Source organism: Apium graveolens, chromosome 11, assembly GCF_009905375.1.
Source record: "Apium graveolens cultivar Ventura chromosome 11, ASM990537v1, whole genome shotgun sequence".
NCBI lineage: Eukaryota > Viridiplantae > Streptophyta > Magnoliopsida > Apiales > Apiaceae > Apium > Apium graveolens.
In genome coordinates this window covers 135,289,876-135,361,964 of record NC_133657.1, presented here as the reverse complement: position 1 = coordinate 135,361,964, position 72,089 = coordinate 135,289,876, and the positions used below count along the sequence as shown (strand labels likewise).

General features: G+C 36.1%; 2 protein-coding genes across 4 annotated transcripts; both read right to left on the bottom strand.

Annotated features, from left to right (window-relative positions):
- Window positions 1–29,245: 29,245 nt before the first annotated feature.
- Window positions 29,246–53,511, bottom strand: LOC141697710 (serine/threonine-protein phosphatase BSL1-like). 3 transcript variants are annotated; one of them, XM_074502210.1, is made up of 21 exons: window positions 53,068–53,511; window positions 52,914–52,974; window positions 52,698–52,776; window positions 52,385–52,464; window positions 52,205–52,299; window positions 51,552–51,651; window positions 50,385–50,454; window positions 47,501–47,602; window positions 47,198–47,279; window positions 46,921–47,088; window positions 46,365–46,497; window positions 33,666–33,864; window positions 33,417–33,581; window positions 33,066–33,304; window positions 32,695–32,779; window positions 32,507–32,605; window positions 32,232–32,431; window positions 32,075–32,150; window positions 31,300–31,435; window positions 31,090–31,229; window positions 29,246–30,943 (listed from the first exon to the last, which is right to left on the bottom strand). In XM_074502210.1, exons 1-21 carry the CDS (start codon window positions 53,267–53,269, stop codon window positions 30,860–30,862), a joined length of 2,595 nt encoding a protein of 864 aa, XP_074358311.1. In that variant the 5' UTR covers window positions 53,270–53,511; the 3' UTR covers window positions 29,246–30,859. The 3 variants fall into 3 exon arrangements, with proteins under 3 accessions (XP_074358311.1, XP_074358313.1, XP_074358314.1); XM_074502212.1 differs by lacking the exons at window positions 52,698–52,776; window positions 52,914–52,974 and having other exon boundaries at window positions 53,068–53,275; XM_074502213.1 differs by lacking the exons at window positions 52,205–52,299; window positions 52,385–52,464; window positions 52,698–52,776; window positions 52,914–52,974.
- A 3,284-nt stretch (window positions 53,512–56,795) lies between these two features.
- LOC141697688 (histone H2AX) lies at window positions 56,796–57,873 on the bottom strand. Its single transcript, XM_074502187.1, has 2 exons — window positions 57,610–57,873; window positions 56,796–57,177 (listed from the first exon to the last, which is right to left on the bottom strand). The coding sequence occupies exons 1-2, from the start codon at window positions 57,805–57,807 to the stop codon at window positions 56,956–56,958; spliced, it is 420 nt and encodes a 139-aa protein (XP_074358288.1). The 5' UTR covers window positions 57,808–57,873; the 3' UTR covers window positions 56,796–56,955.
- Window positions 57,874–72,089: the final 14,216 nt, after the last annotated feature.

The following is a 72,089-nucleotide window of genomic DNA, read 5'->3' as shown; positions in this document are numbered from 1 at the left end:
TATGATTTGGTTAAAGAATGTAGTATAGTTTAAATTAAAGTTTTTGGATTAAGTAGATTGATTATAATGAGTTGATTTGGGGCTGTTGTAATGTAGTTTAAATGGAGGTTTGTTTGGGTTGTGAATTGGAGTTGAATTGTGATGGTTTTGGAATGGTTTAAATTTGGGAAATCGCGTAAACATAGCCGTCGTAATGTCCGATTTACTTTAGACTGCTATTGTTCATAACATTAGGACCCGAGAACCCCCTGCTAGATGTTCACCATTGCCATGTTTAGATAGCTCATGTTACGAGCATCATTTTGATATGTAGTTCATTTGATACCGATGTACGGTTTAGGAGAAACGACCGTATCGCGAACGAAACTTTTTCCCTCGCCTTACTTTGAAACACAGGTTAAAGACCAAAAAGGGTTAATTAGTGTATGAAACAATTATGGTAAGAGCGTTAGGAAGTTGGTAAGACACTCGCGAAGGAATCGCCTTAAAACTCATAATGGTTAATTTATTAAAAATGGTGGAGCCGAGGGTACTCGAGTGACTTAAGAGAATCAGTGAGCGCAAAACGAGCGTTAGAGTCTAAGTTGGTTAAAGTATAGATTTACAAGTGACTTTGGTTTAATTCCAACTTACTTGTTGTTTATAGGTTACCAGACTCGTCCTGAGCCTTTTTCCACCCCCAGTCGCTCAGGCAAGTTTTCTACCCGTTATACTGTTGTTGTGATGTATATGTGTATATGCATGATCTTGCGATAAATGCATATTTGTTATTAGCAAATTCTTGCGATATATTGTAGCATGTGATATGATATATATGTATGCCTGTTTCATATTCTTGGATTATATATCTGTTGGTTAAAATGCTTACAGTTGCATAATACCTATGCTAGAGATAAGCGGTATTGAGTTTACCCTTAGTATAGGGGATCAAAAGGTGAACATATTTCTAAACCGGGAGTCGATGTTTCCGAGTATAATATATATATTTTTATATATATATGGTTATAGTTTTCAAAACTATTAATCGAATAAGGTTTATTCGATAACTTTAACTTTATTTTATTATTGAATATTATTTCGAATATTCATCCGAGGACTTATGACTCCTTTATTTTATTATTGAATATTATTTCAAATATTCATCCGAGGACTTATGACTCCTTTATTTTATTATTGAATATTACTTCGAATATTCATCCGAGGACTTATGACTCCTTTATTTTATTATTGAATATTACTTCGAATATTCATCTGAGGACTTATGACTCCTTTATTTTATTATTGAATATTATTTCGAATATTCATCTGAGGACTTATGACTCCTTTATTTAATTATTGAATATTATTTCGAATATTCATTCGAGGGCTTATGACTCAGTTATATTATTAATGATTATTAATTAAATATTCATTTGAGGATGTATGACTCCGTTATTTTATTTAATGAATATTATTTATAATATTCATTCGAGGTATTATGACTCCACTTATTATTTAATAATATTCTTTATTTTATTAAAGAATAATGTTTCGATAATCAAACTTATTTTCGATTATTCAAATAAAGATAGTACTTTCGTATAAGTATATCTTTGGTTATTTAATACTCATTTCAAGTATAAGTCTTACAACTTCTACTTCAATTATTTGTATAAAGATTATTCTTTATGGGAATATTATTTAAATAATAATATTCAGACATTTTCTAAATATATTGGGACTGATTTACTTCATTAAATCAGCATTACTCCAAACACTCTTTAAAGTGTTTTCGAGTCTTCAAAATGATTTTTAAAAGTTAGAGCGGATCCCAAAACTCATTTTTATATTTAAGATCTTCCTTTTAAAAAGGGAATTTAAATACTCGCTCAAAACCTGAGGGATCCGGCTCTATGGTGTATTTTATATTCGCAACAAGGTTGCAGTTTTGGTAAATGAATTGATTACTTACCCAACGTTCGGGAAGTAAGTCCATCTATCGAGTCGGCATAAGCAACATGGGCTCAGTGGGCGTCCATGATAGTGTAAGTGGCTCAGTGGGAGTCCATCAAATGCATAAGTGACTGGGTGGCAGTCCAGCATAAGGTCCTATTGCGACCAGGGTGATGACCAGTGGGGAATTCGTCCATCTACTAGTAGAAAAGGTTACTTATTGGTATCTTTGCCTGATCAGCAAGATATCGGGTTTATGCCACAATTCTTTTTCCCTTCCAAAAATTCATTGGATGTTACAAACTCTGTTCATACTTTACATGACAGAGGTTTTCAGGGACTGTATAAGGAAGATGTATATGTGGATATATATATCGGAACTTAATGAAGTATATCATAACTTCATTTCCTTCAATACTACTTCAAAGATTTAATCTATTCAAATCTGTCTTGTAGTCTCATCTATGTGATGAAATGTTGAAAGCTCGTTATACTTTGAACAGTGGTAGTTCAAGTAACTTTATAATTGATATAAGCATAGTGAAGTATTTGGTAACTTCATCCCTTGTTTTTACCTATATCTAGTAAGTAATTATCTTACACTTGATAAAGGATTCTAGTAAGTATCCGTTTAGATACTTGTATTATTGTTATCACCATATATTATCTTGCGAGCCGTAAGGCTCACTCTTACATTATTTCTTCATCACACAATAACAGTTAGGAAAGATGGCCAGACTCCAGCAGACCCTGCGCAAGCGCGTGGGAAGCGTCTCGCGTCTTCCCGTTGATGTTGTAGATGTTATAGCTGCAGAGGTAGATCTATTGGTAGATCAGGCATTCTACTTTTGAGAATCAATTATGTATAATTATAACTTGTGGCAGATAATGGCAATTAACTGTAAATTTATCAAGTAATCATTTTGGGTTGTAATAACTTTTAATTGTGGATTCAAGGACTTGTACTTATTTCAATTTCATCTCTGAAACTATAACGGGTGATGGTGTGTGTTAGTGTGGGGTCACAGCTTAAGGTTATTTATTATTAATTAAGTGAAGTGATATTGTGGAAAGAAAGACCGTGACGACCCGGATCCCTGACCCCGGATCTGGGGGTGTTACAGAAATGGTATCAGAGCTAAGCGTTATAAACCTCAGAGATGATGTGACGATATAATAACAAACTCACAAAGATAATAAGAACTCTTGCCAAGTTTATGGTCGGACTACTTAAAGTAGTACTGACAGTTAAAACCCTTACGGGAACCCTTATAAGTATCATGATAGTAACTTAGCTCGTTTAATGTGTAGGCGCCTGAGATAGAGGACCCTGAGATGTTCGAGCGTGAGCATGATGAGGCACTGCTAGATGTTGAGGATCAGGAGGAGCCTGAGATGGAGGAGGATGAGGAGGACCTCTCAGAGGAGTCAGAGATGGAGGTCATTGCTATTCCAGATGAGGAGGACCCGGATGAGGTCCCAGTAGCTGAGGAGCGTGTCGGACCTATGGTAGTGTATGCTGGTACCCCTTTACCCACACTTTCGGTGGTCAGAGCTCCTACCCCTCCACCACTATCTTGGATCCCTTATGATAACAGCTCAGAGACCCATACTTCCGAGCCTAGGCAGACTGAGGAGGCACCCCCAGCGGCTCCGGATTCACCACCTCTTGACCCTGCCCACAGGCAGTCTTCGTTAGCCCACGGCTATGTTCAGGATGTACTGAGGACCCGAGTGGCTGTTGCTGAAGCCCGACTGGATGAGGCCAGGAGGGAGTTGGATGCGGAGAGGGCGGGTAGGCGTACCCGAGCTTATGAGACTAGGGCTTCTATACCCCGATCCTTGAGGAGGGAGCTTACGGGGATAGAGCTCACGTCCCGAGCGAGGCTCAGATCACTCTACGGGGACAGGCACGGTAGGATCTCCAGGCGGCAGGCCGACTATATCTTCCGTCGTGCGATGGAAAGGGTATGACCCGCTCCGGTGTGTGATTTAGGACCGACGATGGGATAGTCTAGTTGTCTAGTTAGCCGAGGCCTTAGTAAGAGCCAATTTTCCGGGATAGTTGACTTGTATATAGCATCCCTTTTTCTGACTAGACAGATAGACTCTTGTGTATCACTTTTGGGACAGATGGCTGTAGCACTGTTGTACTTTTGACCAGATCAAACTATGTATTTCTCGCATTATGTATATATTTGTTTCCTTTCGGTTCAGTTCCTTAGTGACGAGATCACTGTTTTTATTATTATTACTGCACTTCTTATTAGAACTGTTATAATGTAATAGAATTGCGAGATACGTTCTCCCCATTATAAGAGCTGTGCAAGGCACAATGTTGTATATGATTGTGACCTAACGTTGATTTTTCCCAATAAATTTTTTTTTTATTTTTATCAGTATCATGCCGCCAAAAAAGATTGGAACTAGGGCGAACCCTGGATCTGAGGACCAGGGAAGCCATAACCAGGATGGTAGGAACCAGGAACACAGTGAAGAGGAAGACGAGGATTATGTGGAACAGGATGACTCCCTGTATGAAGAGGAAGAGGAAACATATGATGTTGAGGGATTTAAGATAGAGGCTGAAGAAGGAGAAACTGAGGTTGAGCAACCAGTACCAAACCCAGGCATGGATCCCATGGGCCAGTTCATGCAACTCCTAAGGCAGAACTTGGAATGTCAACCCAACCCACCCCCTCAAGGAAATAACAATGTTGTGGCAAACTCTTTCAGGGCTTTTAAGTCCCTTAAGCCCCCTGAGTTCCACGGATCAGCCGACCCAGTTGAGGCAAGGGCATGGTTAAAGGAAATGGAGAAATCCTTTGAGATTCTGAGTATCGATGAGGCACAGAAGACTGTATTTGCTACCTATCTTCTGAAAGGAGAAGCCAACTACTGGTGGGAGGCCAAGAAAAACATGGAGACAGATGCTATTATAACATGGGAGAGATTCAGTCAGTTGTTTCTGGGAAAGTATTTCCCGAGGTTTATGGAAAACCAGATGGAGCTCAAGTTCTTGGAGCTAAAGCAGAATAACTTATCTGTAGCAGAGTACGAAGCGAAATTTACTGAGTTATCAAGGTTTGTGCCGGAGTTTGTGAGCACCGAGGAAAAGAAAGCTAGGAGGTTTCAGCAGGGACTGAAACCGTGGATTCAAAATAGGGTGGCCATCTTTGAGCTTACGGATTATGCCACTCTGGTGCAAAAGGCAACAATTGTAGAAGCCGGAAGTGAACAGATGCAGAAGAAAAGAGAGAAGAAGGGAATAAAGAGGAAAAGTATGAGCATGGGTGGAGGTTCTGCAGGAAGAAGCTTCCCAACTAGATTTAATCGAGGGGCAGTGTCCCTTCCGGGAAAGAACACTGGGTTTAAGCGGCCAATGAGCGTGAGTGTGAGCCAGAGCGGCCAGAAGTCAAGAATATCCTATTCCAACCAGTCTCGACCCCCATTGCCAGCCTGTAACACTTGTGGAAGGATGCACACTGGGGAGTGTAAAGGAAAGCCAGTAACCTGCTTTAAGTGCGGTCAGGAAGGTCACTATTCAACTAAGTGCCCATCATCAACCCCTGCCGTCATTCCAACCACCACTTGTCATCAGTGTGGACGCCCGGGTCATTGGAAGAGGGAATGCCCAATGAACAAACCAGCAGCTTCGGGAGTAAGCAGGGCTGCCTCCAATAAGCCACCTACTGCAAGGACTTTCAACATGACAGTCCAGGATGCTATGAAAGATTCAGATGTGATAGCAGGTACCCTTTCTCTAAATTCAGTCAGTGCAAACATTTTATTTAATTCGGGAGCAACTAAATCTTTTATATCAAAGGACCTTGCACATAAGTTAAGACTTAAGGCTGAACCCTTGATAGAACCCTTACAACTAGAAATAGCCAATCATGAGATTATTCCTGTTAACCAGATTCACCCCGCCTGTGAGATAGGCATAGGGGAGCAATCTTTTAGTGTTGATCTGATTCCTTTTAAATTAGGGGAGTTTGATGTAATTTTGGGAATGGACTGGCTATCTAGCAATGATGCTCAGATAGACTGTAAAGGGAAGAAAGTTAAGTTAAATATCCCAGGGAAGAAAGAAGTTATATTTAGAGGAAAGAGGCAGACGCATAAATTTTTGACTATGGCCCAGGCCAGAAGGATGCTACGAAAAGGAAATGAGGCCTACCTAGCCTATATGGTGGACACGCAGAAGGAGGTGCCCAACTTACAAGATATTCCAGTAGTCAACGAATTTGAAGATGTATTCCCACAAGACCTTCCGGGATTACCACCCGATAGAGTGATTGAATTTGCTATTGAATTGGCCCCCGGGACGGCGCCAGTTTCAAAAGCACCTTACCGGTTAGCCCCGTTAGAAATGAAGGAATTAGCTATCCAATTGCAGGAACTCTTGGATAAGGGTATGATAAGACCCAGTGTGTCTCCGTGGGGAGCACCAGTTTTATTTGTTAAGAAGAAAGATGGAAGCATGAGGCTGTGCATCGACTATCGAGAGTTGAACAAGCTAACCATAAAGAACAGGTACCCATTACCTAGAATAGACGATCTGTTCGACCAGCTAAAGGATGCTGTTTATTTTTTCAAGATCGACCTGAGAACTGGATATCACCAACTAAAGATTAAACCCGAAGATATTTCCAAGACAGCGTTCCGTACCAGATATGGGCATTATGAGTTCTTGGTAATGTCCTTTGGATTAACCAACGCCCCAGCGGCTTTCATGGATTTAATGAATAGAGTATTTAAGAAGTACTTGGACAAGTGTGTGATAGTTTTTATCGATGATATTTTGATCTACTCAAGGACTGAGGCAGAACATGCAGAACATTTGAGGATAGCTCTAGGAATACTCAGAGAGGAACAGTTGTATGCCAAATTCTCGAAGTGTGAATTCTGGCGGAATAAAGTGCAGTTTTTAGGACATGTGATCAATAAAGAAGGAGTATTGGTCGACCCCTCCAAGATAGAGGTGGTCTCAAATTGGGAAAGGCCAACCACACCCACAGAGGTAAGGAGTTTCATAGGATTGGTCGGCTACTATCGTAGATTTGTACAGGACTTTGTGAAGATCGCAGCCCCTTTGACACGACTTACTCGTAAGACAGAGAAGTTTGAATGGACGGAGAAATGCGAGAACAGTTTTCAGGAATTAAAGAAAAGGTTGGTAACGGCCCCGGTGTTGGCATTGCCGGATGGAAAAGGAGATTTTGTGATATATAGTGACGCGTCGCACAAAGGATTAGGGTGTGTGCTTATGCAGCACGGTAAAGTGATTGCGTATATGTCGAGACAACTGAAGGAATACGAGATTAGATATCCTACTCATGACCTTGAGCTCGCGGCAATAGTATTTGCCTTAAAAATTTGGAGGCACTACTTGTATGGAGAGAAGTGCGAGATTTTCACAGACCATAAGAGCCTCAAGTACATATTTACGCAGAAAGAGCTCAACATGCGCCAGAGGAGATGGTTAGAACTAATCAAGGACTATGATTGTGAGATTCTCTATCATCCAGGGAAAGCCAATGTGGTGGCTGATGCCCTTAGTAGAAAGGAAAGACTCAGAATGATAACGACTTCGGAAGAATTGATAAGGGATTTTGAGAGAATGGAAATAGAAGTAAAGGTAACCGGAACCGGAACTGAAAAGCTTTTTGAGATCTCAATGCAGCCAGAGTTATTGGAAAAGATCAGATTGTGCCAAGAGAAAATAATGAATGAAGGCAGAGAGTCAATGACTGGAGAGGAGATCCATACTGAGAAAGATGATAAAGGGATAATGAGGTACTCCTACCGGATTTGGGTTCCGAATGTTCAAGAGCTTAAAGATGAGATTTTGGATGAAAGCCAAAGTTCAAGGTATTCCATTCACCCGGGAAGTACCAAGATGTATAGGGATTTGAAGGAATATTACTGGTGGCCCAACATGAAGAGGGACGTAGCAGAATGGGTAAACAAATGTTTGACTTGCCAAAGGGTAAAGGCAGAGCACCAGAGACCCAGTGGACTTTTACGACCCCTGGAGATTCCCGAGTGGAAATGGGAACAGATAGCGATGGATTTTGTTGTAGGTTTGCCAAGGACGAAAGCCAATCATGATGCCATATTGGTAATTATAGACCGACTGACAAAGTCAGCTCATTTCATTCCTATCAATGAGAGATACACAGTCGATAGACTGGTGGACATTTACCTTAAGGAAATAGTGACGCAACATGGAGTCCCAGCGTCCATTGTCTCAGACCGAGACCCCAGGTTCAACTCCAGATTTTGGAGGAGCTTTCAGGAATGTGTGGGGACCAAGTTAAATATGAGTACCGCGTACCATCCCCAGACGGATGGGCAGAGTGAAAGGACCATCCAGACACTAGAGGATATGTTGAGAGTCTGTGCAATAGACCTTAAAGGAAGTTGGGATGACCACTTGCCGTTGATCGAGTTTTCTTATAACAATAGCTTTCATGCTAGCATCGAAATGCCGCCTTATGAGGCCCTGTACGGAAGAAGGTGTCGATCTCCCTTATACAGGGATGAAGTAGGAGAGCGGAAGATGCTCGGACCCGAAGTGGTCCAAAGAACCAAAGACATAGTGGATCTTATCAGAGGACGGCTGGTAGCAGCCCAAGACAGACAGAAGAAATATGCAGACTTAGCCCGAAAGGACAAGGAATATGAAGTCAGGGACTTAGTACTGCTAAAGGTATCCCCTTGGAAGGGATTAATGAGATTTGGAAAGAAAGGAAAACTAAGCCCAAGATATATTGGACCTTTTGAGATATTAAGACGGATTGGAAAGTTAGCTTACGAGCTAGCCTTACCCCCTAACTTGTAACAAGTTCATAATGTGTTCCATGTGTCAATGCTAAGGAAGTATCATCGGGATGCCAGACACATAGTGGAGTACGAGCAGGTGGATATGCAACCAGATCTGACTTACGTGGAGAAGCCAGTAAGGATTATCGATAAGAAGGAGCATGTGCTTCGGAACAAAGTAATCAAGCTAGTCAGAGTGCTATGGCAGAATCATAATGTGGAATAATCAACTTGGGAACTAGAGAGTGCGATGCTAGAAAAGTACCCCCATTTGTTTTCTATTTGATTCCGGGACGGAATCCTTTTAAGGAGGGGAGACTGTAATAACCCCCAAAATTTTCAACTTTTTGTAACCCTTATGAATAGTGTTTTAGCTGAATGAGAAAACTTTTCATGCCACACTATGTAGGGGTTCTGTTATGGATATTCTGAGATTTTATTAGTACTCTATATGGTATATAAGTGTATGTAAAGATCGTCAGAATCCAATTCCGAACACTTTGATTTTTCCCGAAAATCCACTAGATACGGAAAGAATTGAGTATAAGGTAACAGGATAAAAAGGATTTAAATTAAAGGATTATAAGAGAGGATCATAAAAGGAATATAATATATTGAGGAAGGTTAAGGGAACCTAAGTAATAAGATCCCGGGTATGATCCCTCAAACGATAAACGAAAACGAAAGTTAAGCGAACCGTATAACAGATCAGCGGTCATTAGGCAAACAATTAGGAAGTTAATCAAAGGGATTAGAGAGGATGATGTCACCCAACCAATGAGAAGAGGACAAAGAGGGAAAGATGACATCATAGCATGACATAAGCATGACATAAGAAGGAAGGAAATGTGGTGGATTGTTAACCACATAAAACCAAGGTTAAATTGGTAATTAACCTAAAATAAAACAAATCTAATTCAATCAACCAAGCCAAACATTTCATTTCATCAAAACAAAAAACACAAAACCTCATATTTCTTCATTGCTCTCGGCTTTTGCCATTTTCAAGAGAAAGGAATTTCAAAACTCAAGATGAAGGCTTCCTAAATTGGTAAGATAATTCCCTAGTCATCCTTATGCATAGTTATGGCTATCTTATGAGTTTAAGCCTTCAATTCTTTCTCAATCTTCTTCAAGAAATCAATGAAGAAGACAATGAATAGTGATTTCAAAGTTTTTAACTTGTTTTTTTCTTGTTTTCCTTTAAGATCCAAGCATCCCTAAGACTTCTCAAGGCTTCTTAAGGCTTCCTAGCTACTCCCACCACTTCAAGGAAGGTATATCATCTCCAAACCCTAGATTCCTTTGTATAATAAGATGATTTTGATTGTTATGGTGATATAGTAGCTTAATGCTTGTGGTTTAGAGTTTGGGTTGGAGTGGTAGTGAAATGGAATGGTGAAATCTTATGATTTGATAAAAGAATGTAGTATAGTTTAAATTCAAGTTTTTGGATTAAGTAGATTGATTATAATGAGTTGATTTGGGACTGTTGTAATGTAGTTTAAATGGAGGTTTGTTTGGGTTGTGAATTGGGGTTGAATTGTGATGGTTTTGGAATGGTTTAAATTTGGGAAATCACGTAAACATAGCCGTCGTAATGTCCGATTTACTTTAGACTGCTTTTGTTCATAACATTAGGACCCGAGAACCCCCTGCTAGATGTTGACCATTGCCATGTTTAGATAGCTCATGTTACGAGCTTCGTTTTGATATGTAGTTCGTTTGATTCCGATGTACGGTTTAGGAGAAACGACCGTTTTAAGTAACGGCGTTTCGCGAACGAAACTTTTCCCCTCGCCTTACTTTGAAACATAGGTTAAAGACCAAAAAGGGTTAATTAGTGTATAAAACAATTATTGTAAGAGTGTTAGGCAGTTGGTAAGACACTCGCGAAGGAATCGCCTTAAAACTCGTAATGGTTAATTTATTAAAAATGCTGGAGCCGAGGGTACTCGAGTGACTTAAGAGAATCAGTGAGCGCAAAACGAGCGTTAGAGTCTAAGTTGGTTAAAGTATAGATTTACAAGTGACTTTGGTTTAATTCCAACTTACTTGTTGTTTATAGGTTACCAGACTCGTCCCGAGCCTTTTTCCACCCCCAGTCGCTCAGGCAAGTTTTCTACCCGTTATACTGTTGTTGTGATGTATATGTGTATATGCATGATCTTGCGATAAATGCATATTTGTTATTAGCAAATTCTTGCGATATATTGTAGCATATGATATGGTATATATGCATGCCTGTTTCATATTCTTGGATTATATATCTGTTGGTTAAAATGCTTACAGTTGCATAATACCTATGCTAGAGATAAGCGGTATTGAGTTTACCCTTAGTATAGGGGTTCAAAAGGTGAACATATTTCTAAACCGGGAGTCGATGTTCCCGGGTATAATATATATATTTTTATATATATATGGTTATAGTTTTCAAAACTATTAATCGAATAAGGTTTATTCGATAATCTTTAACTTTATTTTATTATTGAATATTATTTCAAATATTTATCCGAGGACTTATGACTCTTTTATTTTATTATTGAATATTATTTCGAATATTCATCCGAGGACTTATGACTCCTTTATTTTATTATTGAATATTACTTCGAATATTCATCCGAGGACTTATGACTCCTTTATTTTATTATTGAATATTACTTCGAATATTCATCCGAGGACTTATGACTCCTTTATTTTATTATTGAATATTATTTCGAATATTCATCCGAGGACTTATGACTCCTTTATTTTATTATTGAATATTATTTCGAATATTCATTCGAGGGCTTATGACTCAGTTATATTATTAATGATTATTAATTGAATATTCATTTGAGGATGTATGACTCTGTTATTTTATTTAATGAATATTATTTATAATATTCATTTGAGGTATTATGACTCCGCTTATTATTTAATAATATTCTTTATTTATTAAAGAATAATGTTTCGATAATCAAATTTATTTTCGATTATTCAAATAAAGATAGTACTTTCGTATAAGTTTATCTTTGGTTATTTAATACTCATTTCAAGTATAAGTCTTACAACTTCTACTTCAATTATTTGTATAAAGATTATTCTTTATGGGAATATTATTTAAATAATAATATTCAGACATTTTCTAAATATATTGGGACTGATTTACTTCATTAAATCAGCATTACTCCAAACACTCTTTAAAGTGTTTTCGAGTCTTCAAAATAATTTTTAAAAGTTAGAGCGGATCCCAAAACTCATTTTTATATTTAAGATCTTCCTTTTAAAAAGGGGATTTAAATACTCGCTCAAAACCTGAGGGATCCGGCTCTATGGTGTATTTTATATTCGCAACAAGGTTGCAGTTTTGGTAAATGAATTGATTACTTACCCAACGTTCGGGAAGTAAGTCCATCTATCGAGTCGGCATAAGCAACATGGGCTCAGTGGGCGTCCATGATAGTGTAAGTGGCTCAGTGGGAGTCCATCAAATGCATAAGTGGCTGAATGGCAGTCCAGCATAAGGTCCTATTGCGACCAGGGTGATGACCAGTGGGGAATTCGTCCATCTACTAGTAGAAAAGGTTACTTATTGGTATCTTTGCCTGATCAGCAAGATATCGGGTTTATGCCACAATTCTTTTTCCTTTCCAAAAATTCATTGGATGTTACAAACTCTGTTCATACTTTACATGACAGAGGTTTTCAGGGACTGTATAAGGAATATGTATATATGGATATATATATATATATATATATATATATCGGAACTTAATGAAGTATATCATAACTTCATTTCCTTCAATACTACTTCAAAGATTTAATCTATTCAAATCTGTCTTGTAGTCTCATCTATGTGATGAACTGTTGAAAGCTCGTTATACTTTGAACAGTGGTAGTTCAAGTAACTTTATAATTGATATAAGTATAGTGAAGTATTTGGTAACTTCATCCCTTGTTTTTACTTATATCTAGTAAGTAATTATCTTACACTTGATAAAGGATTCTAATAAGTATCCGTTTAGATACTTGTATTATTGTTATCACCATATATTATCTTGCGAGCTGTAAGGCTCACTCTTGCTTTATTTCTTCATCACACAACAACAGTTAGGAAAGATGGCCAGACTCCAGCAGACCCAGCGCAAGTGCGTGGGAAGCGTCCCGCGTCTTCCCGTTGATGTTGTAGCTGCTATAGCTGCAGAGGTAGATCTATTGGTAGATCAGGCATTCTACTTTTGAGAATCAATTATGTATAATTATAACTTGTGGTAGATAATGGCAATTAACTGTAAATTTATCAAGTAATCATTTTAGGTTGTAATAACTTTTAATTGTGGATTCAAGGACTTGTACTTATTTCAATTTCATCTCTGAGACTATAACGGGTGGTGGTGTGTGTTAGTGTGGGGTCACAGCTTGAGGTTATTTATTATTAATTAAGTGAAGTGATATTGTGGAAAGAAAGACCGTGACGACCCGGATCCCTGACCCCGGATCTGGGGGTGTTACAGCTTATTTGTTGCATACTTGGACTCAACAAATGAGGATGGAATTTGTTGCTTCTACACCAATACATTTGTAGAGCAAAGCAACTTGTGGAATAAGAAACTGTCTTACTTAAATTTCAAGGCAATTAACACTCTAGTCAAAAAGGGGTTAGTGAGAAAAATGCCTAATCTGGAGTTTGTGAAGCTTGTCAAAAAGGGAAAATGAAGAAATAAAGCCACAAAAGTAAAACGGTGAATTCTATAAGTGCACCTTTACAACTTGTTCACATGGACTTGTTTGGACCCGTTAATAACCTTTCAATTTCAAGAAAGAGATATGCACTTGTGATGGTGGATGACTACTCAAGATATATATGGGTAGAATTTATGCATTCTAAAGATAAAACCCCACACATCATAATTGAACACATCAAGAATATTGAGAAGCAGGTTGAAGATCATAATTGTGTGAAAAGATTGGGGAGTGATAATAGAACAGAATTTAGGGTTGCAACCTTAACTGAATTCTGCAAAGACAAGGGCATTGTTCAAGAATTCTATGCTGCTATAACATCTCAGCAAAATGGTATAGTTGAGAGAAAGAACAGAACACTAGTAGAGGCTGCTAGAACAATGCTGCAAGATGCAAAATTGACAACAAGTTTTTGGGAAGAAGCTGTGAACACTGCATGCTATACTCAAAAAAGATATCTCATTAACAAAAATCTTAGAAGGTCACCCTACTCAATCTTGTCTAAAAGAAAGCCTACTATAAAGCATCTTCATGTGTTTGGAAGCAAGTGTTATGTTTTGAAGGACAACTCTGAATATGTGGGAAAATTTGACTCTAAAATTTTTGAGGCAATTTTTCTGGGATATTCATTGGAGAGAACTGCATACAAATTCTATGTGATTGAACATAAGAAAATTATGGAGAGCATATATGTTACTTTTGATGATGACAAATGTCCAGGCATGGAATGCCTTAGTGAAAATAAAGCTGAGACCTATAATTTGAAAATCTCAAAATGAAGTTGAAGTCAACACAAATCACAGAAAAGATGAAGAGTCGACTGATCAAGTGAATTATGAGAATGGAAGCTCATCTCAAACACCTGAATTTGATAGCATAAACTCAGGAGGAGAAAGAGAAGAAAATTCTGGAAGTCATACCAATGATGAAGAAGAAGTATAAAGCACAAGTCAGCAAACTCACACAAGGAAATGGGATAGGAGTCACAATACAGATGCAATTATTGGTGATCCCAATGTTGGAGTGAGGACTAGAAGTGCAACTGTAAATGAATGTCTTCATGCAAGTTTTATGTCTCAAGTTGAGCCTAAAAAAACTGATGAAGCCCTACTTGATCCCGATTGGATATCTACTATGCAAGAAGAGCTAAATCAGTTTGAAAGAAACAAAGTTTGGAAATTAGTTCCTGCACCAAAGAACATGAGTATAATTGGAACAAAGTGGGTGTTCAGGAAAAAAATGGATGAAAATGGAATTGTCACCAGAAACAAAGTAAGGTTGGTTGCAAAAGATTATTCACAGGAGGAAGGAATTGATTATGATGAGACCTTTGCTCCAATTGCAAGACTTGAAGCAATAAGGATCTTTCTTGTATTTGTTGCACACTCCAATTTCAAGGTGTATCAAATGGATGTGAAGAGTGCATTTCATAATAGTGAGTTGGAAGAAGAAGTTTATGTACAACAGCCATTTGGCTTTGAAGATCCAGAATTTCTAAATTTTGTATACAAGTTACTAAAGGCTCTCTATGGACTAAAACAAGCACCTAGAGCTTGGTATGTCACATTGTCAAAATTTTTGATTAAGCATGGATTCACTAGAGGTACTGTTGACAAGAGTCTCTTCTACAAGAAGCATGGTGATGATATGATCCTAGTTCAGATCTATGTGGATGATATTATCTTTCGTTCTACAAATGAAAAGCTTTGTCAAAGATTCTACAAGCTTATGCAGAGTGATTATGAAATGAGTATGATGGGGGAATTGAGTTACTTTCTTGGACTTCAAGTTAGTCAAAGAAGTGATGGAATCTTTATCAGCCAAACTAAGTATGTCAAGGATTTGTTAAAGAAGTTTGGTATGGCTGATTGCTCACATGCATCTACACCTATGTCTACAACTACAAAGTCAGATGAAGATAAAAAGGGCAAAAGTGTAGATATTTCAAGATATAAAGGAATGATTGGATCTTTGTTGTACTTAACTGCAAGTAGACCAGACATCATGTTTGCAACATGTCTATGTGCAAGATTTCAAGCCAATATAAAAGAATCACATTTGATGGTTGTGAAGAGGATTTTCATATACTTAAAGGAGATTCCAAACTTGGGACTATGGTATCCTAAGGGAACAGGTTTTGAAGCTGTTGGATCCATAGATGCAGATTTTGCTGGATGCAGGGTTGACAGAAAGAGCACTAGTGGAAGTTGTCAGTTTCTTGGACAAAGACTTGTGTCATGGTATAGCAAGAAATAACAATCTGTGTCAACTTCCACAACTGAGGCTGAATACATAGCTGCTGGAAGTTAGTGTGCTCAAGTGCTTTGGATTAAGATCAGTTAATGGATTATGGCCTAATGTTACACAAAATTCTAATTGTGTGTGACAATACTAGTGCTATATCTGTTGTGGCTAATCCAGTTAATCATTCTAGAATAAAGCACATTGATGTAAGGTACCATTTTATTAGAGAACATGTTGCAAATGGTACCATTGAGCAAATTTTTTCCAAGAGAAAAACAATTAGCTGACATCTTTACTAAACCTTTTGATGAAGCAACTTTCACCAGGCTTGTTGGTGAAATTGGAATGTTAAATTCTTCATCCTAAGTCAAGAACTCTACTAATGTTTTGCAGCAGATTAATTTCTAGTAAATTAAAATTAATTTGATTTAATTGGAAATTAACTGGAATATGAATTACAAATATTTCAGAAATCTCTGCATATTTATTTTTCAAAATTCAAAATTTAGCTTGGAATTTTTCAATTCTAAGAAAACTGTCTAAATGTTAATTTGCATTTTTAATATGTAAAATTAGCACAAGACAAAATCAAAGTAATCAAAAGTATATAGAGAACTGAGTTCACGATAAGTCTAACTGACTTATCGACAAGTCATTTTAAGACTTCTCGAGTGAGTTCTCGATAAGTAAATTTTATGACTTCTCGAGGGACTTCTCGATAAGCTTCATTATGACTTATCGATAAGTCATTGTAGAGTTATCTATAAGTGTTAACTTATAGAGTTCTCTACAAGTATAATTTTAGACTTATAAATAACTCAGAACTGAGATAATTTAATTTAATAAATTATTTTGGTAAAATACTTTTGACAAAATCATTCTGATTTTATTTTGATTTATTCAAATAAAAATTGAAATCAATTCAGTCCATTTAGGACAAACTGGGTATTTATTTAACATCTCGATAAGTCTTTTTCTAGTTCTCGATAAGACTCATAATTATGACATTTCGATATGTATCTATTCTCTCAATATGACTTCTTGATAAGCAAATTCCAATCGTTTATTTTGAGTTCTCGATAAGTCATTTACCTTTTACTATAAATACCCAGACATCTCGACATACAACTCTTTACGCCTTCGAGAACTCTAAGTAACCTAATTTTCAAATCCAACCTGATTTCTCTCTCATTTCAAGCTCTTTCTCTCTCATTTTTCTTACCCATTTACTCTTACTCAACAACAATGGCACTCAACAATGTTAGAGCTGAAATCCTCAAGAATGGAACTAACTACCTTACTTTCACCGATTCTAACCAAGCTCCTGATACTTTCAAGGGCTTTGTCAAGTTTTCGTCTGTATCTTATCTTGCAGGTGCTTTAACTGCTAACCCAATCTTGTACTTGGATGTCCTACATGAGTTCTGGACAACAGCTGTAGTAAGGACATTTATGCATGACAATTCTACATCTATAGTGGTGAACTGCTCCACTGGAGGCCAACAGGTGGAGTTCAATGAGAAATATATGAATCAAGCTTTGGGTCTTCCAATTGAAAATCTGGTGGAGGTTCCAACACAGGATGAGCTAGCTGAGTTCATGGACTTCATCAACTATGGTGGAAGAATCAACCTAGCAAGTCTGAATAGAAACCTAAGAAAGGAATGGTCATTCTTATTTGATTCTATAATGAGGGCCTTCACCTGCAGAAAGACAGGATATGACAACATATCAAGTGTGGTGCAGAAGCTGGTGTTCTCCATAGCCCACAACAGACACTTGAATGTTGGTCTATTGATCATGGAAGAACTTGCCACCAGACTCACAATGCCCCTAGCTGCAAGAGGTAAGGAAATCTTCTTTCCTAGGTTTATCATGTCTACTTTAATTCATACAGTTTCAGACATTAATTTACTTAATGGTATAGATAGGACAAAAATAGACAATTATAAGCAAGAGTCCAAAATTATATTTGGCTCACTTACTACAAAGAACAAGATAACTGTAAGTCTCAAACTCACTCTATTTTTGTTGGAGAGATTTGAGACTTACCCTTACCCCATGCCTGACATGAGGTCAAATGTTGAATCTAGTGCAGTAATGGTTCCTGAAATTATGGAAGTACAAACACGGAAACACCCACAGGGACCTACCAATGCTAAGACCCTTCCTTTTGTACCGTTAGAAGCTAGAAAACAAACTACTTCATTCTCTCAAAAGGATGGAGTGAGTAAAAAGAAGAGAAAGCAGGAAACCTTGTCAATTATAAGTGAGAGTGGTGGGGAACAAACAGAACTTGAGTCACCATTGGTCAAAAAGACAAAGAAGGCTAAACAAGTTGAGCTGACCACTCAAGCTACATCAGCATCCTCTCAAAAGGATGTAGTTGTAAAACAGGGACAAAAACAGACTATAGGGGCATCCTCTCAACAGGGTGTCTCTATTGGAAAGAGCACTCTCCCTAGTGCACCCTATACAGAGTCTGCACAAATACTTGAACAAATCCAAGTGTATGGAAGGAGACATAAGGATGGCACACACAAGGAGAGCTCATCACTTAAATCTCCCTCTTCTACTCGGGGGAGCTTCCAACACTCCAATTTGAGATTCAAAGTCTAATCTCTAAAATTTCTTCATCCTATGCTCAAATACTTGAATATAATTCTCAAGTATTGCCAACCTCAATTGACATGGTTCTAGAAACTGTGCTCACCATCCAGGAACCACATTTAGTTGGTAAGAGGCTACATGCTGGGACAGACCTTGATGACACCAACACAAACACAGGGGTTTCATCAATTTTTACTGAAGACCCTGTGATGGACACAAATGGACCTTCATGTGCAAATCAACCTTCACAGGTTGTTAGGTTTGAGGGTAGTACTCCTAAGGGGGAGCTATTTAAATCCTCTCCAATTCAATTGGAGGTTCCTCTTGTGGGAACAACTCCCCTCATAACCCTAGCTGAGATTGCTCTCACAATTGAAGCTAGGAGTTTAATTGTCAATGATCCTGCTATAGGGGAGGCAAGTTTAGCACATTCAAGTGCAAGCTCACTACAAAATGAGCAGGGGTTTAAGGCTAGAGTACATGACAGTAACCTAGCTAACTCCCCTCCAATCCAAAAGGAGGTTCCCACCACTAGTGAGGAACAACAAACTGTCAAAACCACAGAGCAATCTGTGAGTCAAACTGTGACTCAGTCACAGGTGGTTCCAACCCAACAGACCAACCCTTTACTTCTCAGCCACAACAATCACACCTCATCTCTCAATGGTTATAGGCAGCTGAAGCTCAACCAACTACTGTAGATGATCTTCTAGTTGAACAGTTCTCTGAACTTGCTCAAATCTCTCAACAGCTGCTAACTTCAGATATGTCCAACCAGGATTATCAGGCCATAATGCTCACATATCAGACAGGGGACCAAGAACAACAAGCTAAAATTATTAATAAAGCTGAACATGATGGCAACTGAGATGCTTGGCTGAACAAAGACTACAGTCTTGAGATGGATGTTGTTTTGGGCAAATTCAGGGAAGACTATCTGACCATACTTGGAAGTAATGCAAAAGCTTTAACTCCTGAGGAAGTCTATGATGCAGTTAATGAGGTTCAAAAAGCTCAACTCAAAGCTTTTCACCTATTTGGTAAAGCTCTAGAATTAAAATTGACTGGTCATGAAGACAAGATCAGAAAACTGGTGAGAGAAAAGATGGATGAGATAATTCCTTCTCAAGTCAAGATCACTTCAAAATTTCAACATTTTGCTGATCAAATGAAAAGATTTGATCTGACTTCTATAGAAAAGGATGTCAAAAATCTCAGACAGTCTTTCATAGATCTGCATGAGGTGGTTCAACAACAAATTACAGTTTTAAATGATACAAAATTCAAGTTAAATCAGCTCCACTAAAGCTGGTATGAGCCATCTGCTCTTCTCATGGAAGGAATCAAACAGGCTGTGCAAGATACCTTTGGTACCTCTCTTCCCTCAAGTTCTCAATAACCCACTTCTACCTTCACAAACTTAGAGATTCAAGCTCTCCAACAACAAGTTTCAACTCTGCAGTCTTCCAATGACTCACTCACAGCTCAAGTGCAAACTCTCACCTCTCTGGTGCAGAGTCAACAGGAAGATATCCAGACCTTGGTGGACTCTCACAAGCATTTACGAATACAAAATTTTGTGGCTTTGGGAGACATCATGGGAAAGCTCAATAGTCCATTTCCTGCACTTCCTAAGGCTGTGAGGCCAGAAATACCAACTCCCCTCCTCATGCATGTCAACAAGACTAAGGGGGAGACAGAAGCTAAGATTCAACAATCCAAGGATGCTGGTAAATCAAAAAATACTGGCAAATTGACATCATCTACTCAAGCTCAAGCTGGTCAAAACACTTCAAAAGCTCAATTATCTAAAGATGTTGGAAAGGACAGACTTCTAAAAGCTGCAGAAGGACCCTGTCGCGATCAAGAATTTAATGAACTTTTGTCAGTTTTAAGGGTGTCTCTCCACAACAACTACATCACTTACAAAAGAGCATTGGCCAACAACATCAACTTTGTTAGAGTAGTGATTGTCAAAGTTGATAAATTTCTGGAGAAGAGGATTGTAGAAAATATGAATGATTGTGGATTGGACAGATGTCTACAGGTGTCTCTCTCCAATATTCAAAAATTGAGAGCATCTGAGATGGATGTAGTGATTGATAAAGTACATACAGTAATTCCAGAGGACACCCAATTGCTACATGAACTCAAGAAGGCTCAGATAGATGTTTTTCCTGAAGCCTATCTCTATCCAAGCAAGGGGTGAGCTACATCTGTCCTCAGTCTAAGAGATACAAGCTCTTCACTGTTCCTAAGAATTGTGTAAGAGGAAACATGAGGCTGATAATGACTCTTCAATCTGATCTAACATGCAAAAAGAACAAGAAAACTGAAGATGAAGAGATGATCAGAATTCTTGATAGATACCTACTAAATGTTGATACAATGTTGCCAAAACTACCATACAACTTAAAGGATGACAAGGATGATGATGAGTAGAAGCAAGATGATCAACCATCTTCTGGCTCAAATCCAAGTCAAACTTCTAGAGCAAATGGTAGCAAAGAGAAGAAGCAAGATGAGAAAAAGAGAGATGATAAGAAGAGAGGAGAAAAGAGAAGAAAGAAGAAGGAAGACACCTCAAAATCACAAAAGCAATCCCTACCAATCTAAATCAACCAAGCTCAACCTTCTAAGTTAACAAACTCAAATATTAAACCACCTCAAACCTCAAATCCAAAATTCTTGTACAAAAAAACTGCCAACACATTACTAAAAATACCAACCACCTCATGCCAAACATCTCTAAAGAAAGTCTCAAACCTACTTTTTGTTAAGCCACCAACCGAAATTAATTACAAATCTGTTGGAAAAAAACAAAAGAAAATGCAAGTTACTGAGAGGGCCATCTGGAACTATTTCAATCAAAGTGATTTTCTACCTCTAAATTGGTGCACCTCAGATAAAGACTACTTTCGACAATTAGCTGAAGAAATGGTTAGATTTTGGGTTGTAACACTGAGGGAAGTAGAAATCTACTATCAGGATGGAACCTTCACATTTCTTGGCAGTACTTAATGGACACTTTTTCACCTACAGAGATCAAAAGGGTAATAAGCTTACTGAAACACAAGGATACTGCAACAAAGGCATGGAGATCTGTTTTGGCTGAATGGTTGGTAGAAAGGGAAGAAAGAAGAGCAAGATAAAAGGCTGAAAGTGAGGAGAGGAAAAGAAAGTATATTGAGGAGATAGAAATGTATATACAAAGAAATGAAGATCTCAAAGAAAAGGGGATGAGCAGAATAACCAAGTATGGACAATTTCTAAACATCAAGACTGGCAGATTCTCAAGAATTAGGACCGGTTACTTGTACAGTTATCCATTAGCTGACAAACTCAAACTTGTAGTAGCTCTAAGAGGGACACCAATCATAGAGGAGCTGAAAGTACTTGTAAAGTTAAAGGACCTCATTAGAGAAGAAACATGAGATGAGAAATTTGTCTAATGAATGTATCTGTCAAACTCAAGAAATCCTTTATATATAAATTTTGTATTTATGTCAATTCTTATGTATTGTTCCATTGTTCATTTTAACTTGGGGTTAGTCTTATTACCAGGAATGAATTTATGATAAACAATATTCTCACACATTGGAGGAGATTGTTGCACAATAAATGCCTATACTATAACAAGACTAAGTCAAATTGACAACCCCAAGTAAGTTGTATGATAATCTAAGTTTGAATTTTATATTGTATTATGTTAGGTCACACAACACTGTAGAAGGGGGTTGAATGCAGTGTTAATACAATCAAATCGATTTAACACAAGTATGTAACAAAGATCAAGTATATTGAATAAACTCTGTTACAATAAGAACTGTTGTTCTCTCTCAGTGATGAATAAATATCACTAAGAGCTGCTAGGTTACAATGTATAATCTTCTCAATAATGATAATACATATAGTGTAAACCCTAAGTCTGTGTTTATATAGTACACAGTTACAAGATACCTTCTAATTGATATGGAATATAATTTTGTCTCCCAAAATATATCAATCAGATATCTTCTACAAGTCTTCTAGTCCTCTAACTCTTTCCATATATATCTTCTTTTATTTTAGTCTTGATCTTCTACTGTAAATCAGCTTCCTTCCTTATCTGTAAGTCTTCCCGCACTTAAGTTCTGATATGACCTTAAGTTCGGATATTAAGTTCTGACTTCCAGTAAGTCCTGATATATCTTGTTTGTTAAGATCTGAAACTAAACATGAATCATATTAGACATGACATCTCAAATATATCTAACAATCTCCCCCAACTTGTAAATTATGCAAAATATACGAGTTAATAGATTTGATGATGTCAAAAATATTTAAGTACAAATGCATATAAGAGTTTAACTAGATAACTAACTACAACTTACAGTCCTTGAAGCTTTTACAAATCTCACTGAGTCAATCTGAATCCAAAATGATTCTTGACAAAGCTTGATATTAGCGTTTCTTCTTTAATTCTCAGGACTTGAGAGAGTGTAGTCTTGACTTGCTTCATCTCTTCATTCTGACTTCCAATCTGATAGATTGCAGTCCTTAAAGCAGAGATATGGTTTCTTTTTAAACTCTTATTACCCAAAGATGAGAAGAATCTTCATTGTAGCATAGACATTTCTCATTCAGTAACACTTCAAGCTTAGCAGAATCCTTCTTCATTGGAATCTCACTTCCATCATCTTCAACAATATAAGGAATGAATTATGTAACTCTTGAACCAGAAATTCTTGCTTTATCTCTGATGGTCTTTAATATGAACTTTGATCATATCCTGGTAATATCAGACTTTACCTCTAAAAGGTAATGAAAGAATTTAAGTTCTTTCAGTGATTTGTTTGGCACATCTGATTCTGACATTTGATATGTCCTTCCATCTTCAAGAAATAGAATCATATTTTACTTGACATTGTGCTTGTCATGAGCATCCAGTACCACTTGAACAGAGTTAACCTTATCAAGGTGTTTCTGTGTAACATCTTCAAGAGGTTGGTCAGTTAAAAGAAATGGATCTCTAGTCAGCACTTCAACTCCTGTTTTAATCTTAGCTTCATCAGAACCTAGTCCAGCTCTGTCTCTTGCTTCTTTTGCTTTCAATCCAACAGTCATGAAATTAGATAACAATTGGCTTTTCTTTGGATCTGATGGTTTGACATTTTTCCATAGGAGTTTATTTTTGTCAGCTACTTTCATCTTGTCTAAATCAACTTGAGCACTGTCAGAGGTTGATATCTTGATGACTTTATCAGAACTTGCTGTTTCTGTTATAGCTTGTTGTTCTTGACTCTGAACAACTTGAGCCTTGTCAGAGGTTGTCTTTGATTATTTAGAAATCTTCCTTTTTTTCAGAGTTTGAACATCTTTATCTTCAGCAAGAGTATCATCAGTAACTTGAACCATTTTGCACACTGGCTTTATCAGAATTTGAGGAATTTTCATCTCCAGTAGCTTGGTTGGTTCATCAACTTTTCCCTTCCCTTTATCTTTGGGATCAATCTCAGATTGTGATCTTGTTTTGGGCTTTGATGCCTCAGTATTTGACTTCTCCTTGATCACAATACCTTTTACCTTGGGCCTTGGAGGTTTCTTTGCAACAGAAGCTTTTAACTTTAGATTTTTCTTTTCAGCTTTAAATCTAGCTTCTTCCTCCATGAGATTTTCTAAATCCATTCCTGGATTATGCTTCAGAAATAATCTTCTAGCAATTTCCTCATCAAGTGTCTGAATCTTGGGATCTTTGTAGTAGATTGTAGTCTGCTTCCCCTAGAGCTTCAGAGTTTGCATGAAATTTTGAGAATCTTGACTTCCACCTTGTATCAGAACATCAGGCTTTGTCATCAGACTTTGCTCATCAGAACTTGATATCAGATTTTGAGTTTCAGTACTTGCTATCAGATTTTGAGTTTGAGCAGCTTCAGAACTTGTCTTCTTTTGAATAGAAGATTTGTTTGCATCAGTAATTAGTTTCCTTGAAGAAACCTTGTTGTTGTGCTCTTTACCTTGAACTTGACCTCTACCCTTGCTAGGGTTTCCCTGGTCATCAGCTTCATCATCTTTTTTCTTCATTATTTGATCATTAGAGCATTTGGACTTAACTATCTTCTCCCCCTTTTTGGCATCATCTGATATTAGGAGTGAGAGAAAAAGTTCAACTGAAGATTGGATCTCATCCAATTGAGCCTGTTGAGAAGCTTGATTAGCCAGGACCTCATAGATTTGGGCTTGTTGCTTCTCTTGAGCTTTCTCAATTGCTTCTACTTTCTCAAGTGTAACTCGGGATATGTCAATTCAAATTCAACATTTGTTTGTCAAATCATCACAAATTATTAGTAACCATAATTTTAATCAAAACAGTCATCAAGAAATACAGTTCAAGTAGATGAAGTAAAGATTAACAGGCTTCAATGAGAACATTCACATGCACACAATGCGAGATAAACCAAGACTAAATCTTGCAATCAAAAGAAATTTCATTAAAATATCAAAAGAGTACATTTTATGAAATTTGTAGATTACATGCAAAAGATTACTAGATAATCCTAGTCTAAGATGGTGAACATTAACAGCCTTGGTCTAAGAAGGAAAGCTATCGATTAGTTCCTCCTGTTGCTGACAACTAGCACCGCAAGACGGATGATCTATTATTGCTGAAGAAGAGCCTCTCTCCGTTCTTCTTCCAAGCGATCAAGATGGAGTTGATAGTCCATCTCAAAGAACAAGAGATTTGTCTGAACCTCTTGTGAAACCAAGTTCCATATCTCATCAGGAATGGCAGTGATGTGTCATTCCTGTTCCCAGTCATCACAACTGAACTCGACGTTGAAGTTTTCATAGTTTATAAACATGTTTACAAGAACCATATTTATGAAGGAGGAAAATAATGAGAATTAAAAGAGAGAGAATGATTTTGTGTGAGAATAGAAGATGATATGTCTGAGATAAAATGTCGGTTAAATAGCCAATGGAATATCAAAGGAATAGAGGACTGATGAATGATTAAGTATAGAGTTAACTTAATGAGCGTCTCCCTAGACCGATGTGTAATGATTTAGGCGATATATGAACAGTCAATAGTTAAAGCAAGAGTTAATGGGCATGGGAAATAAGTAATAATTACTGTGCACATGCAGTTTTTCAAGACAAACGCGTTTCCCACTAACTCAAATGATTAAGACTGTTTTTATTTCACCTAATTATATTCTGATTAAATATAATTGTTTCAGTATTTACCACAAATAAGTCAAGTAAAGAATAATGTCACGTAAGCATCAGAGTTTCCATCAGGATTTAATATCAGAACTTGACTATTATCAGATTTTAACAGTCATCAGAACATGGCTTCTGTACTCAAAAAGTGAATGTCTGTTTCTGTGATTCTTCATACAAATATTGACTTGTTTCTTCAGAGTTTAATCATCAGAACTTCCATCAGAACTTGTCCTCAGAATTTATGCATATGACACTTAACTGTTTATGTGAAACAACTTGATCACCACAGTAATTTTCATCATTCATATGGAGTGATAGTATGTGCATTAGCAAAATATCATATAAAGATTAAAGTCTGATAAACTTCAGTACATCTTAGAAATAAGGCATAACTAAGAAAAGTGCTTAAAATATGTCATTAATAACGAAGTCTACTATAGAATGAATTTATGCAAAAGTCCACCTCAACTATTTGTGCTCATTTTATGCATCTTTTGAAATTTCTTTTTACAGTGGCTCCTCAGTGTAAATGAGTCACAACTGCTTATCAGAATTTATGCTATTATCAGAGTATTTCTCCAGTAATCAGAGAATGTGAAAAGTTACCAAGAAAAATTTATTTTCTTTTCTAATGCATATAACTTAATACCAGCAATGCACTTGGGTCTTCCCTTCCACATATTTACTCTAGATCTCAAAGGAGTACCTGACTTTAATTTTCTTTTCTTTTCTTCAGATAAGTGAGGTTTATCAGCATTTAGTTCATGCTTAAGATTTACTGACATCATAATTTGACAGATAAGAAGCAAGAATCTAGTTTGTGACTTAGTAACAAGATACACAAAGTAAATTTGACTAAGCTCAAAATCAGAATTTGCTTGTGTTAAAGAATTTCCACATAAACAACTAATTCAAACATGGGACTTCAAGTATGTTAAAGACTCTTAGGTCAGCATCTAACACAGTTATCCTCATTGGATTGAATAGTCACAGAACATTCAAATCACTATCAGAGTATATAGATCCACATCAGATAACAATCAGCATTTAATGTATTTTAATTTAAGTACAGATTACATGAAGATAAGTCAATCTGTAAATACTGATCGTAAAGTCTGATGCATGAAAACAAAAAACTAAGCAGATTTAGAGAAAGAACCTGAAACCATTCCAAGTTTATTTACCAGTCTTGTAAAAGTAGCTTCACATAGTGGTTTTGTGAAGATATCTGCTAGTTGTTGATCTATTGGAACAAAATACAATTCCACTGTACCTTCCATCACATGTTCCTTATGAAAAGGTACCTAATGCTGATGTGCTTTGTCATTGAGTGTTGAACTGGATTACCTGTCATAGCAATAGCACTTTGATTATCACATTAAATAGGTATTTTAGAAAATTCTAACCCATAATCCAATAACGGACTCTTCATCCAAAGAATATGTGACAACAGCTTCCTGCAGCAATATATTCTGCTTCTGCAGTTGATGTGGAAATTGATTTCTGTTTCTTGCTAAACCAAGAAACCAATCTGCCTCCAAGAAATTGGCAGCTTCCACTAGTGTTTTTCCTGTCTATTTTACATCCTGTAAAATCTGCATCTGAGTAACCTATTAGCTTAAAATCTGATTCTCTAGGATACCACAATCCTAGATCAGCTGTACTTTTGAGGTACTTGAAAATTCTTTTCACAACTATTAAATGAGGTTCTCTTGAATCAGCCTGAAATCTTGCACAAAGACATGTAGCATACATGATATCAGGTCTACTAGCAGTTAAAGACATGTAGTTAGTAATATCTACTGATGAACCAGAATCTTTATCTAACTTGGTTGCAGTGACCATCGGAGTGGATGCAGTTGAACAGTCTTGCATTCCAAATTTCTTCAGTAAATTTCTGGTGTACTTGGATTGACAGATAAAAGTACCTTTTTTATTTTTCTTGACTTGAAGTCCCAGAAAATAACTAAGTTCTCCCATCATATTCATTTGATATCTTGACTGCATTAGCTTTGCAAACCTTTCACAGAGTTTGGCATTTGTAGAACCAAATATGATATCATCAACATATTCTGTACCAAAAGTAAGTTCTTTTCATGATTGAGGTAGAACAGTGTTTTATCAATTGTGCCTATGTGAAATCCACTTTCCAGAAGGAATTGAGCTAAAGTCTCATACCATGCTCTAGGAGCTTGCTTAAGGCCATAAAGTGCTTTGTCAAGCCTGTAGACATAATTTGGAAATTTTGAATCTACAAAGCCTGGAGGTTGTTCAACATACACCACTTCTTCCAATTCTCCATTTAGAAAAGTACTTTTTACATCCATTTGAAAGAATTTAAACTTTTTGTGAGCAGCATAAGCCAAAAAGATTCTTATGGCTTCCAATCTAGCAACTGGTGCAAATGTTTCATCATAATCAATAACCTCCTGTTGAGATTAGCCTTTAGCAACAAGCCTTGCTTTGTTCCTTGTAATTATGCCATCACTATCAGTTTTGTTTATGAACACCCACTTTGTGCCAACAACTAATCTGTTCTTTGGTCTTGGCACTAGGGTCCAGACTTTATTTCTTTCAAATTCATTTAACTCTTCCTGCATTGCTTGCACCCAATCAGCATCTTGAAGAGCTTCTTCCACTTTCTTTGGTTCAGTCTGAGATAGAAAAGAATGATAGAGACATTAATTTGATGTTGTAGTTCTAGTTCTGACACCTGCTTTAGGATCTCCAATTATTAAGTCAGGTGTTTGTGATTTGGTCTACTTCCTTGCAGATGGAAGTTGATTTCTAGAACTGGATCCTCCCCCATGATCCATGCTGTCTCTATCAGCATTTTCTGATGCTCCCCCTGTAGTTATGCTCTCTGAGACTTCAGAATTTGAGTTAGATTCTTCAGGATTTGAAGAATCGGAGTTTCCAGAATTATCAGAATTTGGCTCATCGGAACTTGATGAATCAAAACTTGAAGAGCCGGTGACAGGTTCTGATGCTTCTTGAGAATTTGGCCTTCACATCTCTTGAGCTCAGAAATATAATGTTTAGGACTCGTAATCGAGCTCGCTTCAACTGTACTTGTCAAAAATTATTCAAGCCTTTACTTTTTTGAAACATTTGTTGATCTCATTCTTGGAGATTCTGGCTCTTGACAAGCTATGGTTGTTTTACTGAATATTTATCAAGCATTTATGTCATTTTGTCGAGCTTTTAGGTTCGCTTTTATTCAGCTGTCGAGCTTTAGATTGCAACTCTTGGGGAGATCTTGAATTTGTTGCTGTTGAGTTGTATGAGCATTTGAGGTCATACAAACTGAGCTTCACGGTCATTTGACACATTTTCATCGAGCTCTTGAATTTTAAAATTTATCAAGCTTGTATTGGAAAAAATTTGAAAATGCGGAGAGGCCTTTTGGAGATTTACAACTTACTTTTTCAGAGAAAGTACTATCAACATGAAGAGAACATTTAAAAGCATGATATCACCACTATGTATCTCAAGTCAGATTGTCACTAGAATTAATTTTTACGTTTCAGTTCTAGACTACAAATGTGTAAACAAGGAATAATATATACAATTAAGAGAAATGTATATGCATTTTGGAGATAAAATCACCGTATAATATTGCACATAAAAATCTTACTTAACCAAATTTATACACCTCAAATAGCAAGCAACAACAAGTTTTACCTAATGAAACCAAATTTATACACCTCAAATAGCAAGCAACAACAAGTTTTACCTAATGAACATAATCAATTAATTTCAACTTCACTGGTTTGACAATTCTACAATTAATCTACTACTAATTAACACATGACTATCGTGTCACTAGTATCAGCTAGATCTACAAAGTTAAGCACAAAATCGAATACCCGGTGCGCGAATGCATACCTCAGTTAATATCAAGCCTATTTGCACTTCGAAGCTTTCATAGAACCATAGATCGTAGTCAATTAGTGTCGAAGATAATTTTGAATAACCGGCCCGAATGTAAATGCTTGAATATCCGCCTCTTTGATGTGTTGAGAATTGAAATAAACTCGACAAATACCCGTACTAACTGTAATTATGAGTTTATCTTCCATGATACAGGAGATCTCGAACCGAAACAAGAGACAACCGTAAAGAAATTGAACACTTCCCCTCCTAGCGCCAAATGTTGGAATATGGTTCTTCTCACAAGTGTTTGTTTATACAGTTATGTTCTCTGTGTTTTTCGATTTTCATCCCCCTTCTCTCTTCCCTTTGCTGCTTTTATACACTTGTGACTTGTCAGTGAATCCATTTGGGCCTCTATATGGGCTTTTCTCACCAGTCAAGAATATTGAGGCCCAACACTTATCCTTCTGGTTTGTTTGGTTGGAGTTTGTGTGGTGCGGCTAATGGTTTGATATGTTTGGCTACCTCGCTTGTAGGATACTATAGCAAAGTATTGTTATGGAATCCGACTATTCCAAAATTTAAAACTCTTCCTGATCCTCCAAGGTTGAGTATTCCTTGCTATGACAGAATTAGCCTAGCTTTCGGATTTTGTCCAAAAGTTGATGATTTCAAAGTGGTAAAGATTGTAAAGTACAGATCGTGCGACCATAAGTATCTTTTAACTGTGGCTGATGTATATAGTCTAGCCAAAAATTCTTGGAAGACAAGAACAGTCTCGAGACAATCCAGTATGTCAGTCAAGAAGATTGATTGTTTGCTTATGTATGAGGAGCAATGGTGAAGTATTGCTGGAAAATAATCTGGAACAAAGATTTGTTTCGTATAATCTTGAAACGAGTGATGCAACGGATTTTGTATGGAAGAAACGACCTTATTGTGTAAGCTCTTTCGTGAAGAGCTTATTGTGTAAGCTCTTGAAGAACTTGTGAAGAATGTGAAGAATGAGGAGCAGTGATGATCCTTGGTTTTATTTCTGAATTTAAAGTACTTATTTAAGTTAGCCTAATTTGTATTAAAAGTTCGTATGCTTTATACTGTGTTGAAGCCCACAGCTGTAAGATTACAACTAAATGCTAATGCTGTTATGTTTCTTGTCGGTAATCATCCTTATTACATATTGGAACCAGCTGTCTCACCGGAAACAGAGGCAAGAAAGGCTAATATTACCTCATTCGGAAATAAAAGCATAGATTCATACTTATTACTTAAAAGAGATTACAAATCAAATCTTTATTATTCAACTACAGAATATGTATAACTAAAATGATTATTCCCTGGCCATCTCACCCTAGGCCTTGTCAGCAAAAACGAATTAGTAGTGTAAGCATGAGACCACGGATTTCAGATGAGTACTGTTGTAAAACAAAGATCAGTTTCAAATATAAGCAAGTGAGTTCCGATCAAGATCAGGCTGTGGACGCCCTCTGGTAGGAGTTGGTGGTCTTTGAATGTTTAGTTCCTGCAGAAGTATAAAACAAGAATAACTAATTAACAAAGAGAACAGAACCGTGTACACTACTCTCTCTCGTGACTTGGGTCTGTACGTTCAAAGCAGCAACATATCATGATATCAAGTGCACACATCATGCCCTATAAGAACGTTACCTGCATCCACGTGTCATCTGTTCCCCTTTCCGGGGATGCATCTGGTGAATGCATGGGAGGTGGCAAGGGATGAATCAATTTTGGCACTATCATCAACCCTCTACCCACTACCAGTATAGCTCCAGCATTATTGGCAGTGCCTGAATCCATATTTTTAATCAGATACGAAGTTAGCATCTTATCACAAGTAAAAACAAATTAATTACTTGCCGCAATAGTTCGTCGCAGAGAAAAGGGTGATCAACTGTCCCTGAGCGAACCGTTCAAACCCATCCATAACACATTCATGGGCTCTTATTATTAGTTGTAATTTGTTCCTCTTACAAAAATCTGTGACTCGATCAGGCTGCAATAAGAGATGATGCATTATTGTGTAATGCCTTATAAGAGCATATTACAACTTTTAAAGTTTGCCCACAGATTACTGATTAGAATTTCAAACTAGACATCCTAGAAGGGAGCATATCAAACAGAATCACTATAACAGAATCTGCTAATACGACACGATAAAAAATAAAAATGTTTCAATCTAGCAGATTTGCTGAATATATGTGACTAGGATATTATTTGTATAAGATATTATTTTTCTTGCAGCTCTTGCTTCACTCTTATATTCATTTCACTCGAAATGCTCTACTTAACAGTTAACACTATGTATTTTAGATTGATCAGAAAGGGTACTCTCTTCTCCTTGAATATATAAGAAGGCTACAGCCTACTGCCTGCATAAAACATATTAACTGTTGCGCACCTATCAGCTACATTTTTTACAACAGGTACTTCAAAGGATTCTGGAAAGTAGACTATTGTTTATGGATATTTGTTGACAGATTTAAACCATTTACGTTTTGAGTTCTAGACCACTAAATTCTACCAGTCATAGTCCATTTTAGAAAAAGAATATATTATCTGGATTTTCAAAACATAAAACAAATTACTGTACAGACACTCCTAGTTGTAAGGAGATAACAAACAGCGCACATACCCCAAAGCTGACAAGGCCAGGCCCTCTGGCATTGGGTCTCAAACCTTCTACGCTATCATTTTCTGTGGGATCAGACCTGCACAAAACATTATATGCTAAAGAGAGCACTCGAACAAAACCTTCACCAGCAGATAATCTTATATTCATATAAACATACCACAACAAGTCCATTAAAATAAGAGATCCACCATCCATGGTTATGGGCCTTTCTAGTTTCTCTATCTGTTCTACTGAATGTATCGACCTCCCTATACCTCCGTGCATACAGATAATCTTCTTCTCAATAAGGGCAGCGAGGGGAAGATAGTTAAAAAGCTGATTGAACCGCGTCCATGCCCAGATTCCATCATTTTCTCCCTGAAAATCCATTTACCATTAGAGAACTAGAGAACTAGATAGTAATACATAAATATTATATCATAAGCAGCATACCATTCTCTCGATGCATTCCAGACGAAATCCAAAGAGTGCGTTTATGTCAGCAGCCTCATGATTACCCCGTATTAAGTGAACATTCTCAGGATACTCAATCTGAATATTATATGAAAGAGCCAACACCATCAAATGATGTAGCACTGCAAAAAAAACCATATACTAGATTTGTCAAGGGAGAAGCTTGCCTTTAAAGCAAGAAGCAAAGTGATAGTCTCCAAGCTGTGTTGTCCTCGATCGACATAATCACCCAGAAACAAATAATCAATGTAACTGAAAAAATAAATTTAATATTCAGCTATTTAAAGGGAATAACAGAGCTTGTAATTCGAATTCTCAGTTCCCAATTTTCACACTTTGAAAAGCACTAAATGACTGCAATCCGTATTACAAAATAGCAATCACCGTAAGAACATATTTCTATTGAAGAAAAAGAATATACACAAACTTACAAATGCCGTAGTAATAATAAGAATCATCCAAGAACTTAAGTGATATTCTTCTGCTAAAGCATGTGAGATTAAAAATTAAAGCTACCATGAACTTCATTTTCACTTACGTTATATCTCCTGCTGTAGAAGGATATCCATACTCATCAAATAACCGCATCAAATCCCCAAACTGTCCATGAAGATCACCAAACAGTTTGATGGGTGCTTTTAATTGAAGAACTGTTGGCTCATGCATAAAAATTTGTTCAGCCGCATAACAAAGCTCGCCCACTTCATAAGAATCCAAAAAAAACCTCCTATCAACAGGAGGTTTCCAATTTCGAGGCTTAAGCAATGTAGATATAATCTGTGAAGTGAAAATATGATTATAATAATGCAAAAAAAAAGTAACAAAGATGCATTTCCCAACTTACAATAAAAAGAAAGGAACAACACATAGCGAACTACATGTTGCTTACCTTTTTATGTAGACCTTGAGGAGATTTCTGCCTTGCAAACTTTTTTGTAGGATGTGATAGATCAAGCAATGGAATCATTCGTCTACTTTCGTTCTCAAATTGGTCCAAAGATAACTGCCTTACCAATCCACCTAGGCTTCCTACAGTCTCTTTGGCAACAACCACCTGTAGAATCAGAACTCTTATGAATTTTGAAGCTTATAGATGAATAAAACCCTCTATCAGAATTGAAATTCACAAGATTCATACAGCTCTGGGGTGTAGACGAACATCTGCTTCAGTATCACTACCATCTGAAGTGGTCTCGGAAGCTTGTGTGTTGTTACTTAAGACTTTTGTTTCTTCAGTAAAACCAGGTGAAGATTGTGCGGCTTTCCAGACAGCATTAGCAGCCTCAGCTTCTGCAGCAGAAGCTTCGGCCAGTTTTGCCATAGAGTTTTTGTCCATGCTGACAAATATGAAAAAATGCAATTATTTAAGAAATCGAGTCAACATAGATGAGTTCCCTTCAGGCAAGATAAAACAAAGCAATATTGTGATTTTCATTCGTGATATCAAATTGGGTTGGGTACTAAATGATATATTTAATTTCTTTCACCTCGATACAATGGGTTGCTACTCTAAAATCCTCAAACAGTATATCACTTTTTTTTGCTATTCTTTGGTGTTTGATTAAATAGGACTTGACTTGAAATCAGCTCAGTTTTCTTTCATTTTTTTTATTGAACAAGTAAACAATCAGTCCATTTAAGTTCCAAAGTGGAATAATAATTTTTTATTCATTCAGTCCATTAGGAGAATGGAGGTTCATAACAATAAATATTATCCAATTCATTTGGCAAACGAAACATTGAATATCATTCGTTTACACTTTACAACAGGAACCTAGGATTCCTAAAACTTGAACACATTTTTGCTAGAGATGATGAAAAATATTCCAGAAAGGTCCTACATGTGGAACAAGGACATATATAAATATAGAGGAAGAAGAACGAGGCAAGGAGCAGTTCCTGGAATTCGAGCAACAAAAAAATTTCTAATAATATAAAGCACCATATATCGGCATGTGATTACCAGATACAAAATAACTTGATCAAGGAAAAAATTATGAGAGCTAATAAAGTCAAATTACAGTAACAAAATGTGAAGCAAGCATATTATAACGACTCGTATATTTCTGTAATATTTAAATATGCAATTATTGCGTAAATATATTGAATAAAGAATTTTGTATTAATTTTGGTCCCTGTGTCTGATTTATTAATGTTTATAGGTGATGGTTGGATTGAGTGGTGTGTTTTTATAATTAGTTGTTGCACCGTTTTATTTTGATTTCACTTTTAAAAAGTGATTTTATGACAATCTTATTTTCAAAAGCTATCTAGGTTGTCTCTAAAAATTTTTTTTTATGATTCTATAATTTTAAGGACTATTTTTGGGATTTTATAAAATTTACAAATCAATATTCTGTTAATTATTTATTCTTGAATGATTTTCTGACTGTGTTTATTAGTAAAATTCATATTTAATTCCAGACTTCTTCAAAATTCATAAAACTTGTATTTTATTAAGTTCATAATATTCTAAGAATTTTAAAATTATTTTGGAAATTTTCGGGATTAAACTTACCCGCACATGGTTTCGTTTAAAGGCTAAAAGCAGGTATAAGTTGTGTTTTGAAAATTGTCTTAAAATTTCAAAATCTATGTTTTTGCAAACTTGGGGATATTTGTGACATTTTAAGATTATTTCTGTAATTTTATGAAACTGTTTTGCGTGCACCTCAGTTCGTTAATTTCTAATTTTGAGACAAATCGAGCCACAAAAGAACCCACGTATTAATCCTAAATATTACGTATCTATTTTGTATCACAGTAAGGGACACCACTACCCCCTACCCCTGTACTCGGTTCTTCTCCCATCCTCTTTTGTCTTCTCTCTCTGTCCTCTCTCGCAATCTCTCTATCCCTGTTCCCTATCATCTATGTTTGCTTCTTTTTTCGGTAATTCTTACAACGCCTGTTTTCGGTTATTTTGTCGCCGTTCTTTCCCGTTTCCGACCGCCTGTTGCCGCCGGTTCTCCGATATGGTGGCAGCGGTTGGTGGCGGTGTTCGATTATGTGTACTGTGTGTGATTATGTGTGGTTGTGTGTGTTGTGTGGCCGTGGTTTGGCCGGTTGTGTTCTGTGTTCTGTGGCGGGGCTCCTCCGTTTGGGTCTTGCTGTTGGATCCTGTTGTTGGGCCTTTGTTTGGGCCATGTGCGTGCAGTTGGACTTGGTTATACCAATTTTTAATTTTAATTCCCTTTTCTTTTTTGCAGGGAATTATTGATTACAATCCGTGATATTAAATTATTATTTAAGTGAGCGATAATTTTTAATCGGTGAAATTTATTCGGACACCCGTATATTTTCGGGCACCAATAAATTTTGCCGCCGCGCACGATGAATTTTTACGAGCGCGCGGTGGACGGTGATGACCCTGTTCTGAGTCCTAAAAATTTTAATAAATAAAATGAGTTGTATAAATTGTTTTCGGGACTAAAAATTTAGTTATGTGGCGATTTGAATTGTTTGTGTTGGGATTTGACGTCGATTGATGTTTCGACGGGTAGGCCTATAAACAGAAGAGTCGCTGTCCAAATTTTTCTAAAAATTTCCTTAAATTATAAATCGAGTACATATATCTCGTTTAATACAAATTAACCCATGATTGTTATGTGCACTATTATTGCGTATATATTATTGTTATTAATATGCATGCGAATCGGGAATTATATCGTTGGATAATTATTAGTGAGGAAAAGTCAAGCACAATCGGTCGTTTAACCTAGGTTGTTTTGATTTCGTAGGTTCGAGTCAAAGGACCCAGTAGTTGAAGTCAATTAGAGTTAAGCCAGAGTTAGTGCAAAGCTTCGCAAGGCAAGTACCCCTGAACTAATCTTTTACAGTTCAGTATATATGAATAGTTGTTGATTTAAATTACGTACTGGAACAGAACGTTTTAAGTTACGTATTCCCCATATTTAAATATGTTTTAATGAACGAGGTTTTAGGGAAAAAGTAACTTCTGAAAATGCCTATCTCTAGATTGTGATTAAAAATTAAAAAGGGATTTTTAGAATGTGTGCTGTAATTGTTTAAAAAGGAGATAGGTGTAAATGGTTTTGGAAACTGGATAAAAATAAATCAGATATTAGATGGTCAGTTGGCGTAAGAGGTCCGTTATTAGGTAACGGCCCAGCATGGTTGCGTAAGAGGCTATGTCGGATGCGCGCACTGGTAGGCCGCTTAGTCCAGCATGACAGAGACCTAGCTAGTCTCTGAGTTCCCGAACGAAATTTGTGGTGGGATAGACTGATCAGTTGTCCCTACAATTCATCCTCTTTTATATATCTGATAAAGGTTTAATGGTTCCCGAAACGGAACAAATGATTTATAGTCCCCGTAACGGGACAGGTGGTTTATGGGTCCAGAACTGGACAGCGATTTTGGAAAGGAAATAGCATGCTAAAATTGAACTCTGGTATTTTTACACAGCACACTACAGATGATGTTATTTTGCAAAGCATGCTAGTTTTGATATCCTGTTTATACCTGTTTTACGGATTTTTCGTATATCAGTTTAATATATGTTCCTATACTGTTTTATACATCCTGTTACTGGTTATTCATATAGAGGTACTGTTGGGCAATGGATTGCTCACCCTTGCAGCTTGTTTTGTATTTATTTATTGCAGATGTCTAGAAGACCAGGTCAGCGTAGAGTGTCAGCCTCCGGTCCCGGCTCCTCTGAGGTAGTTTGTATCAGGCCCTGAGGTCTGATGAGTTGCTGTAATAAGTGAGAGTGTCTGGTTTTGAATAAGTCAGTGTGTGTGTGTTGTAACCTAAATAATACTTGAACCTGTTTCGGCTCCTGGTTGGGGTCGTGTATTATAATAAAGTTTATTTAGTAGTTTTTGTTATAATTTATCATATTTTTGGTGACGTCAGCCCCTGACCCCGGGGTTCAGGCCATCACAGTTGGTATCAGAGCTACAGGTTCAAGTCCCTAATTTAGGTTAAGAGATGAGTCAGTAAGGTGTAGGAAGTATGTCATATAGTGTGAGTCAGCAACTCATGTCGAGGAGCAACCTTAAGTGTCAGTCGAGGGTTCCGACGGCGTTACCCTGGCATCTATTAATATTTTAATAGACTTGCCTTAACCTTGTTATGTATTTCCTGTATATTGTTATGATTGACAGTGGCCTATAGTGATCTCCAGTTCTCCTTCTCGGGGAAACCCGTCAGACTCAGATGATTCTGATTCTGAGCGAACCTTGGATATTGTAGCCGAGGAGACTCCCATGCCTCCTCCACCTGTTCCTCCAGTTGTATCAGGAGGTGTGTCAGGACATAGTATCCGTCCTCGCTGGGTACGAAGGTCAGTGTCGGCTATTAGGGATTTCCCACCAGGATGTGGCCCTAGTTCCTCCACCTCGAGACCACCTGTTCCTCCCTCTGTTCCTTCAGGTGCATCCTCCCCGATCACTTACCATGTTCACCGAGCGGTGAACCAGTCTTTGATCAGAGAGCAGAGCCCAGGGTTAGCAGCTCAGCTTGACCAGATTCCGGTCGGGCATGAACCAGTCTTTGATCAGAGAGCAGAGCCCAAGGTTAGCAGCTCAGCTTGACCAGATTCCGGTCGGGCCTTTCCAGGGTATTCCTGCCCCTTCCCCAGATGTGCAGGAGAGAGTTCGATCCTTGACACAGGCTGCAGTAGAGAGAGCTCGGACCATTGACCGTTTCATTAGCTCCGAGTTTAGAGCTGTTCAGTACCAGGATCTCGTGAACTGGTTGGTATTTGAGTTAAGATCCATTGGTGGCAGTGGCAGTGGCTAGACCAGACTTGTTGTAGTGAGATACAGAGCTCGGAGTTAGTCGTAGAAGTTCTGTAGATGCTTTTCTTATGTATGTTTTCTATGTACTGTAGCTTGTATTAGGCGGGGCTGCTATGACAGCCAATTTTGTTGTGTACTTAGTATATTATGAGTGTTGTACTGTAGTTGTTAGATGGATTTGTACTGTTGTTGTACTATTATTTTCTGATGTTACGGTTGTCGGTTTTATTTTATTGCACTGTTGTTATTTCTGTTATTGTTATTGTTGTATTTGTTGTTGGATTGTCGAATTTAGTTATGCATCATGGGTGGACCCCAAATAAACAAGGAAGGGAATATTTAATTGTGACCGCATTCTCCTGATGCATAAAACTGTAGCTACCCGGTGGCACAATTTTCACATAAAACCTTTTTGTTGTGTTTCAGGAGAATGCCTCCCAAGAAAAATTTTCCGTCCAATTCCTCCAGCAGGAACTCTGAAGGGGGCCCAGTCATGGATGGATTACTAGATTTGTTGTGCCAACAGTCTAATCAGATGGCTCAGCAGCAAGAACAATTCCAGCAGCAGCAACAGCAATTCCTACAACAGCAGCAACAACAACAATTTATACAACAACATCAACAAATCCAACAACACTTACAGCTTCAACAACAACCCCAGCCAAAAGAGTTGAACCAGACTGTTAGTTTCAAGTCCTTCCAGTCAGTTAAACCTCCAGAGTTTAAGGGCGAGGTAGACCCGATTGCTGCTAGAATTTGGCTTAAAGAAATGGAGAAAGCCTTCACCCTTATTCAGGTGAGTGATGATTCTAAGTCAGATTATGCTAGTTATTTTCTGAAAGGTGAAGCAAGTTTTTGGTGGGAATCTGTGTGTGCCTTAGAAGGAGAAGGCCCTGTTTCTTGGGCTAGATTTACGGAATTGTTTCTAGAAAAGTATTTTCCAGATTGTTTGCAGAGTTGGTTGGAAGTAGAGTTTTTGGAATTGAAGCAGGGAGAAAGGAGCGTGGCTGAGTATGAGGCCAAGTTTACGGAGTTGGCTCGACTAGCCCCTGGATATGTGAACACTGAGATTCAGAAAGCTAGGAGATTGCAGCAAGGACTAAAGCCGGAAGTTCGTAGTGGAGTGGTGGCCCTACAACTTAAGACGTATACCTCTGTAGTTCAAGCCGCCCTGGTAATTGAAAGTGATCAGAAGTTGGCCTCCAAGGAAAGGGGTGATCGGAAGAGAAAGTTTGAAGGTGGTACAGGTACTGCAGACCAGGAGGAGTCTAGTCAGAAGTTCCCAAGGAAGTTTGGCCGGAATAGGAATAGGAGATTTAGAAGGCAAGGCATGGCTCAGACAAATTCCGGGGTCACCTCAGTTGCCTCCGCCCCAGTCCAGTCAACCAGGCTAGTTGTGGATTGTAAGTTATGTGGTAGAAAGCATAGTGGTCTGTGCCGGAAGGATGTCCAGTGTTTTAAATGCGATAAAAAGGGTCATTATGCGTCAAAATGTAACCTAGAAAACATCGGAGTCACCTGCTTCAAGTGTGGTAAGGTCGGGCACATCTCCAGAAACTGCAAGACGGCTACTCAAGGTAATGTAGGAGGGAATGAATCTCAAGGACCAGCAACTAGCACAGCAAGAGCCAGAACCTTTAAAATGACCAAGAAATATAATGCTCAAGATTCAGATGTGATTGCAAGTACGCTTTCTCTAAATTCAGTGTCTGTTAAGGTTTTATTTGATTCGGCAGCATCTAAGTCCTTTATATCTAAAGAATGTGTAAGTAAAATGAATTTGATGTTGGAAAATCTAGATGAGCCCTTATCGATAGAGGTAGCTAATCAGGATAAAGTTTCCGTAAACCAGTTTTGCCCTAGATGTCGAATAGAAATTTGCGGGCATCTCTTTTTGATGGATTTAATACCCTTTCAGTTAGGAGAGTTTGATGTAATTTTAGGAATAGATTGGTTGTCTCAGCATAAGGCAAATATTTATTGTAAGAAAAAGAAAGTTTTGTTATATTCAGAAGACAATAAAAGGATAGTTTATCAAGGACAAAAACAGGACAAGAAATTTCTTTCTATCTTGGAAGCGAAGAAGTTATTGAGACAAGGTTGTGAAGCATATTTAGCCCATGTTGTGGACACTGAGAAGAGAGTACCCGAATTGGAGAAGATTTCAGTAGTTAATGAATTTTCAGATGTGTTTCCAGACGAGTTACCAGGATTACCACCAGATCGGGAGATTGAGTTTTCTATTGATTTGATTCCGGGAGCAGAACCAGTTTCAAAGGCACCTTACCATATGACCCCAGTAGAAATGAAAGAACTAGCTAAACTTCAGGAACTTTTGGATAAAGGGGTAATTAGACCAAGTGTATCCCCGTGGGGCGCGCCAGTGTTGTTAGTGAAAAAGAAGGATGGAAGCATGAGATTGTGTATTGACTACCGAGAATTGAATAAGTTAACTATCAAGAATAAGTATCCCCTACCCAGGATTGATGATTTATTTGATCAACTGAAGGGAGCATGTTGTTTTTCCAAGATCGACTTAAGATCGGGCTATCATCAGTTGAAGATCAAGCCTGAAGATATACCGAAGACTGCTTTTCGAACCAGGTATGGCCATTACGAGTTTCTAGTGATGTCATTCGGGTTGACTAATGCGCCAGCGGCTTTTATGGATTTAATGAACCGGGTGTATAAGGAGTACTTAGTTAAGTTTGTTATTGTATTTATTGATGACATCCTCATCTACTCAAGGACCAAAGACGACCGCCGGACATCTAAGAATTGCATTACAAAGGTTGCGAGAAAAACAATTATATGCTAAGTTCTCAAAGTGTGAATTTTGGTTGGAGGAAGTTCAGTTTTTAGGTCATATAGTTGGTAAGGATGGTATTAAGGTAGACCCTGCGAAGATTGAAGCGGTATCCAGATGGGAGCAACCAAAGACCCCGACGGAAATTAGAAGTTTTCTTGGATTAGCAGGCTATTACCGAAGATTCGTAAAGGACTTTGCCAAGATTGCAACCCCATTGACCAAGCTGACCCGAAAGAATGAGAGATTTGTTTGGACGGAGAAATGTGAAGAAAGCTTTCAAGAGCTAAAGAAAAGACTAGTGACAGCACCAGTGTTAGCATTACCAGATGAAACTGGGAATTTCGTAATTTACAGTGATGCTTCTCTTAAAGGATTAGGCTGTGTGTTAATGCAACATGATAAGGTTATTGCGTATGCGTCTAGGCAGTTAAAGCCCCATGAGCAGAAATATCCAGTTCATGATCTTGAGTTGGCGGCTATAGTGTTTGCCTTGAAGTTATGGCGTCATTACTTGTACGGAGAGAAATGTGATATCTACACGGATCATAAAAGCTTAAAGTATATATTCACCCAAAAAGACTTAAACATGAGACAAAGGAGATGGTTGGAGTTGATTAAAGACTATGACTGTTCAATTAATTATCACCCAGGTAAGACTAATGTGGTAGCTGATGCCCTAAGTAGAAAAGAGAAATTAAATATGGCACGTATCGCGGATGAATTAGCCCGGGACTTGGAAAAGATGGAAATCGAAATTCGAGTATCAAGTGAAGATCGGGAAACGCTATACGAGATTACTTTCCAGCCAGCGTTAATGGAGAAGATTAAAAGATGTCAAGAAGGAGTTATGGAACGAGAATTGGAAGATCTGACAGGAGAAGAATTATGTACTCAAAAGGATAACCGCGGTCTATATAAGTTTTCCTCTCGCATCTGGATTCCTAAAGTAGCAGAACTGAAGAATGAAATATTGCACGAAGCGCACAATTCTAGGTTTTCTATTCACCCTGGTAGCACGAAGATGTACCAAGATTTAAAGAAACACTTCTGGTGGCCAGGAATGAAGAAAGAGATTGCGGAGTGGGTTAGCAAGTGTCACGTGTGTCAGAGAGTAAAAGCAGAGAGTAAAAGCAGAGCACCAAAGGCCCAGTGGATTGTTGCAGCCTCTGGAGATTCCACAGTGGAAATGGGAAGAAATTGCAATGGATTTTGTGGTAGGCTTACCGAGGATAAGATCAAATCACGATGGCATTTGGGTGATCATTGATAGATTGACCAAGTCAGCGCATTTCCTCCCGATTAATGAAAGGTATTCTCTGGAAAAGCTAGTTAAAATATATTTAGATGAGATAGTTGCCAAGCATGGGGTACCTGTGTCTATAGTATCAGATCGAGATCCAAGATTTAATTCGAGGTTTTGGACAAAGTTTCAAAAGTGTTTAGGAACTAAGTTAAATATGAGCACCGCTTATCATCCTCAAACTGATGGCCAAAGTGAGAGAACGATTCAGACGATTGAAGATATGTTAAGGGTATGTGCTTTGGATTTCAAGGGAAGTTGGGACGATCATTTACCATTAATAGAATTTTCCTATAATAACAGTTACCACGCCAGCATTGGAATGTCACCCTACAAAACTTTATATGGACGAAAGTGTAGATCACCTCTATACTGGGATGAGGTAGGAGAAAAGAAAGTGTTAGGACCTCAATTAGTGCAGCAGACAAAAGAAGCCGTGGTGTTAATTCGACAAAGATTGGAAGCCGCTCAGAATAGACAGAAAAAGAATGCAGATTTACATCGAAAGGATCATTAGTATTACTAAAAGTTTCGCCATGGAAGGGATTGATTCGATTCGGTCAGAAAGGTAAACTGAGTCCGAGATATATAGGACCATTTGAAGTTTTGAAGCAAATAGGAAAAGTGGCATCCGAGATAGCTTTACCCCCGCAGTGGCAGCATATCCATAACGTATTTCATGTGTTCATGTTGAAGCCGTACATTCCTGCCTCGAATCAAGTAATTGAATATGAACCGATCGAGCTTCAATATGATTTATCCTATGTGGAGCAGCCAATCCAGATACTAGACCGTAAGGAGCGTGTACTTAGGAATAAATCTATCCCTATAGTTAAAGTACTTTGGAGAAACCCTAGGGTAGAAGAGTCTACCTGGGAACTAGAATCAGATATGCTTGACAAATATCCTCACTTATTCAATTAGTAAAGATTCTGAGGACAGAATCTTTTTAAGGGGGAAGGATATAACGACTTGTATATTTCTGTAATATTTAAATATGCAATTATTGCGTAAATATATTGAATAAAGAATTTTGTATATTTTTTGTTCCTTGTGTCTGATTTATTATTGTTTATAGGTGATGGTTGGATTGCGTGGTGTGTTTTTATAATTAGCCGCTGCACCGTTTTATTTTGATTTCACTTTTAAAAAGTGATTTTATGAAAATCTTATTTTCAAAAGCTATTTAGGTTGCCTCTAAAATTTTTTTTTATGATTCTATAATTTTAAGGACTATTTTTGGGATTTTATAAAATTTACAAATCAATATTCTGTTAATTATTTATTCTTGAATGATTTTCTGACTGTGTTTATTAGTAAAATCCATATTTAATTCCAGACTTCTTCAAAAATCATAAAACTTGTATTTTATTAAGTTCATAATATTTTGAGAATTTTAAAATTATTTTGGAAATTTTCGGGATTAAACTTACCCGCACATGGTTTCGTTTAAAGGCTAAAAGCGGGTATAAGTTGCGTTTTGAAAATTATCTTAAAATTTCAAAATCTATGTTTTTGCAAACTTCGGGATATTTGTGACATTTTAAGATTATTTCTGTAATTTTATGAAATTGTTTTGCGTGCACCTCAGTTCGTTAATTTCTAATTTTGTATCACAGTAGGGGACACGTGTTACCTGTTTGTGCCTAGTTCTAACACTTGTTAAACAAAAACATAACAACCCACTACCCTTCTACCCCTGTACTCGGTTCTTCTCCCATCCTCTTTTGTCTTCTCTCTCTGTCCTCTCTCGTAATCTCTCTATCCATGTTCCCTCTCATCTATGTTTGCTTCTTTTTTCGGTAATTCTTACAACGCCTGTTTTCGGTTATTTTGTCGTCGTTCTTTCCCGTTTCCGGCCGCCTGTTGCCGCCGGTTCTTCGGTATGGTGGCGGCAGTGGGTGGTGGTGTTCGATTATGTGTACTGTATGTGATTATGTGTGTGTATTGTGTGATGTGTGTATGTGAATTGTGTGATGTGTGTGTGTATGTGAAGTGTGTGTGTGGGTGTGCAGAGTGTGGTTGTGTGTGTTGTGTGGCCGTGGTTTGGCCGGTTGTGTTCTGTGTTCTGTGGCGGGGCTCCTCCGTTTGGGCCTTGCTGTTGGATCCTGTTGTTGGGCCTTTGTTTGGGCCCTGTGCGTGCAGTTGGACTTGGTTATAACAATTTTTAATTTTAATTCCCTTTTCTTTTCTGCAGGGAATTATTGACTACAATCCGTGATATTAAATTATTAATTAAGTGAGCGATAATTTTTAATCGGTGAAATTTATTCGGACACCCGTATATTTTCGGGCACCAATAAATTTTGCTGCCTCGCGCGATGATTTTTTACGAGCGCGCGGTGGACGGTGATGACCCTGTTCTGAGTCCTAAAAATTTTAATAAATAAAATGAGTTGTATAAATTGTTTTCGGGACTAAAAATTTAGTTATGTGACGATTTGAATTGTTTGTGTTGGGATTTGACGTCGATTGATGTTTCGACGGGTAGGCCTATAAACAGAAGAGCCGCTGTCCAAATTTTTCTAAAAATTTCCTTAAATTATAAATCGAGTACATATATCTCGTTTAATACAAATTAACCCATGATTGTTATGTGCACTATTATTGCGTATATATTATTGTTATTAATATGCATGCGAATCGGGAATTATATCGTTGGATAATTATTAGTGAGGAAAAGTCAAGCACAATCGGTCGTTTAACCTAGGTTGTTTTGATTTCGTAGGTTCGAGTCAAAGGACCCAGTAGTTGAAGTCAATTAGAGTTAAGCCAGAGTTAGTGCAAAGCTTCGCAAGGCAAGTACCCCTGAACTAATCTTTTACAGTTCAGTATATATGAATCGTTGTTGATTTAAATTACGTACTGGAACAGAACGTTTTAAGTTACGTATTCCCCGTATTTAAATATGTTTTACTGAACGAGGTTTTGAAGAAAAAGTAACTTCTGAAAATGCCTATCTCTAGATTGTGATTAAAAATTAAAAAGGGATTTTTAGAATGTGTGCTGTAATTGTTTAAAAAGGAGATAGGTGTAAATGGTTTTGGAAACTGGATAAAAATAAATCAGATATTGGATGGTCAGTTGGCGTAAGAGGTCCGTTATTAGGTAACGGCCCAGCATGGTTGCGTAAGAGGCTAAGTCGGATGCGCGCACTGGTAGGCCGCTTAGTCCAGCATGACAGAGACCTAGCTAGTCTCTGAGTTCCGGAACGAAATTTGTGGTGGGATAGACTGATCAGCTGTCCCTAGAATTCATCCTCTTTTATATATTTGATAAAGGTTTAATGGTTCCCGAAACGGAACAAATGATTTATAGTCCCCATAACGGGACAGGTGGTTTATGGGTCCAGAACTGGACAGTGATTTTGGAAAGGAAATAGCATGCTAAAATTGAACTCTGGTATTTTTACACAGCACACTACAGATGATGTTATTTTGCAAAGCATGCTAGTTTTGATATCCAGTTTATACCTAATTTACGGATTTTTCGTATATCAGTTTAATATCTGTTCCTATACTGTTTTATACATCATGTTACTGGTTATTCATATAGAGGTACTATTGGGCAATGGATTGCTCACCCTTGCAGCTTATTTTGTATTTATTTATTGCAGATGTCTAGAAGACCAGGTTAGCGTAGAGTGTCAACCTCCGGTCCCGACTCCTCTAAGGTAGTTTGTATCAGGCCCTGAGGTCTGATGAGTTGCTGTAATAAGTGAGAGTGTCTGGTTTTGAATAAGTTAGTGTGTGTGTTGTAACCTAAATAATACTTGAACCTGTTTCGGCTCCTGGTTGGGGTCGTGTATTATAATAAAGTTTATTTAATAGTTTTTGTTATAATTTATCATATTTTTGGTGACGTCAGCCCCTGACCCTCGGGATTGAGGCCGTCACACATATGGTCAGAAGAAAATGTTAGTAAAGTGCAGAACTCAGGCAAAAATATAACAGATGTAACCTTGAGCCAGCAGCAGAAGAGACAGATCCGTCAAGATTTCTCGTTGAGGCCCTCCCAGAAAGTGAAGAAGAAGAATTGATGTCAGAATGAGCTGGTGAATTCTCTGCAACGAGAAAATCGTCTAACACCAAATCTGTGCCAAGAAAGGTAAAGGATCTTCTGATGTTTAAATAAAAGATGAAATAACCAAACATATAAACGTCATCTACTCTTTCCAAATATAAACCAGAAAAGAAAAAGAGAAAGTACCAGTAATATAATAAACTAGAGAACATGCAGTTACTTTATCATATACAGTTCACAAAATTTTTGAACTGCTTTGAACGCAAATTTGTGAATTGTATATTTAATTTCTCATAACTTGTAGATGTGGGTAACTACAGTACAAATGAAATGTCACATTTAATGTGTACGCATGCTTTCTCCGAATTGTAAAACTCGTGAAAAAAAAACTTGTGAAAGGTGACACTGAAGAGTAAAAGAATTACTGATTATGTACTTCAGGTTTTAGAAGGAGTAGACAATCCAACAATAGAATAAAAGCGTTACCCAATACCTCCTCTGAGTCCACCATGAATATATACTTGTGTATCAACAGATGCAGCAGTATGACGACAGCGACGCAAGAGTTCTAAAGAAGGATCGTGCTCAGCCCCCTTGTTGGTGCTTGAAGAAGTTACCAGTCCATTTTTATCCAACCAAACTCCAGCAGCAGTATCAAGAACTTCCATAACATAATTACCATTGAGAAGAGAACAGTTTAGCACTTACCGACTTTATTAATTTTAAAGTAGTGCAATTGCTATCGAACTTGCATCCGATTTAAAAATTACCTGCAACAGCTGCTTCACCATCAACTCCCCGCCCTCCCCTTACAGAACCTCCGGTAACATGCAATCTAGCGCCAACAAAGACCTAACAAGTAATTGAAGTAAGTTGGGTTAGCAACAACGATTGTACAAAAACTAAACTGTCATGCCAATACCAGTAGAAACCCAGTTATTAAAAGTTTACCCTTCCAGGGCTTCAGCAGAACTTTATTTCAATTAACAAAACAAGAACGAGGGACGGGAAGAAGAAGAAAGAATGCCAAAGAAAATAAAACAAAACTTGTGAAATGTGCTATTTACACTTACAGCTGCATGTTGATATCTTGATGTAGGAGAAACACCAGGTGCAAGAGTCCATTCCCACTGGCCATTGCTATGCATAAGCAGTCCATAAGCATCAGCTAGTGGCTGTAGATGCACATGCATACATAATAGGGTCAGACAATTAAAAAAAGTAAAAAGCATTCATAATTTCATTTCGTAAGAAAAAGTTGTTCTATCAGAAAGTAACATCTGTTCAACCAAACCTCTTGTTTGAAAATCTAAACCTTGAGAAAAATTGACAATCTACTACAGTCCTGTTAATTTAAACTCCATGCTAATATTGCTTATTTGCAGGCATCTCATGAGGATATGTTGTTAATCTTCAGTATTCTATTGCTTATCTGCAGGCATCTCAAAGTTCACTTATACGGTTATACCCTCTCTTTTTTTACTAATAGGTAAAGTGCAGGAAATTCCAGAGTGATATGTATATGTATATTACTGGGAAAATGCCTATACTACAATTTGCTACCTTTCTTCCATTACTTTCTTTATAAGATAAATAATATATATTTAAATGGGAGCCAAAACAACAATAGCACCACCTATATATACCAGTGACAGATTAGCATGATCAGGTAGTAAGACAAACTTCTTTTGCTATGTGTCTGAACTAATAATAAGTTCATTGAACACTGCAAATATTTTTAGAAAGTGTAAACTATTGAATAACAGGCAAGTAGTTAAAAAAGAACAACTGGTATATAATACAAAAACAAAAAATATTTAATATGTACAAATAAAAAAATGCAGAAGGATCGATCTTATGGGATATTTGATAGTTTGTAGGCTGGTAATTAAAAGGGTTCACTGATAGAGTATATATTTATATATATTTTAAAGAATTTTATTCTCATATCTATAATATTATATCATTAATTGGATATTATTAATTAGAGTTTATTGTTTTATGACAGGAAATAAAGAATTCCCAACTTTAGATGGAATTGGGCTTATTTGGACTTAAATCGTAAGAAAATTCGGATTTATTGGGCCCTACGCACATACATCACTGTTTGGGCCTTAACGCCTTAACTTGAGTTCTAGACATCAGAATTGAGCGATCTTACGACCCATGCGAAACTAACAAAGTTATCTACAGTTTAGAAGTGGTCCAACATCAAGAATCCATAATCAGGCCTGGAAGACAGCCTACGAATTTTACATCAAAGTCCAATTTATTTTGGGAAGAGCATTGAAAATCTTTAATATATACTAGCCTATAACCCATGCGATGCACGAACTGATTATAATATTTTTAATTTTATTATTTCGTAAAACTAAATTATAAAAATAATGGTTATATATATATATTATTGAGATTAATGAAGTTAAAATATTTATGTATTATTTTGTAGGTATTATATTATTGAAGTATTCAAAATTTCAATATATAAAATTTTTAAAAGTCTTTTCTTCTTCTACGACCTATATGGCGGGTGCAGGGCCTATAGGAAAGTGGGAGTTATGCATAGCATATCAGTGTATGTGGATGATTTGCTATTGTTTTTTTAATTTTTTCTTGATTTAAAAAATATTTTATTATATTATATTTTAAATTAATAAAATTAATTTTGGAAGTGTTTGATTTCTTACTAAGAAAGAAGTTTGAGTGCGCTTATATATCAAGCTGGATTATAATTGGTGCACGGCCTATAGGAAAGTGGGAGTTATGCATAGCATATCAGTGTATGTGGATGATTTGCTATTGTTTTTTTTTAATTTTTTTGATTTAAAAAATATTTTATTATATTATATTTTAAATTAATAAAATTAATTTTGGAAGTGTTTGATTTCTTACTAAGAAAGAAGTTGAGTGCGCTTATATATCAAGCTCGATTATAATTCATAGTGTTAGTAGTTATATTAGATACATGATTTATTTATTTTAATTAATTAATATTTGTTTAAACTTTTTTTGGAAGGTGTTAAAATATTTTTTAGGAAGGTGTTAACCAACCGATCAAACGAAACCATGTTTCGCTTATAATAATATAGTATAGATTAGGTTTTATATATTGTATATGCGTCCATAACATATTGTATTAGAGAATAGAATAGAGATATTTTGTAATTCTTGAGACAAAAGGAGAAGAAGCACTTTGAGAGAGAGGTTTAAGGAAGGAGCGAAGGGATTCGTTCGGATTTCAAAGGAACTCTTAAAATTGTATTCTTTGTACATCAATTCTTAAACTCATGGTTTGCCTTCTTAATATATATTTTGTTTATCTTATCATGAGTAACTAATTCCTTAATCCAAGAGTTGGGTAGTATTGATTGGCTTAATATGTTTGTTTGATTATATTGTGATTTTCTTGTTATTGTTATTTTGTCATTGAGCGCTTTATATAATTAGAGGATTAGCTAACTTCTAATTGAATCTATAGGAGTTATAACGAATCGGAAGAGGAGTTGTAATTCTAGTACATGATATGATGGACACAATTTTAGTATTAGATCGGGAGAATGATATGAGAATTGTGAAACTTATAATCTTTGCATTTTAATAGTCTATAATTGTATTTTGTATGACCATGGGAGTGGCGTTCAATGGATACTTGCATGCACTATAATTTACCTTGGGAGAGGATTTTATAAACATTAGAAGGATTGTTTTTAAGAAAACAAGAACACAAATCAGACATTGAAGAACCCTGATTCTTGGATTGTTTTCTCTCATAGTTATTATATAGTATTATTTATTTATTAGTTTAATTAGTTGATAATTACACACATCCACAAATTATTCTCCACACTTCTGAATTGTGAGAAATAGGAGACTTGAGATTGGTATTGATATTAGTCCTTCCCTGCGAACGATACTCTAAAAATACACTTAAACATTCACAAGCAAGTAACACCTTACCGTGCCCGAGATGTCTCTTCCCCCACAGAGCAGTAGCATGCCATCTGAGCGGGCACTTGCTGTTGCATACCTACATGGAAGAATGTATATTCTGAAGATGAACTCTAATTCAAATATTTTCTACCTGACTTTTACGAAAATAAACTAGTACATTTTTTGTGATTTTATTTGTTTTTGTTAACTGCGACATTCCTACAACTTGACACTTGAAAACAGCATTAAATATAGAAATTCATTTGGAAACTAGTTGAGTGTCTGATACTATATAGCATCCGACAAGAATCATAAGAACCAGGTACCACGGTCTGACTGATGTATATGTTTATACATAAAATCTTTCTACTTCTTGTAGCTGCTTATAGGCTGAGAGGGGGAAATGCATGATAGATTACACTGTATATTGAATTCTTTCTTAGCAGTCTAGGGTAAAGTTCATACAATTAGACAACATAGAAAACAAACTGATAAATACCCATTATTTCCAACTCAAGTAGGATCGGGGGAGGGAGAGATGTACACAAAGCTTTCCTCTACCCCTAGGAGTAGAGAGTCTAATTATTTGTACTAATTGGGTTGGGACAGTTTAATCCATACAGTCTTAAAATCATGGCACAAGCTAATTTTTTATCGGCGTCACTTTTTAGATCATTTTGTGGGCATCAAAAACCCCCCACTGACAGTTTTAGATAAATAGTTTACCAAAAATTAACCAAAAGAAAAAGGTGGTAAGGAAGTGTCCACAAAACTGGGATAAGATTGTTCCTCATAGTGTATAACTAGAAGTTAAAGTAGTCCTATCATTAACTAAATCCTGTCAAATGAACATGATCCAAACGAAAACAAAATGATGAAGAAGTATTAAAGAAAAAAAATGCTCAAAGATAAGATAAGTAGACAATATTTATATCCGACTTCATACAAAATAGGACTACTTGGCCATTTGCAACCGAGGTTTGTGGTATAAAAGATCTCTATACAACTTTAAATTTTTAATGATGTCCCAAAAATCCCATGCTAAACAGTAAATACCGAAAATCCACTAGGTACGCTAGAGTTCGGCAAGTGAGCTTTATCAGTGAATCAGACCAGTAAAACAAAAGGAAGCAAAATAGCTTGCTTAGAACACCATAAAGCAGTTGGAAATCTATAATAAAAAATATAACTTACATCCTAGCCGAAGGTCTATCACCCTCTGGAGTGAGCTTCTGCCATGCATATGGTTTCTGAGCGGTATCCAAAGCCCAAGCATCTGACAGCACTCTTTTCCCTGGAGGAAACAGTATTAACTTGTATGCCGATAGGTGTATAAGAAAATTTTGAAAAGAGATTGTTGAGATGACGATTTACAGAAATATTATAAACAGTGCATCAAGAGAAGAGGTCCGGCACATGCGTAACATACCAATGATTAAGTTCTCTCAACTGTAGTCGCCATTTTAAAGGATTAACTTTCCTCGACTATTTTCACAAAAATAGAAGGCAAATTGGTTTTTAGGAGCTTAGAGATAATCACCAATCCTAGTAATACATAAGTTATAGTGGAGGTTGATTAATGATTAGTTGAGGTAAATCATAGACACTAGTTAGTCTATCTGACGGAAGTACAGATGCTTCATTTTCTCCCTGCAATTTCAAGCTTCTATAATAGATGCATCACTGTATGATACAATGGCATTAGATAGATGTGCTATCTCACTATAAATGGGCATAAATAATTGGTAATCTATATAATTCCTTACAAAAAAGAAATACAGCTATTTCTGATTGATGCGTGTGTATAAACTTCTTAAAATAGGAAAATAAAATAAAAATGAACCCACCGTCATTGCCACTAACAGTAACCAGGTATTTTTGAGCAACTAAGTCCATTACATGACCGTATTGAGGACCAGGACCTTCTCCTTGAACAACAACTCTTCATCAAAATCAGAAGCCAATCAAATTCAAGAAACCTTCAAAACTAATTAAACCAAAAAATCATTAATCGAATAGACGCCAACCTATGCCATTTAAATTTGTCATTTGTCATGTCAAGAACATAAAGATCATCCGTTGAATGACCGGCGGGACCTATCCCCCCCTAGCAATGTAAAAAAATCCATTACAAGTAAAAAACAATCAACTCAATGAAAATCAATAAATCCACCCCAAGCATTGTCGCATAGTAGATACCCCTCTTCTTGGTAACATGAGGTCAAGGGTTTAGGTTTCAACGGAGTCACGTGTGTGTGAATATGTGTGTGTGTGAGTATCACGACCCAGCCATACAAAATTATAAATGTATTTTTTCATCACTCAAGGATATCCACTAACCTGAAACACAACCATAGTACCAACAGCAGCAGCAGTATGTGCCGCTCTAGGTGAAGGAGGCTCACCGGCGGGTTTTATTCTATAGTATAATCCAAACATAAACCACCTCATATCAACACTTCCACTAAAACCTTAAACTTTTTCAACACGATTTCCGTTTCAACAAAATTCACAAAATTATCAAATCTTTTCAACAACAAACAAAATCCAGCATACCTAGTCCATTTTTTCGAAAGAACATCATAAGAATGAACAAAATTAGTCACACCAGCCAATCCTAAAATATCAAAATTCCATTAAATTACAGTGAAGCAACACAAACTACACATATATGTACTCTAAACCATAAATAGGGTATTAAGAAATGTACTAATTCCAGCTCCTCCACCGCCTTCGATAGCAGTAGCACCACCAAAGAGAATGAGACGAGGACCATGAGCTTTAGTAGGAGCAACAGCAGTTAAAGTATGAGCACAACGTGGACCAGGGGCATCTTCTTCTGTATCCCAAAATGTTTCAAAACCTTTATAACTTGGTGCTGCTATTAGCCATGGCTTTGTAGAAGAAGCCATCACAACCCCACCTCTTAAAACTCAATTTTACTACTTACAAAACACTTGTATGTATAGAAACACACTAATTTGACATGGGTTTAAGCAGACTGGTGCTTTGGGTTGATAAAGATTGAATCTTTACCTCCAAGATTTGTTGAATTGTTCTAAATAGTGCTTGTTGTTTTGTGTATATGTGTATGTATGTGTTCTATGTGACAGCTAGACCAGCCCTTGTCTGATAAATTCCTGTCTTTGTTGTACTTGCTTGCTTCCCTTTTTTCATTAATTTGTTAATGTCTTGGATATTTAAATATCTATTTTAGTTACATATCAATTGGCAAGGAGCATTTCATGACTTTGGCAAAAAAAAAGAGTGGAGCATTTGATGTATATATTTCAATTGACTACAAATTTCATTTGGTTTACATCTAAATTTCCTTCACTTGTTAAAAAAGCTTTATTGTTAATTGAACTCTTATTTGGTTCATAATTTACTACTTATCCTTTGGTGTAATAATATTGCTGCTTGGAATTCCACTAAAACCATGCTGTCACACACATGTATTATTAGTTCATCAATTCAAAACACATTCTTTCCACTTTTCACACCACCTCCTCACTAAACAAACAAAAACATCATGACAATGAGGAACTACAAATCTATTAAATCAAAATCAAGTCATCATCAACCTCTTTTCATACATTTTCTTTCACTTTGAATTCAAGTTTCAAGGTCATTTTCAGGAGCTTCCTATCAGTCACTTGCAGAGGCGGATTTAGGGGGGTTCAAAGGGGTCCCTTGGCCCCCCTGAGTTTTCAAATATGGTTGAGTTAGTATGTGTAATTGTAGAATTGTAGCTGTAGTTCAGCTAGTTGTGGTTCTGTTGTTCTCCCACGAGACGGGGGTTCGAACTCCTCCTTTTTTCCTCTTTTGCTTTAAATCAACCCCTCCTTTAATTCAGTATACACTACATTCAAACCTCCTTTTTTTCCTCTTTTGCTTTATATTTATATTTTTCTATTTTTCTATTTATATTTATATTTTTTCAAAATTTAACGAATTTAAAAACTTTTAAACTTTAAAAATCGATACCATAAATTTACGCAGATAAATAATTCAACTTCACATTTTAAATAAGATCTTTTTTTGTTTATTTTGTTTGTCCCTATAATTAAAATAACGGCTTAATATCCTAAGTACGTATTCACCTAACTTAAATATGTATAATTTTTTTTATTGTGATTATAGTTCTGTTATATATTTATATAACTCATTTAAATACGTATTTAAGCGCATTTTTTCTTAAAATTTAAATATAATATAATATAATATATGCTCCTAAAAGTTGTTTTCTGTGATAATCCCTATGCAAGAATATAAAAGGTTCCAACTTCCAAGGCTTAGGATCAGTTTGAAGCTTAATCACATGGTAAACTTCATCTTACCAATCCAAAGTTGGAAGTATATAGTTTATATGATAAATTTCATTGCTAGGTAAATAATGATCGTTTCATGTGAGACCCTCCCCTAGTTAAGAGTATGGGCCGTTTCAGCTCGGTTTTTTAAATTAAACCGAAACCGCAACCATACATCTCTGGTTTCTAAAATTAAAAACTACATCCGCAACCGTAAATGCCGGCTCGGTTTTGGTTAAAAACACCGGTTCGATTATAATCAGTTCGGTTTCAATTACAAAATCAATAATTATACGAGCTATGTTATAAAAAAAATAGGGTCAAAAAAAAATGTCATTTTGGAGCCTCATGCTACTCAGGTCAGAGTCAGAGTATAAGCTAGTGATGCTTTCTCCATTATCACGTGAACCAACTCTCGGTATAGTGAAAATGGCTTGTTAAATTATACTACACTCCATTTTTTTTATAATCTTGCCTAATGGAAATTGCACCTCTAAATACTTAATTATTTTTTACTGATTTAGATGATTATCAAGATAATACAAAAAAAAAAGAAGCAAATCAAATTAAATCAGGGTTGTCAATTGATTTTATTGTTATACTAGTGGAAACAGGGACAAATTAAAAATGCAGTGGTATTTATATGTTCATCACAGTACATCTCATATATGTAAAGAAATAATAGAACTATAGTACAATGTATATAAATTACGGAACTTATTAATCTAACGTCTGATAAAGTTAAAAAGCTTGCAGCATTTGACTAAAATAATATATATTATTATTTATTTATTCAATTAAATAAATAATCGGCTCGGTTCGATTTTTCTAGTTCAGTTTTAATCAATAATTAGAACCAAATCAATAAAATCGGTTCAGTTGTTAATTTATCAGTTTCAGTTGTAGCTCGGTATTTTTTAGCTCGGTTTTTATCGATTTGTTGCGGGTTTGATTCAATTTCAGGTTTTTTCAGTTTTTTCCTTGGCCCTGCCCTCACCTATGCTTACACGTGACATAGTGTGATGTTTCGAAGATGACTTCTGATTACTTGACGAGTAAGTAATTAATTCATATTAAGTGGTCGTTTGAAAATTTTTAAAATAAGTAATTTATAATTTAAAATAAATAAGTCACTCATAAGTGATAAATACATAAGTGTTTCAATAATTTTATATATAAGTCAGATTATTTTTACTTAAATGAACTACAATAAATAACTTTTAAATATAATTATCTTAATTCGTAAATTTAATATTAGATTAAAATTTATAAATATATATTTTAAAACTAAAATAAATATAAAAGCAAAAAATCATAATAAGTTGAGAAAAAGTATGCCGTTGCTAACATTCAACTGATCAGTTTATAAGTTATAAATTTAACTTATAAATAAAGTGGACAAACAGTCATCGCTACTGGCTTATAACTCATAAGCTGACTTATAAGTTGCACACAAACAGGTCATGAGACCGGCTACTGCTAGATATGTTTAACTAAAAAACTTATGAAAGTCCGATGACCACTGAAACACCATGAAAAGTTAAATAGGAAAAGTAGTCGATATTAAAAAAAACCACAAAATATGTATCATTATAATAGGACTCGTGGATTGACATGCACCAGCACTAGGTGTTTTCAGTGAAATTTTGTGAACAGCTGTATTATTTGCACCACACAAGTTACACATGCCTCACTTCACAACAGGCTGCAAGGCTGGCAAGGTATATTCGAAACTCAATTTCATTGTCCGTTACAGCAGCCTCTAATTCACAAGTTTCATCCATTTTGACAGAGATAAACAGACTGGTATCGTCCTAAACCAAGTTAAATCCTATTTTTTTACCCAAAAGTATGTTGAAATCCATATGCAAGAATTCAATTTTAAATAGCACAATATGGAAACAAGAAGCCATCTATAGAAGAATTCATTGCCAACATATCACCTCCACAAGCATTGCTAAAAATATATTACATCATGGTATCACCCTATCAAACCCTGGATTCGAGTGAGACATTCTGTGTGTTTGTGGTTGATTAAATCACAAATATGTCAAAACAAAATGGAGAGCAGTAATAATATACAAAGAACGCTGACAAACCATAAAAATATTGATCAATTCCCAAGACGCACAAAAAAAATTATATTTTTGTATATGAAATATATCAAACCCCAAAATTAGGGGTACATCAACTGATCACACCAAATCAAAAAATATCAAACCCCACAGCCCACAATTCAGCATATATCAAACATCAGGATTCAGGACAAAGCATCCCCCCTGGAAGCCCTAAAATTCCTGTGAAGCGGATCCAATGTCACCCTTCCCCTGCCCCATTTTCTTGGGCAACAAAGTCTGGTGAATATTGGGTAAAACACCTCCATTAGCAATAGTAACCGTCCCCAAAAGCTTGCTCAACTCCTCATCATTCCTCACAGCAAGCTGAATGTGCCTCGGAACAATCCGATTCTTCTTGTTATCTCTTGCAGCATTGCCAGCAAGCTCAAGAACCTACAATGAGTAATGAGAAATAGATACATCAGAATAACCCTTCTTAAATCTTAATCACAGATATATCAAAATCCCCATAATTTTAAAATCCTTGTTTTCTCAAATCTCAATTAACAAAAAAGTTTTAATCTTTACACATAAATTAAGAACCCCATAACGTTAAAATGCCTAATTATCAAATTTACTCAACAAAACACATAAAGTTTGAATCTTTACAGATAAATCAAGAACCCCATAACACTAAAACGCCTAAATGTCAAATTTACTCAACAAAACACATAAAGCTTCAATCTTTACATATAAATCAAAAATCCCATAACACCAAAACGCCAAAATGTCAAATTCACTCAACAAAACACATCAAGTTTAAATCTTTACACTAAAATCAAGAACCCCAGAAATATAAAATAGGGGCAAATAAAAACACAATACCTCAGCAGCAAGATACTCAAGAACGGCAGCAAGATAGACCGGAGCTCCGGCGCCGACACGTTCAGCATACTTGCCAGACTTAAGAAAGCGAGCAATTCTACCAACAGGGAATTGAAGACCAGCCTTTAAAGATCTTGACACTGCCTTGCTTTTTGCTTGGCCTCTGCCTCCTTTTGTTGTTGCACCTTTTCCACTCATCTTTCTATGTATTTTGTGTGTGTGTAGGTTTGTTTGGATACAGTAGTTGTTTGGAAATGGAGGGGTTTGTGGGGGGTTTTATAGGTAAGTGTTGGAGGTGGAAGGGTACGAGGTTTTGAAATGCTTTGATTTGATTGGTGGGATTGTTGAGGTGCGGATTGCCAGCGTGGCAATCATTTTGGCCTTTTGGGCCAAGTTCAATTTTAGGTTTCACATACCCAATTTGTTTGAGCTTTCAATGTACAACTCCGTTTTGGGCTCCAAATACCAATTTTATGGATAAAGAAAAAGAATTGAGGTTTGAAAGTAAAAATTGTAAATTATTTCTTACTCGCACTTAACTATTAGAGCATATTTAAACGTGATATTAAAATAAATGTAGTTGTTACTCTAATAACAAAAAATAGTTTTGGGATCTAATAGTTACTTTTTATTGCTAAAACAGCATAATGACTCCAATAATTGATATCAAATTTAACCAACTCTCTTAGTAATACACTATTTTGAGTACAAAATTAATTTTTCTGTCTAACATTTTTACTTTTTTATTAAGTGGGATAATGTCTCAATTATAATTTATTTATCTTCTATTTTATATTTAGCACAAATTAGAATATTGTGCTATTACAGCAAAATTATATCTTCTATTTTATATTTAGCATAAATTAGAACATTGTGCTATTATAGCAAAAGACAAAAAACACTATTACACTAGTAAATTTAAATTTTTGTCCTTTAATATTAATATAAAACAAGATATAACACACAATTGGACTTGTCCTTGTTAAAGAGGAGAAAACGACATACCCCCTTATTTTAATTATTTTGACTTATTTTGAGGAAATAAAATTTATTAAATAAATAATGTTATACGCTTATTAAACTACTAAACTAAATTATTATACTACTATACATAGCTTTTTTATCATGCTAAAATATCTGAGAATATGGTATAATTTGTTTCAGCCGTTATTTCCTTATTTTGATTGTCATTTTTACTTATTGTAGGAAAAATAAAATTTATTAAATAAATCATGTTATACACCTAGTAAACTGAAAGGATGTCTTCGATATGTTATAAATTTTAGTATTTGTACGATTAAATATAAAATTTAAATACGTGTAGATGCTCTCCATTTGAACATGAATTTAATTGATCTAAATCAAAGTCAAATGGTCAAACTAGCAAAATTATTTTCAAATATATTTATATTATAGATATAAATATAAAGAGATATTTCATTATTCTGAATCATCAAAATTTAAATCACTTATGAAATATATCTTTAAGGCAATATGATAAAAAAAAACCAAGACATGATATTTTTTAGATCTTTGTTGCAACATCAATAAAGCAACAAGTTCGAATACGGAATATTACAGAAATATTCTTTAAAAGTCTCGTGCTATATTAAAAATATTTATTCTTCGCTCCAAAATATATTTTCTACATCTATCAAAAAAGTTTTTATTCAAAGTTTATTAAATAAACTCGCATCCCAATCCATTTTCTTCAAGCTAATGATCCACAAAATTGCTAGAATTTTTCAAGAAGTATCATATATTCATCTCTTTCAAATTCTAAACACATACTTCTTCTCAAAAATCTTTTCTCTCTTAGATATATATACATATATACAAGATTTTTGAAACTCAAACTTAACTTCACCCAACCAAACTTAATCTCATCAAGTGAGCTCATTCACTACCACTTTCCGACCTCCCGAAGGGCTGCCCAAGTTCGACCAAAGTGCCAAAATTCGGCCGAACCTCCGGCGATTTTTTTCGGGAAACTTTTTCCGACCGTTTCTCAAAATTAGTAACTTTTAACATTTTATTTGAGTTCTTTTTATTTGAGTTTTGTACTTAACTTCTCTACTTCATCTTAAACTCTAATACGAGATCTCTTATAAAGAAAGTTCTCAGGCGAAAAGAGAACTAATATTCAAACTCGGATTCGAACAAGTACTTGATTTTCGTAATGAATCATATAAAGAATAAGATCTATAAAGAAAATTATTTAATCTCCAAGGGAGCGATTTTATTTGACATAACTTCACAAGTTAGCCAATTACTTGCACTTAATTTATTTGGATCTTGGCTAACAAATATCGTGCATATAAAATATTACGAAGTATTGTATAATCCCTACTAACATCTTTAGTGTTCCGGGGATTATAAATCAATCTATAAACACTTCGTAATTTGTCAAATATCAAGACGAATTAAGTTGACGAATTAGCCCATTACTAGCACTTTATTTATTTGGGTCTTGGCTAACCTCGTGCACATAAAATATTATGAGGTATCGTATAATCCCTACTAACATCTTTAATGTTCCGGGAGATTATAACTCGATATATAAATACTTCGTAATTATCCGTCAAATTTAAAGACGAATCAAATCCACGAGTTAGCCTATTAATTGCACTTTATTTATTTGGATCTTGGCTAACACATATCGTGTATATAAACACGTACGAAACATATTGTATAAATCTCAACTAACATCTTTAGTGTTCTGTGGGCTTATAATTCGATATTTAAACTACTCGTAATTATTCGTCTAAACTTCAAAAGCACAAAACTTAAGCCAATTACTTGCACTTCATTTATTTAGATCTTGGCTAAGACTAATAAATCTAATAAATTGTGCTTGAAGTTAAAAGTATAGTTTGACAATAATCGTCAATACACAAGTATATATTAAATCCTTAAGCCATCAAGCTCAAATATAAATTGCAACTTCGAGGTTGTAATTAAAATATCCTTCGATTCATAAATATATATTGAAAGAAGAAGAATACAAAAAAAGTCATAAGACATAAGTGCTTTACATAAAAGACTTCTCATATTACACCACAAATTAACTTACTTTATAAAGGAGTAATTATATATATATATATATACTTGGAATATTATTTATTATCTCAAGTCAAGTATACGTGTTTAGTTTTAATATTCCTATTTGAATATTATACTATCTTGTGGGCTAGTATAGTAACATACTAGTTCAAATCATATTTTCTCTATACATTTTATTTTGTGGATTATCTTATTAGTTTTATAATGAGGTGAAGTGACGTGAGCTGATTCTCGTTCTAAGACCCAAGTCCTAAACGTACCAACGGGGAGTTAGTAGTCTTTGCACCGTGAAGAAGAGAAAAGACCCAAGATCGGATCACTAAGATCCAAGACCGACAAAAGTTAAGGAAGTCATGTCTACACAAGGGCTTGTTAGAAAATGAATAACACACAGAGGGGGGGGGTGAATGTGTTTTACTGTTTTTGTGCTTTTCTTGATTGTTTATGGTTGAACAAAGTAAACTAAATCTTGTAATGAAATGTGTTCATGCAGAATTTAATCTTGCAGAAAATAAAGAACACGGATCTTCAAAACTCACTTAATTTTATATTAAAATTAAGACTGTTTTGCTACAAAATTTCTAGGCTCTTTATTGATAAAGAGCTTAGCTTCTTCTTGATAATGTTATAAGAAATTTGATCTAAATTGTTACAACTGAGTAAGGATCTGTTAACTTTATAACTCAGTTAACTGCTGGTTTACACAGTGTGTAATAAGACATGCTATTAGCTTTTCTAAACTGTCACTTGTCATTTCTATTTATAGAAAATTAGATCTTCCATTTTTGGCTTAGCATATCTTTAGCATCCCGTGTTCACTTTGATCTTTCTCTGTCAGTGAATCTTTACCATTGATCTTACACATTCTTCAAGCTGCTTTTTGTAGACTTGTCAATCCAACTGTTGGATTGTTTGTTAATTGTTTATCTTGGATATTGAACTGATACGCAACTTTGTGCTTTGAGATTGTACCTCGAGATCTTCAGTTTAGGTCTATAGAACACTTGACATCTCGATAAGTATATTGGCTTATCGAGATCTCTAGTACTCTATATTTAGTTTGGCTTGTAGAGGTCTTCAGTTCTTTATAAGAGAATTTGGCTTGTCGAGATCTCTAGTCTTCACATCTTCACTTTGACTTATCGATAACTCTTAGTTCTCTAGTAGCTTCTTGACTTGTCGATATCTCAGAGTTCTCTAGTCAAATTTACTTGTTGATATCTCAGAGTTCTCTAGTCAAAATTTAACTTGTCGATGTATCTGAGTTCTCTAGTGAATTTTGACTTATCGATATCTCTGAGTTCTCTAGTAGACTTAGACTTATAGATAACTCAGAGTTCTCTAATGAATGTAGACTTGTCGATAACTCTGAGTTCTCTAGTGAAGAAATGACTTGTCGTTATCTCCGATCTTCATGTCTTCAATTTGGCTTGTTGATATCTTCCTGAGTTCTCTAGTAGCTTTCCTGACTTCTCGATAAGCCATTCTGGAGTTCTCGAATGACTTCTCTATAACATTAAATTTGTGACTTGTAGAGATCTTGACTTAGAGTATTTTTCTCCAAACAGATTTATTCAACTCCAAACTTCTTCATAATTCTTCTGAGGCATGATCTTTTTGATCTTCTTCTAGATAGAATTCTTAGGCTTGACACTGGTTATAGAAAAAGGCTCCAGTCTGCTCCTTTGACATTTTTACAGACTTTAAATGTTACAAGTACAAAATACAGATTAAGATAACAATACAACTTACTTAGGGTTGACAAAATGTCTTAGTCTTGTTAAAGTGCAGGCATGTCTTTTACAACAATCTCCCCCAATTTGTGAGAAGATTGCTTAATACAAATTTATGCCTGTTAACAAGACTAACCCCAAGTTTGAAATGATGGAGAATAAAATTAATACATAGAGCTTGATAGAATTACAACTTGTACAACATAAGATTTACAAGGTTCAATGATTACAAGACTCGGGTAAAGACAGTTTTTACATCTGCTTCTTCTCTAAGTTTATCCTTCAAATGGTCAAGAATTTCAAGTTCTTCTATGATAAGTATTCCACTTAGAGCTTCTACAAGTTTTTGTCTTGCTGCCTTAGGATAACCTTGGTCCAGAACCTCTAGGAAGAATCTTGAGAATCCACCAGCTTTGATGTTTAGAAATCACCCATCTTAAGAAATTCTTATAACGACTCGTGTGTTTTTGAATTATGTAAATATGTGATCATTACGGAAATTATTAAATAAAATATGTATATTGGGTTTAACCGCTCTGTGTTGGTTGATTATTATATAGGTGTAATTTATAATATATCGGGTTGTTCGTGTGATTAATTATGAAGTCGTATTGGATTGTTTTCATTTTCAAAAGTGGATTTGGTGCAAATTTATTTGCATAAATATTGGGAATGTTTCAAAAATTATTTTTATGATTTTATAATTACAATAATTATTTTTAGGATTTTATAAAATTAAGAAATCAATATTTTATTAATTATTTATCTTTAAATGATTTTCTAGAATGCTTTTATTTGTAAAATCCATATTTAATTCTAAAATTCTTCAAAAATTATGAAATTCATATTTATTTAAGTTTAGAATATTCCGAGAATTTTAAAATTATTTTGGAAATTTTCGGGATTAATTTCACGCGCTCGTTATTTCGCTTCATTGATAAAAGCGGAAATAAAGTGCATTTTAAAAATCGTTTTAAAATTTCAAAATTCATGTTTTTATTAATTTTGGGATATTTGTAATATTTTAAGATTATTTTCATGATTTTCTGAATCTGTTTTAGGTACACCTCGGTTCGTCAAATGAGAAATACGGGTATAAATTGCGTTTCAGAAATTATTTTAAAATTACGAAATTTATGTTTTTATAAACTCCGGGATACTTACGATATTTTAAAAATATTTTCATAATTTTCGGGGGCTGTTTTATTCGCACCTCGTTTCGTTAATTTCGAATTACGGGGCAAAAAGAGACCTTTAAATCTTCGTAATTATCGCAAAAAAATTACGTGTTTGTTTATTTGACACGTGTCCTGAATTACAGATACGTGGCAGCAGTACATTTGTTGTGTGTTGTTGCTGTATAAACTCGATATGTGTCCTGTACAAACAAAACGAGCAGCAAATCATTTTCTTTATTCTTTTTTTACATCAATCTCTTTACTCTCTGTCCTCTCTCTCTGTTCATCTCCTTTTTCTATTTCTTCTCTCGGCTGTTCCTGCTTGCTGCCGTTTCATTTTTCTGGCCGTGCCCGGTGAGCCGCCGCTTGAATCCTTAGCTTGGCTGGTTCTATTCGTGTTGACAATCGGTGTATATGTGTATCTATATGCTCGTGTGCATGATGTCAGCGTGTGTCTGTTGTGCCTGTTTTGATATTCCCTGTTATCTTCTTCCAGCCGCCGCCGTGCGTATTCCGGCATGGCGGCCGGCGTGCGTGTAACGCACACGCGCGCGTTCCCGTTTCGTTGTTTTATGTGTTGCAAGTCACTGCTTTTGGTTTAGGCTCTGTATAATTTGACTGTTCCACACTTTTTGGAATTCGGATTTAATCTAATTTTGTGGAAAATTTCGAATGAACTTTGTGATTATTCTGAGTCCTAATATTTTAAAATAAATAAATTTCGATGAGCTTCGGCGAGCCGACGATGGAATATGATATTTATTCTGAGTCCTAATATTTTAAAATAAATAAATTAGTTCGTGAGATTATCGTTGAAACGAGAATTTGATTTTTTTTCATTAAAGTCGAGTATGTAAATCAGTTGATGAATTGTGATTGGATTAATTGTTAAATTGAACTGATGATTGGAATTGTAGTTGTGAATTTGATTATAGTTGGTTTGACGTCGATTGATGTTTCGGCGGGTAGTCCGATAAACAAAGGGGACGCTGCCCGATTTCCGGGAAAATCAAATTACGGAAATACGGAAGCGTATCCGAGGATTATCGGGACGTCGAGAGACTATATATATGTGTGTGTGTTTTATACGAAACTTGATTGTATGACGTGATGAAATATTTTCCTAAATCGATAACCTTGATCTCGTAAAATAAAGAGTATAGCTATTTTCCGAAAACGAAGCTGAACCGATTTTTGAGAACGTGAACCCTAAGTGATACGTGTATTATTATATGAAGTATATTACGAGTCGGGTTTGAATATCGTTGGGTAAGAATTAGTATCAAGGATATGTCAAGCATACCTAGACGTCTAACATAGGGTATTTCGAGCCTGTAGGTTATAGTCGGGAACCTGAAAGTGGACGATGGACTAAAGATAACCTAGTGATCAGTCGACGAGCTCAGTAGAGTTTCAACAGGAAGACCTGAGTGTCGAGGTCGAATCCAGAGTGATATAGTGGTTGGACGTAAAGGCCTAAGCGGCAGAGTTGGTCCAGAATTGATCAATAATGGTTATAAAGCCTTGTAAGGCAAGTATTTCTGAACTTTGCTTCAAGATATATGTTGCCAATGTTTTCGAACTGTTTCATAACATATCGCTATTATTCAAAATAACTCCTGTTTTATATTGCAAGTGCTTTAAACTATTAAACCTTGAACCCTGATTTTCTTGATCTTGAGCCATAAGCCTTATTCCTTATAAACCATCCTTTGTTGATCCTCAAGATACCAAATCACACAAATACGATACTACTTCCTACATGTATAACTACCAAACACCAAACACTGGAAGAAAATTTGTTCGAAAATACATGAATTTTTATATTCCAAACATTTTAATAACATCAAAGAACCATACCCTGAAACATCATTACTGGTCTGATACCTGACCCTTATACAAACTAAAAGCCGTTTCTTTTACATACCCTGATATACCCTTGTGATATCCATGAGTTTCCTTATGTTTTATTCAAATATTTAATCTTCATTGAGTATGATCTTGCGTTATCGAATTACATTGTTTATCGTATTGAACTGCTTTAGAATTGGATAGTTTTATATATGTGTGGACCAGATTCGTGGTCAGACCATACCAATGGTCAAGTTAGGCCAATATGTGCCTTGGATCCAGTAATTAGAGCAGTGCTGTGTGCTTGCTCGGGGTTAGTGCGTGACTGATCAGCAACCTAACCTTGGTTTTTAAAACTTAAAAGGAATACCCAATTCTAATGATTAGTTAAAAAGAAACTTGAATCATCTGAATCATTTCACTTGATCATTGTTTAACCTCAGTTATCGTTATTATGACTTGCTGAGCTAGTTAGCTCACCCTTGCGATTCTTTTATATATTTTACAGTTGAAAAGAATGTGGACGATAGTGAAGTTCCTCAGTCCAAAGTACGGGCTAAGGTTCCAGTGAGTTGAATTAAGCCAGCAGAAGCTTCATGCGGTATAGAGATAGTCAGATTGTAAGAATGATTTTATTATCAATTGTAAGTTAATTTAGTTGGGATTTGGTACGTTGTAATAAAAGTTAAGGTTGTGGCTTGTTTTCATACTTTAACCTGTTGCGATCCGTGGTTTCTGTGAAGCAAGGTCATTATAAATAATATCTCTTTTACAAAATTATATATTGCGTATGTGTTGTGGACCTCAAACTTCTAACCCGATTTTGGAGGGAGCCACAGGTTGGTATCAGAGCTACAGGTTATAAGTCACTGAAACAAGCCTAGATTGTCGGAAATGGGTAGAGGGTTAGGATTAGGAGTAGGAAATATAAAGATAAGACGTTGTGAGGTTGAGTGCGATGATATAGTAAGTCTTCGGCACGGTTTATGTTGCGATTCGGGATTCTCAGCTTGTGACGTGAATTCCAGACAACGGCAATGGCAGATTTTAATTTCCCGGCGTCATTTGATCGTTTGGAGCTTTTCGTTCGAGGATCGTCATCTTCTCTCAGATTGGATCTGCACCTTGTTCCTCCATCAGTATTAATGACGTTACCTTCCGTTATGACAGTTGCACCTCTTCAAGCTATTCTACGCTATTCTTCTACCTTTTAATACGAGACTACCTATTTGAGAACCTCTCTCTGTTTAATTTTATTTTATTGGACATTTGGGTGTGAGTATATCTCTTTAGTTTACCCTACATCATGTTCTATACCCCCAGTTTAGAATTTGTCCTATGAAGCGATTGTACCTACGAGGATGGATTCGAGAGCTACAGTAAATGGTGAGCGCTTGAGTTATAAATAGAGGTGAGACGAAGTTTAGAAATGGGATTTAAGTATTTCAGAGGATAGCTGTTATCAAGATTAAAAGAAGCTCTTAGTGACTAAGCCACCCGTGAATAAGTATGGGATGAACTAGATGAATTTTGAAGAAAAAAAAAGTATAAACCTGGGAATTTGTAAAATTAAATGATGATGATATGATAAATGCGATATGTAAAGTAGTAATGTGATGTGATACGAGTAAACTTTGTTCTATGAAATAGACTTATTGACTATTGGATAGCCTGTTCTACTTGACTACTGTAACGATAATGTATGGGAGCCTTGATGTGAAGCTACGAATAAGATAATGTGCGACAACAATTGAAGTTTCGTTGGTTAAGGAAGGTAAGTGGACTCGATAAAGGTTTAAAATTGGTACCTTGTTATAGGTCGGAAGGACAACAACCAACTCATATAGTAAGGACAACCAGATTTGTGATTTTCAAAATTTTTAACAAGTTTTCAAAGAAGATTTTCCTTACAAAATTTCCAAAAGCCTTTTTGAATAAAATAAGTTTTAAACCTTGGTTGTCAAGTTACTACTTGAGTTTCTTGTTTGTTAGAAAGCCCTGATTACCTGGAAAAAATGCTGTTTCAGACTTAGTATTGTTAATTCAAAGGACAAAGTGATCCGCGATTAGGAAGAAGTTGGTTATTCTCAACAGAAAGCTACAAATATTGTTTGATAAGATTAACAACAGAATCAGTGTACGAAGCAATTACTCATCCAATTACAGGATTATCCAAGTTCAAAGAGTTCATTGATCTAACAAAAGTCTGAGTATGACTAAAGGAGATTGAGAAGATTTCCAGATTTCCTAAAAAGAAGAATATTATTAACACAAGGATTGCTATGTTGAATGCTTCGGGGTTATTCTAAATTGAAAAAGGAAACTCGAGGTTGTCTGGTAGGGACGTCATTATGATCGAGTTGTTAAAGTATTACATGTAGAGGTGTGATGTTAAAGACGCAAGATGTGATAAGTAAGAATCTACCATAATGCTTAATTTGTGAAGGCATTTCAACGTACTTTCTAAAGTTATTATATGAAACAATGGAAATATGATCGAACACGCTCGAAAGATGAATATAAGTGAAATGTGGATAGTGACCAATGGTATCGTTCTTGTCTTCAATATTACAGCGTATATTCCCTTTTTGATTCCTAAATAAGTATGAACTTCTTTTCTTAAATAAACTCCTTGCTATGATATCGAAAAGGAGGATATTGCATTCCTTTCAAATTTAATTATTTCCCTCAATTTTTGCTTTCTGATTGGGACAAACAGTGTTATGGTGAGACACTTTGTCAGAGTGACGAAGAGTCGGGTGGGACGCCACCTAATCATATGTTGTATGCCATATGGTACGAGAGACTGGCCATCTTAAGTACCAATGTGGTTGTCTCACTCATATCCAAATCCTTACTTCTTCTTTCTTTTCAACTATAATTTCATTGGACTTTGAATCCTTCTAATCATTTTGTTGTACTGTCATTCTATGCAAGAGGTTTTCAAATAGAAATCAATGTATCCTGAATTAAGCGGATGAAGTTCCATCTACGTCTTATGCATGGGAAGGTAATAAGGGCACCTGACGAGGATTGCAAATCACTAGTCCCAGTGAAGAATCTATTAAGAATCAAGGGAATCTACTCCAATAAGGAATACGTTTTCGAGAACGAGACTATGCGATTTACCTGTGAAATATGTTATTCAGAATACGGACGTGATGATATGGATGATCAAGGTGAATACCTTAAGCGTTAAAGTATTAAAAGATGTGAGAGAAACTTAATTGTTTATCTCTCAAGGTTTTGTTGATAAGATGAATTACCCTGTTGAGTTGATAAGATTGTGACTGAAGGACTAGTAAGTCAAGAACGTGTAGTTGTTAAATAAGTAAGTACCAATGGTGAAATTGAAATTCCTGGCAATAAGTTGTGTAGAATTGATATCCTGGAAAATAAGAGGATTTGATATTATTCTAAGGAATGGATTAACTACTAAAGCGTGATGTCCAGACAGACCGTCGTGACGAAAAGATAACTCTAAGGATGCCAAATGAGAAGGTGAGGAGATTCAGAAGATAAAAGAAGGTAACGAATTTGTTAATAATGATTACGGTAATGAAGATATGAGCATTAGGATGATTACGGGATACATAAAAGTCAGAAGCAAACAAAATTTGAAGATTTAATAGCAATTAAGGAATTTCAAGATATGTTTTAGATGAGTTGTCAACATTTCTTCCCGATAGAAAAAGGAAGCTCGTGATTAATGTTAGGGCGAAATCACGCACTAATATTCACGCAAGTATACGCGTTCACAAGTAATATAGAATACTTTCTAGTTCGTTCCCTCAGAGACTTAGACTAAGTTATTGTCTAATTTAACTCACTCACCAATGTATGATTACTTCTCAATGTTAAGATAGTAACACTTAAAATTGTTGATTAAATATTAACTATAATTAACTACTTAATTAACCACTTAACTAACACTGCAATTTATCAATAATAAAACACTCATGAGATCACAACTTCATTATTACTTCCTTTTATAGCCATAGTTATTACCTTTAGCATGTGACAGTGATGATATTAATCGAATAACACAAAATTGATAAAAGCCAACTTTCATTGTACTAATACCATTCTACCAAACATCCACAATTAAGATAGAAATTGAATAGTCATCAATTATGTTGAGTTCCTATATATCTACAGAAATTGACAACACAACGATTTAAGCACAAGTTATTCCTTTTGATTATATAGGGCAAATAAAACTGTTAGAGTTACCCACTAATCATGCACAACGTACATGAACCTATGCTAGCATGGCAAGTTCTAAATCTCAAGATCCACTGTCGCTTCACAAGAGATTAACACCCTATCTTATATGTTCGCGACGCACATAAGATGAATACGCACAACCAATACTAGATATCATGCAATCATCACACACTAAAGTATTAAACAATTAACTAAAGAATTCCATAATAAATCCGTTGCAACCCCATGATCACGATTAGCCCATAATAGAACTTATCGCCATCATGGGTTCATATGAAATCATGATAAACGAACACAAGAAAATAACAACTAAACTAATTATATTAAAACAGAGTACGTCACAAGAGTAAATAAGTCAAAGCAAGAAAACTAGCATCCAACGTTACAACGAAACAAGAATCACAAGAATATATGCTTCCTCTTCGTTGTTGTGTGCTAAATCGGTCTTCTTCCTTATCTCCTTCGCTTCTTGCAAAACACAATCTAAAACATAATACCCTCTTAATACTCTGTGAAAAACGTCTCAAATCTACTTATATAATAGTCCCATAAAACTCAGATTACATAGAAGTTGGAAGCCAAACAGAAGTAGAAGTCTAAAACAATATATTATTTTCCCCGACCCTGCGCGGCCGCTCAGCATTTCTGCGCGGGCGCGCAAGGCTGCTGCGCGGCCGCTCAGCATTGCTGCGCGGGCGCGCAGGACCCTACTGGAAAATTTCCAGGTTTGCTCCATTTCTTCGCCGTAATCTGCCCGTTCTTTTCCTCTCGCAATGGTGAACACATGCCAAGGCTTATTCTTGATGATTCCTCCTCCGAAATGCAACTAATACCCTGAAATGCATAAACACTAGAAAAACGCATCAAATACACAAAATACTTGATTTCAAGACACCAATTTAAGCCATTTTAAGACGTTCTAAGTGGTATAAAATGCCACTTATCACACCCCCAAACTTAAATCGATGCTTGTCCTCAAGCGTCACAGACTCAAAAACAAATAAAAATATGCATGAATGCAATCTATATGAAAATGCAACAATCCCCCTTACTACAATTAACCAACCAAATTGTCACGTCTCAACGAATGCAGTTAGACACTAAAGATCAAGAAACTCATGCAAACGGACATACCGCCAGAAACGTGGTGTGTGCAAATGCTTAACAGATATGCTTCGGAACTAGACCAATTACTATGACTAGACTTTCCTCAAGGCAATCCTACGATTATACAAAGAATAAAAATTCTAGGCACAAAGTGATATACAACACTACAAGAACTTTAGAGCTTACTACGGAATCGTGCTTTTTATTTACAATGCAAATGCTTATTTGACCGTGCAGTGAGTGAGGTCCACAAAAGACTTATACAATGGTATCCATGTAACGAGCGTTAGGTTAGCGGATCCCAGACTCTAAAAGCCTTAGGTCACTAGGCACAAAGTCCCCTAAGAACTTAATAACTCGAATACCAAAGAGCCCACTCTTGATCAATTACGCAATTTTTTTTTTTTTTTAACTCTGAGCAAGTGCGTTTTGCTCCATCTTGCTCAACCCTAGACTACTCGCATAACATGCGAGCCGGCTACTAGCCATTTGACGCCTAGCCACAACTAGCAACAAATTCTATTTTTACTCCATTTTTTTTCTTTTTCATGCCTTTACCACTAAGAACCTATTATCAAATTCTAAGCATAATAAATAGATTATCCTCAAAAATAATCAGATCATAACAACAATCTAGTCCTTCAGCATTCTCTAAGACTTAGTGACAATACAAGTGCTTCTAGCATGCATATCAACCTACACAACTTAATATCACTTTAATGCTATCACTACACTCGCATCAATATCACAATTCAGTCGATAAATCATTGCAAAAGGGATCATGGTATATGCATGAGCTATATGATATGACAACAAATAAAGCTATATAAAAAAAAACTATATGGCAAAAAATTATGCAACTATATGAACTAACTATCATGAATATGCAACTATATGACACACACAAAATATTCCTTAACTACCACCCCCAAACTTAAAATCTTCACTGTCCCCAGTGAAGGTAGTAGAAAGGAACACAGGGTATACCTACTCGGAGTCATCATCATCATCACCCTCAGTGGGTGGAGTATCAGGCGGCGGGTATGCAGAGTCCTCACCAAAAACTGGCCACTGGATATCAGCTCCAAGGCCTCGAAAAGCAGTGCCTAACGCAAGGGTGAGCTCCTGAGCAAACCTGCTCTGCGTCTCATACATGGCATCCATCCGCCGTGAAAGCCTCCTATACTGGGCATCACCCATCCCAGCACCCTCCTGAGCTCTCGAAGAACTAGCCTCACCATGCCCTGGCCTGGCCATAGTAGCACCTCGTGCTGGACGCCCTCCTGGAAGACGATAACCCAGCCCATGCTCCTCAGGCTCA

Bases quoted from the DNA above. Each gene is read 5' to 3' on its own strand.
- LOC141697710 (XM_074502210.1), bottom strand. From the start codon at position 53,269: ATGGCTTCTTCTACAAAGCCATGGCTAATAGCAGCACCAAGTTATAAA. The intron at 50,455-51,551 runs GTAAGTTATATT...TCTTCCATGTAG, and splicing joins GATAGACCTTCGGCTAGGAT to GTATGCAACAGCAAGTGCCC. The intron at 32,606-32,694 runs GCAAGCTTCTCC...TATAATATTCAG, and splicing joins CTTTGCTTCTTGCTTTAAAG to ATTGAGTATCCTGAGAATGT.
- LOC141697688 (XM_074502187.1), bottom strand. From the start codon at position 57,807: ATGAGTGGAAAAGGTGCAACAACAAAAGGAGGCAGAGGCCAAGCAAAA. The intron at 57,178-57,609 runs GTATTGTGTTTT...TACTCATTGTAG, and splicing joins TTGAGTATCTTGCTGCTGAG to GTTCTTGAGCTTGCTGGCAA.